The sequence below is a fragment of the Hyperoodon ampullatus genome (genome assembly GCF_949752795.1).
Source record: "Hyperoodon ampullatus genome assembly, chromosome: 1".
Taxonomy (NCBI): Eukaryota; Metazoa; Chordata; class Mammalia; order Artiodactyla; family Ziphiidae; genus Hyperoodon; species Hyperoodon ampullatus.
The window spans coordinates 182,843,533-182,914,607 of record NC_136914.1 but is presented as its reverse complement, the minus strand read 5'-3'; the positions used below and the strand labels follow the sequence as shown (position 1 = coordinate 182,914,607).

At 50.0% G+C, this 71,075-nt stretch overlaps 3 protein-coding genes across 3 annotated transcripts; all 3 read right to left on the bottom strand.

Moving 5' to 3' along the window:
• Positions 1–1,349: 1,349 nt before the first annotated feature.
• Positions 1,350–10,607, bottom strand: LOC307049753 (UPF0728 protein C10orf53 homolog; the record flags this gene model as incomplete). The annotated part of the gene is given in 5 exon segments (XM_079699353.1): positions 1,350–1,382; positions 1,387–1,412; positions 2,065–2,184; positions 10,511–10,574; positions 10,578–10,607. Coding segments are annotated over 5 exon segments (273 nt in total).
• Positions 10,608–17,717: 7,110 nt separating this feature from the next.
• Positions 17,718–64,292, bottom strand: CHAT (choline O-acetyltransferase; the record flags this gene model as incomplete). The annotated part of the gene is made up of 14 exons (XM_079706900.1): positions 17,718–17,987; positions 19,721–19,858; positions 24,754–24,816; positions 24,971–25,112; positions 28,072–28,194; positions 30,797–30,925; positions 31,811–31,911; positions 35,774–35,943; positions 52,782–52,959; positions 54,861–55,041; positions 58,784–58,837; positions 60,343–60,461; positions 61,124–61,315; positions 64,227–64,292. The coding sequence occupies 14 exons, from the start codon at positions 64,290–64,292 to the stop codon at positions 17,718–17,720; spliced, it is 1,926 nt and encodes a 641-aa protein (XP_079563026.1).
• A 4,374-nt stretch (positions 64,293–68,666) lies between these two features.
• Positions 68,667–70,253, bottom strand: SLC18A3 (solute carrier family 18 member A3; the record flags this gene model as incomplete). Its single annotated transcript, XM_079699259.1, has 1 exon — positions 68,667–70,253. One exon carries the CDS (start codon positions 70,251–70,253, stop codon positions 68,667–68,669), a length of 1,587 nt encoding a protein of 528 aa, XP_079555385.1.
• Positions 70,254–71,075: the final 822 nt, after the last annotated feature.

Sequence of the window (71,075 nt, the reverse complement as noted above, 5' to 3'; positions counted from 1 at the left end):
TACTAAAGACGTGTGAAAACCGACACCAGACACCGGGAAGAAGACTTGTTTTTAGCCTCAGGTTCTCAGCAAAGATGAATAAATATATCCAGCATCCTAAGTGATTCGTAATCTCTGAATGAAATCTGATAAAGTGGAACTTGGGCTGAAAATGAAAATTCTATCCCCTATTTCATCACGTCCGAGAAAGAACTTGGCCAAGTGGTTTCATGGAGTACCAGATGCCTTTGCAGTTCTGGGGCGCAGGGGGGTTTGAGGTTCCCTAGAGCAATGGGAAGGATGGCTCCCCAGGTGCAGTGAGGCTGCAGGGAGCAGGGTGGCCCCGCATCCCTGCGGGCTATGCACCCAGAGCCAGCCGCTGCCTGTCACAGGCCCTGAAAGCCCTTCTCTTTCAACACGGCACCCGGAGTCTTCTGTGAAGGAATCCAGCTTTCTTCTGTGATGCCTTCTTACCATGACGTCACGGTTAACATCATTAGATCAATATCTGCATTTCTCCCCTCTCCTTTACTCTACAGCTAAGAATGCATGCTACAATTTGGTGCAAAGATCCTGAAAATAAAATGAACGTCATTTTGACGTGGCTGAGGTTGACACTGACCACAGCTAAAACCCTTCTTTAACTCCGCTGGCTGTGTTTTCCTCCAAGTGAGACAGGGAGCCACTTTCCCCTTCTGTCCCGGCCTCTTTCGTGACCTCTTCAGACCAGCCTGTTGGATTGGCTAATGCAAAAGAAGGTAGATCATTTTCTTGTGATCTGGAATATAAATAAAGATTTATTTGAAAGAAAATAAATGAAGATATGTCATTAGGTAATTATATATTACAATGTTATATATTATTCTATTGGGAGCAAGAAGTAAACCTGTAGGAATAGGCAGGTTTCCAAATATTGACATTAACTTCTGGTTCAGATGTTCAAAGCCCACTATTCTCCCTCCCACCATCCCCCTCCTGCCTCATCCTTAATTCTACCTCTTCCTAGCTCTTCACTGCTATAGAGTGGAATCTCTGATGCTTCTGGCAACTTTGCGTTATTAGCAAGGGATGGCGCTTTGTTATTAGATTGCATTTTATTTCCTTCAGCTTAATGTGTACCTGATATTGGAGAGCTCTCCCTATGGGTTGAGATTGAGAGATGCTGCAAATGGTGTCGTTTTATTACTTTGCGGGCCCCGTTTCCTTGCAGCCAGGTGAGAAACCTGGCTGTGCAGGCTGAAGGACAAGGGGTGTTGCCTTGCCTGAGCCCAGCATCCATGGCCTGGAATGGCCGCTTTTGCTTGTAACTGCAGAATGGCAAGGGGCACCTGCTCTTCTGCTGACTTCCGATGCCTGTTCCAATGAAGAGATCAGTAGGCATTTAGTACAGCTCTCCTGGCCTCTGCACAGTGGGTCTAGTTTACCATCGCCTCCTAGGGAAATAGATATAATTTTCTTTTAGCCAGCTTTATATACAATGTCGTGTCATATAAGACAAACATACGGTTTCCACTAGGAGAGCATTTCCAAAGGTCCCAGCCTTTATAGAGTATTAGTGGATTGGGAAAGCTTTTACTTTGAGCAGAGTGAGGCATGCATGATGCCAGCCTGCTGAGCCAGAAGCTCTCTGAGGCAAAGAAATCCATAGAACATAGCTGATGATGCCATACACTGCCGACATATTAACTCTGATTGTCTTAGCTAGCCTAGATAGAATAATCAAACAGAGCAAAAACCATTTTCAAAGTAAATAATAATAAAACACACATTATTAAAATGAAAAACAACAAAACAACCTATTCTCCCTAAATTTGCACAGTCCCATTTGACGTCTAGAGCTAAAACTTCATTTTCTTTCCATCCCTCTTCTGTTTCCAGCGTTCTGGGAAGAAGCCCAGAGCATCAAGCACTTTACTGTGTATGGTTTAGGATGCGCTCATTCATGTGCCACAGAGCATGAGGCTTTGAGTAAGAATTTAAAACTCAGAAAGAAACCCAATTTGAATATGGGCAGGACACATCGACCACTTCAACTAGAAATAGAAGTGCCCCAGAGAAGGCAAAATGCTGGTGGGAAGGGCTTACCAAACTCCAAGTCTTTGATGTTGCAGTGGAAGACAACTTCTCCATTCACCACGAGTTCCACCACATTCCAGTCTTCTATCTTCTCTAGGATGGCCTGGTGTCCATCTTTAGCCAACACAGCTGGAAAAGATGGGGAAGGATGTGGGTGCCATGGGAACAGATGAACCTGATATGCAGGTGTCTTCATGGATGGCAGCGACTGGTCTGCTCTCCAGTCGTTCATGGCTGTAACTCAACATCCCTGGTGGGTGTCCACCTGGTACTGGCCCCGATGTGCCCTCCCCTTTGCTGGGAAGCACAGCCAGAGACCTGAAAAATTTTCGTTTTGGTTGTGATTTGCCCCAGAGCCATATGATCAGTGAAAATATGAGCTTTCTCTAGGAAGAGTTTTTGAGCCTTTCTTATAGAGGTGATGCTCAGTGTTGGAGGGGATATACAGAATTAGGTAAAGTCTTACCCTGATGATGGAACTATAAATTGGTCACCTTTCTGGAGGGCAGTTTGGAAGTACATACCAAAAGCCTCAAATGCCTCACAAAAATTAGAATTAAAAAATAATTCTAATCTCTGGCCCAGGAAACTGCACTTATAAGAAAGCTCCCTAAGGAAAAAATCAGAAATACAGACTTTTGCAACAAGGCAGACTTTTGCAACAAGATATTCCTTTCTGTTCTATTATAATAGCAAAACACTGTGAATAACTTACATGCCCAATAATAAGAAGATGGTCAAGTAAATGGTGGCAAATGCATATGATGAGATTTTATTTGGACATTTCAAAAATGTTTATAAATTTTTAATAGCAAGAAAAATATTTGTAATATAAGCAAAAAATCAGGGTACAGGTATAATATATATTAAAATATGTATTCAGGGACTTCCCTGGTGGTCCAGTGGTTAAGAATCCACCTGCCAATTCAGGGGACACAGGTTTGATTCCTGGTCTGGGAAGATCTCACATGCCGCGGCAGAGCAACTAAGCCCGTGTGCCACAACTACCAAAGCCAGTGCGCTCTAGAGCCCACGCGCCACAACTACTGAGCTTGTGCTCCTAGAGCCCGTGCTCCACCACAAGAGAAGCCACCGCAATGAGAAGCACGTGCACCTCAATGAAGAGTAGCCCCTGCTCAATGCAGCTAGAGAAAGCCTGCACACAGCAGTGAAGATCCAGCACAGCCTAAATCAATAAACAAAAATATGTATTCTGTACAATTAATGTGTATATATTAGGAAAAAAGAAAATATCCAGTGATTATCTCTCTGTGGTGAGATTATGAGAAACTTAAAAAAAATTCTTTTAGCATATTCTAGATTTTCTATAAAAATCAGGAAAAAAAATTTTTTAAAGCTAATGGACTAAATTTTTATTCTCCCCTTTGGAATCTGCATTTTGGTTATTACTTACATTCAACAGCTCCTTTCCTAAAGATCAGCTATGGGAAAATTGTTAGATTTATTCTCTATTGTGGAAATGCAAGGGTATATGGGTTTAGGAGAAATGATGTACATGGAACAGCCTGGAGCTCTGTTTTCTCCAACACATTTCTCCCCACGTTTCCTGATATGTTCACCCTATAACCTCAGTGTTAGAGTTGGTTCACTAAATCACCACCTTTGGCAGTCTTCATTCGTTGGTGAGAATTGTAGTTAGAATGGAAAGAGAAATCAGATGGTGGCATGTTTTTTAAAGTCTTAGCATTTCAATCAGTCCTATGTGGAGAAAAGCAAATAGCTATGTCAGTTAATTGCATTTAATTACAGAGACAATTGCTGTTTCAAAATGTTGCCATGTCCACTTCTTCATCTTTCAATCAGTTCAAGAACATCCAGCCCCAACTGTGAACATCTTAATTGCGTGATTTTAATTTCACTTCTGGAAAGGAACTTCAAAAAGCAGCTCAGCGAGGATCTCCATTAACAAGATAGTGCTCCTTGGGCACCCAGTGGTGGCCCTAATTGTCCTTGTGACTGACTGCTAACACCTCTCTCTACAGAGCACAGGCATCTTTTTCTTTGGCATATTTATGTTATTGTATCCTATTTAAGTGTCTTGTTCTTAAACATCTTTAGAGGAAGGCACTCAGTTTGGACCAGTGACTTGTTTAAATGGAGCAGTCCACCCAGTTTGGAATGGTCAGTGAATCGTCCAGGGAGGCATGAAGGCAAGCCTGTGGTCAGAGATTTCTGGGGATCAGATACTCCCCCAGCAGCGCCCCCTCTGGAGAGGGGAGTTATAGCCAGAGAGGGAAAAGCTGCAAGCTGGTAGGTTGGAGGCAATTTGGCCTCCATGACCTTGGCTTTGCATTGTCTGAAGACGCTCCTGGGACATGTACTTCAATTTGATTGGGAGAAATCAGGAACAAAACAGCTTCTCCATGCCCACCTTACACCCCACCTCTGGGGGCAAGGTGCTACCTCTATTCTGATAGCACACAATACCAGCTCTCTAAATCCTGGGGGTTCTGGAGAGAAGGGGTGCAGGTTCCACCTGGGGCCGGTCCCTGTGACCACAGTGTAAGTGGGGGGGCTCTGTAGAAGGAGACCCGGGAAGGTGTGTACCCCACAGCCTGCTATGGCCCTTTCCCTGCAGAGCACATCTCACCAAGCCTCATGTAACATCTACGTTTGGGGTTTGTTTTATGAGAACAGCAGCACTCTTTTGTGGCAAGGTTTACCTAAGGAATAGGGTTTAATCCACCGAATAACCCACCCTATGGAGGTGGTGGCAGTGCCAAAAATGGGAATATGCCTCAACCTCTGAGCAAATGAAGTCCCACAGGAAGAAATCCTCCTCAACAGAGCATGTCAGTCCTCACTGTGCCTTACAAAGCCCCGTGTCTCCTTCACTGACCACAGTCCGTCCTTCCCCTCCCCCCCCCAGCCCCGGGCCTGGTGTTAATACAGCTTGTTGAATAAACAAGCTCCTAGTGGCACTGGGCACCTCCAACGACTCTTTTGGACCCTGAGTGACGTAAATCTGAGTCTTATTAAAGCGATAAGCCACCTCTGAGTCTACTTCATCTACTCATCCTCAGGATGCCTGTCCCCTTCTCACCACTCCAGGATGTGTTGAGCCCAGCTGTAGGGCGGCCAGGGCAGGCTTAAGGGATCAAACTCGGAGAAGCACCAGAATTCCTGCAGCTCATCCAAATGCCACCTCTCTACATGGAGGACCCATTTTTTTCCTATGAGCTGCTATGGGTTGTCTATTCAAAGAAAGGTCAGATAAATATACTCCATGCAACAAAGTCTTTGCAAAGGCAGTGGCTAAACTCCAGCATAAATCAACCAGAATCTGTAAGGCCACCCGCAGAAAGCCTGACTCTTTGAAGTGGCATCTCATTCTTCAAGGGGGATCTGGGTGAACTGGAGGGATATGGAAAAGCCTCCCTCTTCTCAGTACTGGTGGAATTGTGTGCCACCTGCAAATGATTTACATGTTCCTGGTTAGGAAGTCAAGGCAAACAGACAGGCATCTCCCCCTCCTCTGCTCAGCACAGATGCAAAGCCAATGACTATTAACGTGTGTAGCTAATGCATAGCTAGGGACAGGAGGATGGTACACAGAGCAACTTAGCTAAATAAGGATGGATTCTATGCTTATGAGTCTTTTCCTTTTTAGCAGGTCATTTGGCAGACTTAAGTACAGCAGGCAAGGCACAACCATGGCGAGGGAAATCAACACTTCTTGTTAAGCCTTAGTTAGTTTAATTTCATCAGTATTGAGGCCATAGTCAGGATATTTTTGCTAAGCTATTATAATTCATGGGTAATAAAGAAAGAAGTAAGCTTTTCAGATTGCTTAAGGCATGGTAAGTTCAGGAGAGATCAGGCATATTTCCAAAGCCAGCAGGGTTTCGGGAAATGATAAAGGGCTATGATTTTTAAAGAAATGCACAGAACTCAGAGGCAGATTTTACAAATGAGAGCCTGCAAATGCACCACTCTGTGCTTGGTGTGATGTTAGTTGGGTCTAAAATGATGGGGGGAGTGTTGAACAGAGAAAGGGGAGCAGATGCTCCCTGCTTTGCTTCTGTTAACACCCCGGCATTTGTCACCAGCCCTCAGTAAATGTTGGCTGCCAGTATTATATGAACTACCATTCAGGGATATACAAAGCTAACTTTAAAAATCAACCACCTGCTGATACCTTGCAATACTCAAGTCTCCTTCAACCATAAAAATTCTCCCCTTGATCCTCTTAAAATACGCCTTCCCCTCCCCTACTGTGGGAAGAGCTGCCTGAGCTCTTTATTTCCTCATCTCTACCACTCCTTTACCTCCTGCAGTTGGAGCCTCTGCCCACCTTCTCCTGAACTTGCATCCTCAGAGGTGAAGACCCATTAGCACATTCAATGGCTCACCCAGTTCTCCCCCACCCTTCCAGCAGATTCATGCTCTGACCTATCTCCTTTCTTGCTTCTTAAAACACTTGTGTTGGTAAAAACATATTTTAAACTCTAAAACTTTATCAGATTATAAATGTAATGCAGACTGATGAGTTCTTAAAAACCTTAAAAATTACAGAAAAGTAAAGGACACAGATTTTAAAATCACCTATAATTCTTCCCCTCCCCCTCCTTTTGTCTTTTTCAGTGGAAGTGAGCTCATAGTGTACATAAAATTCAGGAATATGCTTTATTCCTTTAACACAATGGTTGTGGCAATCCAGCCCCATCGGTACACACAGATCTGCCGTGTTGCATTTCATGTGACAGGTGTACTGCAGTGTATCCAGTCATTCCTTTTTCCGGTTGTTTCCAATTTTTCAAGATGACCAAGGAATGCAGAAAATCTTCATGGGCATGTTTCCATGTACATGTACAAGTTTTTTTATATTTATGAAACTGAGAAATGGAGTAGCTGGATTCTACAGCATACAGTTAAATTTTAAGACACTGCCAGGTTGCCCCCCAAAGTTACTGTGCCAACTTCCCCTCCCATCATAGGTCTTTGGGAACACTCTCTATGTCATTCATCAGCCACGGATTTATCTTTTTCTAGAGATAACTCCTGCTAACAGTTTGGTGCCTATTAGCTATTTTCTTCTTGAAATCCTCATCTCACTTGCCTTCTGTACCTCCAGGTTCTCTCTTACCGTTGCAGCCCTCAGAGGGACCACTGCCCATGTCCTGTGGTCTGCCGGGTTCTGACTTTCCTTGCTCCTTCCACAGTCTCATCTTCTGTGGTTCCAGCGTTTGCTCCATGCAGGTTCATTTTAACTAGTATTTATCAGTCCTTCAGATATGCCAGGCACAGTTCCAGACTCTGGGACACAGCAGAGAACAGAACAGACAAGAATCCCTGAGCCCCTGAAGCATTCATCCCAGTAGGAGAGAAGGATAACAAGAGAAATAGGTGAAAAATATGTTATGTTGGGTACTAATGAGTGCTAGGAAGAAATAAAAGAGGAGGGAAGGGAGATAAGGAAGAGGGAGGCTGAAGGAAGTGTCGACATTGTCAGTGGAGATGCTCAAGGAAGACCTGTCTGTGAAGGTGACTTTTGAGAAAGACCTGAGGGCTGAGAGAGTAAAGAGAAAAGACCAGGGACTTCCCTGGTGGCACAGTGGTTAAGAATCCACCTGCCAATGCAGGGGACATGGGTTCGAGCCCTGGTCTGAGAGGGTAAGTAGCAACAGGGGGAAATGAGGTCAGGGAAGTCATCAGGAGCCTGGCAGGCCACTGTAGGAGCAACCAGAATGTTCTCGGAGGCAAGGGCCATGCTCTGACTCAGGTTTAATGGCATCACCTGGCTTTGAGAACATACTACAGGGGACAAGGTGGTCACAGGGGGCTCAGTGAGGAGGCCAGGGTGGTGATCCAGGCAAGAGATGACTGACGGTGGCTTGGACAAAGAGGCCGAGGGTGGTGGCAGGGAGGTTAAGGCATGGTTGAATTCTGTCGGGATACTTTGAAGATAGAGCCAATGGAATGTGCTCCTAGACTAGATGGGGAATGTGAGGGAAAGAGAGGAGAGAAAGATGCCTGCGAGGTTTTTGGCTTGGGTAAGTGAAAGAATGGCGCTGCTATGAACTGAGATGGAAAAAATGCAGGAGGGACTGGTGAGTATTAGGAGTTTGGTTTAGATATTTTGGATATATTGGTCCGAGATGCCTATTAAGCATCCCAATGACAATGAGAGGTCTTGACTGCAAATATATGATTTGCAAATCTTTTCTCCAATTCTATAGATTGTCTTTTCACTTTCTTAGTAGTGTCCTTCGATGCACAAAAGTTTTTAACTGTAATGAATTTCAGTTGTTCTGTTTTTTGTTTTGTTGCCTATGTTTTTGGTGTTCAGGACATACTTGCCAAGTCTAAGTTCATTCAGAATTGCCCCTGTTTCCTTCTAAGAGCTTTTTAGTTTCTAAATTTAGACCTCTGATCAATTTCGAGCTAATTTTTATATACGGTATAAGGGTCTAACTTCATTCAAAAGATATTCACGTAGATATCCACTTTCCCCAGTACAAATTGTTAAAGAGAATGTTCTTTACGCATTGAATAGTCCTGACTCTCACGACAAAAGTCAATTGACTATAAAGGTGATGGTTTACTTCTAGACTCTCGATTCTATTCCATTGGTCTATATACTTATCTTTATGACAGTACCACACTATTTTGATTACTGTAACTTTGAGTAAGTTATGAAATCAGCAAGTGTGATACCTCCAACTTTGTTCTTTCTTGAGATTGTTTGGGCTAGTCTCAGTCCCTTGAAATTACCTATGAATTTTAGGATGAGTTTTTCCATTTCTGCAAAAACACCACCATTGAAATTTTGATAGGAATTGCATTGAATCTGTATACTGCTTTGGGAAGTATTGTCATCTTAACAATATTAAGTCTTTCAATCCATGCACATGGTATATTTTTCCATTTATTTAGGTCTTCTTTGAGTTCTTTTAGCAATTTTTGTAGTTTTCAGTGTATAAGGTTTGCACCTCCTTGGTTAGATCTGTTCATATGTGTTTTGTTCTTTTAGATGCTATTGTAAATGGAATTGTTAATTTCCTTTTGAGATGGTTCACTGTTAGTTACAGAATTACAATTGATTTTTGTGTGTTGATATTTTTAAATTAATTAATTACTTTTTGGCTGCATTGGGTCCTCGTTGCTGCACGTGGGCTTTAGTTGCGGCGAGCGGGGGCTACTCTTTGTTGTGGAGCACGGGCTCTAGGCACGCAGCCTCAGTAGTTGTCATGCACGGGCTTAGTTGCTCCGCGGCATGTGGAATCTTCCCGGACCAGGGCTCAAACCTGTGTCGCCTGCATTGGCAGGCGGATTCTCAACCACTGCACCACCAGGGAAGTCCTGTGTGTTGATTTTGTATAGTTAAACTGTGCTGATTTTTTTATTAGTTCAAACAGTGTTTTTGTGAACTCTAGGGTTTTCTAGCCAGACACTGACTGGATCTGGAGCACAGCCCCCTGAACCTCGCCTCCCATCTCCATCCTCTTAGGGAGTACTGTTACTTTTACTTTAATCCATCACCCCTTTAAGGCTGTCCTGGTCCAAGCTACTATCATCTCTCCCCTGGACCACCACAACAGTCCCTTGTCTCCCTGCTTCCATTCTTGGCCCCCTCTAATCTGTTCTACTCACAGCAGCCACAGTTTCATTCCCCTGCCTAAAACTACACAGCCCTGCAGGATCTGGCCCCTGTCCACCTCTCTAGCCTCATCTTCCCATTAGTTCAACAAATACATAGGTCATTTGTTCATGCTTCCAGCATTTGCAGATATTAGTCCCCCTACCCGGAATGCTCTTTCTTCCTTTACCTGGTTAGCTTCTCCTCATTCTTTAAAGCTCAACTCAGATGTAATTCAGGCAAGTAAACCCTTCCAGATCTCTGTCCTCTCCCCTCCAATTATGGCCAGTGGCAGGTCCCACTATGATTACGCTCCTGTGTCAGAGCCTTGGCACAGCTGTCAGTTAGCAGTCAACAATGCCGCAGTCACTTCAAGGACACGTATCATGTTCATCAGTGTGTCCCCAGTACCTGGAAGAGTGTCCAACACATATTACTTGCTCAGTGAAGGTTTGTTGCGTGAATGGATGATCAAGGGACAGACTCTCTGCCATTTTTCAGCCACGTACCTTGGAAAAGTCACTTAATATTCCTGCTTCTCAGTTTCCCAATGTGTAAAGCAGGGTATGTAATATTTTCTATCCAGGTAATTTGCATTTACTACCCAGAACCCAGTGGGCTCACAGTGTATGTTTCTTCCTGCTCTAATATTGAGGCAACAGAAGCCAGAGGAAGATGCTAAAACATCCTGCAGCTGTGGGGCTTAGGGCCGACTTTCCAGAGGAAGTAGCAATCGGTCTAGGTCTGAGGAATGAAGGAAGTCTAGGCAGAGAGCACAGCCTGCACAGATGCTCAGAGGCTGGGGTGCACCTGGGCGCACTCAGCTGGGTGGCCCTTTGGCGCTCAGCTGCCTACCTAGCAGGCCCTCCAAGCGGTAGGTGCGGTGCTCCACTGACAGGCCAACTGAGCTGTACGGCCCCTAGGGCATGATGACCGACGCGTTCCCGGGCATGGCCAGGCCTCCTGCCGGGGTTACGGGGCAATACACACTGCTAGGCAACTGCTTTTCAGGCCCTTGGAAATGGGCGTAGTCGTGCGTGGGTGGGCGGGGCCACGGAGGGTGGGCATGGAGCTCGAAGATCCCCTGCACCCCAAGTCCTCTGCCAAGTGCCTGGCGTAGGGACTGGGGGTGAGGAGTCTCCCTTCTTGAATGCCTGCACGAACTACTGTGTGCCCGCTGCTGAGGTGCAAAAAGGCCACTTGCTCTCGTAAGTGGCGCAGCCCGGTAAACACAGAATTTCAACTTGGTATGGCAAGTGTTAATGATAAATAACAACAATAGCCAGCGTTTACAGCTAGTTACAGAAAGTATGTGTCAGGCGACAAGCTAAGCACCTTCCATGTTCTCTCGTTTAATCATTTTACCGTTTCTATGAAATAGGTTGTAATTTGTATTTACAAAACTGAGTGTCAGAGGTGCCAAGTAACCTTCCCAGGCAAGTCAGGCGTGTAGCATGGATTGGAAACCTTTGTAAGGTATGCATAGATGTCTTTTTATTTATCTTGCCTGGGGTTTGTTGGGACTCTTAAAACTTTGAATTTAAATCCTTCACCTGTTTTCGGAAAATTTTGAGCCATTATCTCTTCACATATTGCTTCTGTCCCATTTTCTCACTTTTCAGGGACTCCAGTTAAATGTATGTTAGACTTTCTCAATGTATTCTCACTGTATTCCTGCTGTATTCTTCGCACAGTCTCTTCTCTCCTGTGTTTTTCTCTCTTTCTTTCTTCCATGCTTCTTTTGGGATTGTATGTATGTGTGTATTCATGGATTGATTGATTGACTCATTCATTCATTCATTTTTACCTGTAATCCATTTTACTAATTTTTCTGCAGTTGTGTCTTAAATACTATCAAGGCCATTAATCTGGTTATTTCAGTTATTTATTTTTCAATTCAAGAATTTTAGTTTGGTCCCTTTTCAAATTTGCTGTGCCACTTTTTATAGAGTTCAGTTTCTTGCCAAGTTTTTCAGTTTGGTTTTATCTTCTTGATCATAGTAAAAAATACTTGTTTTATAGTCTGTGTTTGGGAATTCCACTCTCTGGAGACCCCGTGTGTCTGTTTCTGTTGTTATTTCTGCTAGTTTCTGTCATTTTGTCTTGTCTCCTAGAGTGCTTGGTTTACTTTAATTGTGTACTGGACATTTTACTAGAAAAATTATTTGTAGAAATAATTTGAGGCCAAGAAAGATGTTATTTTCTCTATAGATGACTTTATTTTTCACTTCTTGCCAGGTCCTGGTGGCACCAGCAACCCAGGATCATCTTAATACAATTTCAGGGCTTGAGATTTTCTGAGCCATCCAGATGGCCTGAAACTGGGCTGCAGTCCATGTGGAGGTTGGTTTATTTATATTTTTTCCTCATTTCTGTGGTGCAGGCTTTTTGGATCCTAGCCCAATGAGGATTGTAGATTACCAGGGTTCCCCCCCTTGGTGGTGTTAGGCTCCAATTTTTGTAAGCCTAACTCTGTAAACTCCAAATTGCATCTCATCTTCTAGGTTGCCTATTCAATATCACTAGATATTTCCAGAGAAAAAGTATCTCCAGTGCTATGCTCTTCCTGATCTTAATCCAGTTAGCTCTTTTCTGATTTTCAAGAAGATTTAAAAAAACATATGTGACAGATTTTTAAAGATGTCTTATGTAGGAAGCGTAGTCTGAATTAAACTACTCTACTGTTATCAGAAACAGAAGTTCACCCATTGAGAATTTCGCCACAGTTGCACTGAATCTAGAAATCGATTTGGGGAAAACTGAACCTTTCTGACGCCTTCCTATTTATTATATTGAAATACCTCTCCTTTATTTAGATCTTCTTCAATGTCTTTAAGTATAGTTTATTATTATCTGTGCATGGCTCTGCATGTCTTTTGTTAAATTTATTGCAAGTTTCTATTGTAAGTCGTGTATTTTGCATTGTGATTTTATTGCTGTATAAAATGAAGTTGACTTTATATATTGATTTTATATAAGCTACCTTGACCGTTTCTTATGATTTCTATTAATTGTAGATTCTTTTGGGTTTCCTATGTAGACAATCACATTGTCTACAAACAATGATAATTTTATTTACTTGAGTAAGCCTTTCTTTTTTCCTTCTTATTGGACAGGCTAGAACATCTAGTGAAATGATGAATAGAAGTGATAATACTGCCTATTGTCTCCTTACCCTGATTTTATTTTAGTTTTATTTTTTAAATATTTATTTATTTATTTTTGGCTGCGTCGGGTCTTAGCTGCGGCACACGGGCTTCTCTCTAGTTGTGGCACGCGGGTTCTAGCGTGCATGGGCTTAGTTGCCCCACGCATGTGGGATCTCAGTTCCCTGACCAGGGATTGAACCCGGGTCCCCTGCATTGGAAGGCGGATTCTTAACCACTGGACTGCCAGGGAAGTCCCCTTACCCTGATTTTAAAGGATAGAAAACATTTCCAATATTTCCCTATTTAGGATGATGTATATTGTATGTTTTTGTAGATCTTTGTCAAGCTAAGTTCTTTTCTAATTCCATTTTACTATGAGTTTTTTAAAATTATGAATGACTTGAATTTTTTGAATGTATTTTAGTGATTTTAATGATTAGAATGATCCTATTATTTTTATTTTTTAGGCTGTTAATGAGTAAATGACATTTAGATATCTTCTAATATTAAAATACTTTGCATTCTTAGATAAACCTGAATTGATCATGGGTGTATTATTTCTTTTATATTCTGTTAGAATTTGTTTGCTAGTATTTCATTTAGTCTGTGTCTGGTCCGACATAGCTTTAGCTCCCACTCACTGCTCTGTTTTGAACAGCCTTTTTTTCTGGAATGTGGGGATTTATTTTCTTTCTTTTGAACTTGACTACATGTTTAAAATTTCCTTCCTCTTTGTGTGTATGTTTTTATAGGTAGAAGGGGCCCTTCTGTATCAGCTCAGCCTGCCATTTTGCAGCTCCTTAAATATAAGAAATAGAGACCAAGGACAGAATCCTGGGGTCCAATGATATAAAAGGAACAGAAATAGGAAGTGAAATCCCACAAGGAGATGAAAGAAGCAGTAAGAAAAGAACAAGGAGAGAGCTGGTCCTTAGGAAACGAGGGAGAACAGGGCTTTGAGAAAGGTGAGGCCAGTTTTTCCCCCAGATGCCATACTGTTCATCCTGCAGACTCAAGAGGCCTCTTTGGAAAGAAAACTCAGAGAAACATAAAAGCAGGGAGACTGCCTGAATTTATAAAGGGAAACCAAGGTACTGGTTCTCTCTCTACCCCCAAGAAGAACTGCTTAGGGGTAATTTGGAAACTCGTGGTTGCTCTTGTGAACCTAGGAAGGACTCCTCCTTACATTTTTACCTGAATGTACCAATGGCTACCTCTCAGGACCTTCAGAGACAACAAGGAGGGGGTGGCATTATTTTGCATGTTGGGGGTTGGCTTGCCTGTTGGTACTCTTCTCTATCACCTATATCTTGTTATTTTGGGGCCACGTGTGATATATGTGATCAATAAGAGCAAACCCACATTACTTTCCTCCTGTTCCTTCCTATCCCCTCCATTGCTCCTGGAATGTTCTTAGCCATTGTCTTTTTGGATAATGCTTTTCTGCATCCCAGTCACACAAATTCATACATTTTAAGGTTCGATTTGGGCTTCTATTTGAAGGACTCTCAGTTCTGGTTCTGTGGATCCTTGGGGCTGTGGAGGGGATGTTGCAGCTGGGAATATACCTGTGCAGGATGCAGGGCCGTGCAGGGTGCAGGAACCTGTGTGCACATGTACCTGTGAGCCTGCAGTAAGGATGTTAAGTTTTTACATCACTTCTAAGTTTTCGAACAGTGACCATCTTCTGTCATCTTGCTACAACCCTGGAAATGGGTAGTGCTGATATCAACATCCCCATTTTACAGGTGAGGGAACTGAGGGCTAGAGAGGTGAAAGTGACATCCCCAAAGTCACTCTGTCTCTAACAGCAAACTAGAGATAGAGCTGGGGCTCCAGTTTAGGCATCCCACCTCTGAGCCTGATGCTTTTCCCTCCACTTCATTCTGCTTATGCATGTTCGTGCAGGCTTAAGTGGAAACACCCATCTCTACACCCAGGTTTCTGCCAACCTGATCACAAACATCCCGTGAAGCCTCTCTGACCCTCACCCCCACCCTGTGGTGGCATGCCACACACTAGGACAGACTAAGTTCCTTCCTCCCTTTTCTCTCCCAACCCCTGTCTTTTAAACATCTGCCACTGCTGCTGTCAGACCTCAGAGGCGAATGAATTGTTGACCCAGCTCACAGAATTTACTACAGAATTTTCATAGCATTTCTGGGTAGAAACAATAGCCAACACTATCTTTCTTGGCATTACTTTTTATTGAATACAGACTTACAGTCTTTAAATAATTTGAATATAGTGCTTTCAATATACAGTTCTTTAGTCATACATATATTTCTTTAGACACAAAACTGTAACCGAAAATCGAAAGGCTATAAATACACATGTACATATCGCCATAAATCTAGAACTATTTTATAAAAATAGAACTCAAATATCAACTTTATATATTTTGGAAACTTAGCAATATTGTAAGGTGGCCACATACATTTTTATTATGCATCACTGTCCCCCAAATGTCTGTCTCCAAGTTTCATTTTCCATCCCTTTGGGGACACTTGGAACAGTCTCCTTTACCAGAGTCCCCACAGAGATGCCCATGGCCATGGCTCAGCATTGCCTTTACATAAAGGCTCAGTGCACCCACCTGTTCTTGGAGGGGGAAGACCAGCTTCCAGCCCCTTCCTCAGAGGGAGGAGGTGTTCCCTCCAGCCAAACGTCTGCCATCCACACATGGCTGATATCTGAATATACAGAGTCAGGTTCCTTTCCCTATGCTCAGAGGATGGCAGATATGAGTTTGGTTGTGTCAAATCAGTGTAGAAAGGTTGAAACAAACATCACCTGAACAATGCCTGCTGGGGTAACATCATCCTGACAGCGGGCACCAGTGCCCACCTGCTTGTGGAAAGCCCTTTACACACGTGATATACAATCCTGACAACCTCACAAGGCTGGGACACTCTTTTCCCCATTTGATGATGGAGGCAATTGAGTCTCTGGGCTTTTAAGTTTCTTGGCCAAGGTCAGTGGGGCTGCCTGATCCCCAAACCAGAGTTCTCTGCCTGCCCAGAAATCCATGGAGAGGAACCAGAAGAGAACTCAAATCTTCACTGTGGTCATTTGATGAGAACAGATAAGTGGCTTTGGGTCAACCTACGGCAGGTGGACAGCAGTTCCCCAAACATTCGCAGAACTCTTGGGCTGCACCTTTCTAGGGGGAGCAGGAAGGTGGACATGTGAGGGAAGGAGCATGGACCTATAGACCAATAATTTTGAAGGGCAGTGTCAGAATCTCCCAGATCATCCAATAGAAATCCTCAATCTAAAACCAGGGGTTTAAGGAATTCACTACATTGGGCTGTTTGTGTTACAAAGAGCCCCATAAAGGTGAAAATGCCCATCCCATCTCAGCCCTGCCGGCTTCCGTACAGGTCAAAGTGCAGAGAGTTGGCACAGTGGTCTGAAGAAGGGACACGTGCAGGGTCCCTGGGCCAGTGTGGAGGGCTCAGAGTGATACAGAGCAGGATGGGCAGGGGCAGGGAGGCTTTTCCAGAAAACCCCTCAGGGAGCATGGCAGAACTCAGTGTGATGGGAGCCCAGTTCTGCACCTCCTCTGGACAGAGGCAGGCTGCCTCAGCTATTTGCAGTTTTGATTTTTCTGGTTGCTTTCCCATAAAACTATGCCCCAGCAGAAAGTGCCTCTCACATCTCCTCCATGAGCACAGCCCCCCCAGACAATCTCACCTTGGCTCTGTGGACTGTCTGCCCCTCTGTCAGGGCTGGCTCTCCATGTGGCCATTCCCTTCTCCCAACCCCACTCTCTGCCAGCTGTGCCCTCAGCCCCCAGGCCAGTGGAGAGCCCTGCTCTGGGCTCCTCCACACGAGTTTTAGGCAGAATCCCTAGATAACATCCTCCACATAAAGGAGCCCAGCTGTCCAAGGGTGCCCTGCTTAGGCCGCTGAGATCATATTCTGAAATTAACGTCACAGTGGTTTTCTTAAAAGCCTCTCTTAAGAATGAACAGAACAAAACAAATAAACAACAGCAGCAGAAAACCCCCGAAGCATCCCTCTCTCCTCTAAAAGACAGATCACTTATCAGGGCATGTTTCTTGTGAAGGCGGGTGGGAACGCAACCAGAAAAAATGCAAGTGGCAGGATCCCTGGGGAAGTGGTCCCCGCCACATCCCCGGGGAAAGCAGGGAGCAGCAGCTACTCCAGGGCAATGGTAGACCATTTCTTTTCCCTTTTAGCCTAGCCGGACCAGATTTTCTGAACTCAATGGAAAGCTGCTTCCGGGAGGCAAAAGGAGAAATGTGTCTGCAGGCCCAGATCATTATATTTTAAATTAACTTGTGCTCTGTGTATGTGTGTGTGTGTGTGTGTATGTGTGTATGTCGGGGGGTGGGTTAGTGCTTACAGGACTGTGTGTCTCGGGGCAGGTCACTCTGACTGCCGTGATCAGACTGCTTTGAATCTGAAAACAAAGTCCCCTACTCCTCCCAAAAAGACACAAGGTAATGACCTGGAGTTAGCCTCTTCCTTTGTGGTTCATTTGGGTACATTGCACATAATAAGGTGACTCTTTCATTGGGCAAAAACATCACCTGGACACGCTAGGTCCTGCTGGGAAGCAAACCAATATTAAGCTTCCATGGCCATAGAGGGAAGTCAGTGGTGCCTTCCCCATCTCGCCCAGGCCACCTCCGGGCCAGGCTGGTTTTATATCCCAGTGTGCAGGCCTGAGGGCACCTTGATCAATAATGACGATTCCCATTCATCATGAGGGACGCTTTCCTCCTAACATCCAGCTTTGTGTGATGCCTCAGTGTGGTCTGTGTGTTGGGTCCAGAGTTACAGGGGAGCTACAGAAAGCTGGGGTAAGTGTTGGGACAGGGGTTCGGCAGGGTCTGGCAGCTGCAGAATGCTGGGTTTGAGGAGGTGAAACCTAGTGGCAGCAGTCAAGGTTGGTGCCCCTGGCTGGGCCTCGTTACTTTTTCCTTTGTCATCAGTGGCTTGCCCGTGGCACACGGTGGCCGACTGCAGAAGCCTCTCATTTCAATGAGGCTTTCTTCCACAGCTTTTGCAAACTTGGTTGAAGAGGTCTCTTTGCAGCCATGGAAGCTGGAGATGCAGAAAAGGATGCTCTCTGGCTGGGGGTTGTAGCAGGCGCCATAGCCATTAGGTACCACAGGACCATAGCAGCAAAACATCTCCATGGTGGTGGGCACCTGGGGAAGAGGACAGGTCAGAAGCTGCTTGTTCTGAAAGTCTGCTATAAAGCATGGCGTTCCAGCAACCCAGGGGCCTCGATGGGATATTTGCTTCTCTTTGACTATTTTCCACCTGGGTGTTTGACTGAATTAACCACATCAACTGATTGCTTCATCATGGATGGCCACAGCCAGAGTCCTCAAAACAAACCCATCTAACTGCATGAAATCAGAAGAAGAAGGGCCATAAGGCCCTCCCTGGTGTGAAATCTGCTCTACTTGTGAAGTCAGAAGCTCCCAGAGTGACCTGGTGCTGGGTCTCAGCCGAGTCTCTCCTTCACCTGGGGGCTGTTTGAATCACCGAGGCAATCAGAGCAATTTACTAAATGGTACCCTGGTGGCACCCAACAGTTAGATGGCTTCCCAGAGGGAGTAATTTATGAACTGGAGGAAATCTGGCTCGTCTTCTCTGTCGATTTTTCCCACATCCTTAATTACTGTCAGTATTGCCTGGCTGGTCTGATTTTCTCCCCACAGCCTGGCCACGCACAATTACCCAGCACTGGGCGTTTCAAAGATTGCCATCAACTGGAGTTTTAGTTATGTACCTGATATGTTTTGAATTCAGAGGGCAGAGATTTTGTAATTTGGATCACAAACCAAGAAAGTGTTTCTGAAGGCATTCAAGCCATAAATGTTCATTCCAGTTGGAAAAAAGAGTCACCACACCCTAAATTAATTTTATTAGCTGGCTTTAGAGGGAAAATAGAGCATATTCTTGAGCAGGTGCAGGGTGGGGTTTGCTTTAAACCCACAGGCTCTGTGTGCTCAGGCCTTCAGAAATGACACTGGCCATTTTAATGGGGCAGAACAAACCATTAGTCTTGCTAATAGAGTCACCTCATTGTCAGATAAATTTGCCGTGTAACAGCCGAAGGCCATAAAGCCATTCCGAAGCACTTTTTGCCCATGGATGGTTTCCTGAAGAATTTATGTTGCTGTGTTCTGCCCTCGTTTATTCGTGTCTGCAAGCTCACTGCCATAATGCCAAAATGAAATTACTGAGTGGGCTTTTATCCTCAAACACAACTTTATCAGCCCTTTTTATTGCCCACGTCCAGCTTTTCGCAGATGAGGTGGAGTTTTAGTAAATTGACATTCGCGGGGGGCGGGGGTGGGGGGAATAGGTAATTTCTCCCCTAAATGGCTGCCTTTCTCTAATGGATTGCATTCTGTTTTTGTGTCAGTGGTTCTCCAACAGAACAAGCCTGTAGCACTGGTTAGGAGATGCTGGGCCAGCAGTGGCCCCTTAGAATAATGGCTGTGACTTGTTTGGAGGACTCTGTCCATGCCAGGCACTGTGCTGGGCTTTCCACTGATATTGTCGCATCTGGTTGAGCCAGGATTTTGCTGTGGGCCTGTCGGGCTTCAGAGCCTGTGGTCACCATGGTGGAACACCACGTCTCAGGCAACATTGGAAGGAGTAAGCATAATGGTTAGGGCACCAGAATGGGTATTCTCCCATCCTGCCCACCTCTGCTAAGGTGGCATTCATGATTATGCCCATTTAGAAGGTGGGGAGACCTGCACTCTGAGCATTCAGGTCCTTCTGCTGAAGGCCACACAGCTCACTGGAAGCAGAGCCAGGACTTGCCTGACTCTAAGCAGTGGGCTGTAGACACCGAGCTCTTTAGAGAGCCCACTGCTTCCACTAAGTGGCTTCTTGGGTGACGGCCGTGCTAGGGCTGTACCTGGCTGGTGGAGAGGACAAACCGGTTGCTCATCAGGTATGTTTCATCCGTGAACATCTCGGGCAGTTCCTTGCACACTTCCCGAGCCAGCTCCTGCAGCCCCAGCAGGTGGTTGTCAATGGCCATCCCTGTTATGGCCTGGGTAGTTGGGGACAAAGGACAGGACATGAGACATGGACTCTCCCTCCTCCCCTCCTCTCTAGTCCGCAATGCTAAAGGGGACTCTAACTGCTCTCGCCTACCCAGTTCTTGCTGCAGACCACGTGTGTGGGTGACCGCCCAGGACCGACCACTGTACTACATGGCCTCTGCTCCTTGGGCCCTTGTGCATTTCTACGTACACAGGATGAGCCAGAGCAGGTTGGGTTCTAACACGAGGATGCCTGAGTTAAAAGTCAGTGAGTCTGAGCCCTCCCAACAGCATGGTCCCTGCTGGTGTTCACTGTGTATAACTACTCCGTGCTTTAAGTGGAGAGAGTGGGGTTGGCTGGGCCATCCCCAGTGCCTTCTCAGGTAGGGCAGGAATCTGGGTAGGAGCACGGGTGCTGGGCCCCATCCAAGCATGGGGAGGGGTGCTCCGGGCTGTCACTGGACAGACTCTCACCACAACCAACACTTCATACTCCAGCAGGAGCCCAAGGAATGAGGGGTAGAGAGCACTGAGGTCTGTTCCTGAGTCTTGGCTGCTGTTTCGTAGGCTCAGAATCAATTCAACTAAACTGGATTCGTAACCTAAGAATAATTTTGAGACAGGAACTAGACAGCTTAGCAGAGGCTCAGCTCACATTTTCAAGGGCTTTTGGATGAAGAAAGGGTTTTCCTTTTTGTCACAGGTATTTGAACTCTTAACAAAGGATAAAAGAGGGACTTTCCTGGCGGTCCAGTGATTACGACTTTGCCTTCCAATGCAGGGGGTGCGGGTTCAGTCCCTGGTCGGGGAGCTAAAATCCCACATGCCTTGCGGCCAAAAAACCAAAACATAAAACAGAAGCAATATTGTAACTAATTCAATAAAGACTAAAAATGGTCCATATCAAAAAAATCTTTTTAAAAAAGGGCAGGTAAGAGAATAGCAGTGGAAGCAGTGGTAAGAGAATTTCTATGTAGGAGGAGCCCAGGGGTGGTGGTGGTGTGGCTGCAAGTGTGGCAGTGAGGCCAGGGCACTCACTCTTCATATTCCCCACTGGAGGCTGCATGTGTAGCACGCACATGGGTTTTGCTTGGATTACATGCTTATTTGGGGCAATTTGGGGGGCTGATGGAGACATGGGGGCCACATCTGGCCTCTCGTATTAACCTCTGGATCAACATCAGGGTAATTGTGAGTAACTCTTGGGGGTTTCACGGTTACATAAGATGGCCACTTAGCTGTTAACCCCCCACCTAGGAGGAAACCTCCCATCACAATGAACTTTGTTCAGGTTTACAAGTCACGTTTTGGAATTTGACAGCTGTTTTCTTTCAGTTGACAATGAATGCATAAAGATGACTCAGAGGCCCCAGTCTCTCCAAATGCCCCTAATTATGGGCTGAAAAGACATGTTATACAACCACCGCTCACTTTAGACGTGCCCCCTTAGGACAGAGGGGAAGAACTGTGAGACAGACCAGCTATGAAGTAGATGCACTTTTAATTTCTCTGGTTGCCTCTGTTTAATGACTGATTTGTGTAGATCTATCAAAGCAGCTACTCTGTGCAGCAGCCAATCTACCCCTGTTTTCACCATCTCTGAAGTCACTGTAGCAACTGGGGTTGATTTAACAGGTTGTTTGGATCAGAGCCATGAGTAGTAATGAGTAAAATGACTCAGCATTCAGTCTTTCGTTCATTCAAGGGATCTTAATTGAGTACCTACTATGTGCCTGAGCAGCTGCTAGAGAACAAAGCAGTCACAGACTCAGCCTCATGGAGGCTTAGGTGTGATGGGAGACAGATGTTAACCAACCATACAAATAAGCTTGTGATCATAAACTGAGTAAATGCTAGGAAGGAAAAGCATAAGGTGCTGTGAGAGTATGTGATAGCGAGTCTGGATCACATTTGCTTCTTTCCCTGGAATTTCCTTTCTCCACTACCACTACCAAATATACTTGCCAGATATCTGGAGGTTTCCTGGCTTCCTTCCTCTGTCCCTTACCCTGCACGGCCAACCAGGTACCAGATTTACCTACAAAGCATCTTTATAGCTCTCCTCTTCCCATCCCTTGTCTCTTTTACGTAGTCATTTTCACCAACTTAAAATAGTTAAAACAACAGAAGCCTATGGCAATGTTTTGGAGGATATTTTTCTAAATTTTTCATAAAAATTTAAATTATTATCAAAGTTGTATATTTATAGTTAAAAAAAAAAACCCCAAGTAAGCCAAAGGCTTATGTCACTTTGCCAGCACTGAGTCTCACTTCACAGAAGCAATCACTTGGAACCCTTTTAGCGACTGACTTTCTTAGTTCTAAACAACATGCTTAGACTGCCGTTACTGCATTTTTCAGTTTTCTTATTATAGAAGATGAAACTTTGGCTCTTTTATATCCCCACTCCCCAAATACACTTTCACTCTCCTATGCTCCCAAATAGAGTTACATTTGAACTCCTTGTTGCTTGATCAATATTCAGTGTTTACATGGTTATAATTATACAGGTACTCACAGCTGAGTCCTGTAGTGTATTAGGATTAGATTTCCTTTCTTATTCAGTTTTTTGTTTCCCCTAGAAATGACAATTTGTAAATAATTAAACTGTGATTTTCCCACTTGCTTACCTTTCTATGTATCTGTAACTAATTGATTCCTAAACCCTTAGCTGGAAGTGTAAAACTTCCCTTAATACATTAAAATGTATCAGGTAATTTATCAATTTAATTTCTCCTTTCACTTCTTGCTTCTCTGTGGACCCACTGTTCTCTGGGTCTGCTGAACAGCTGTCAACTTGGGATCTCCCTTTACTCTCATCCTCTTTCTCTACCTCTTTCTTGTGTTGAATCTTCTGATGTTTGAGCTTATGACTTTCCTTTTTGTGCTTTATTCTCTTACATTAGTGGTCTATATCCTCCAATAGTTTTACAAGAAAGAGAGCTTAATAAGTAAAAATTTTAAGACCTTATCTGTATAAAATGTCTTTATTCTAGATTCAAATTTGATAGTTTAGCTGGGTATAGAATATGCATTAAAAATCATTTTCCCTTAGAATTTGAAGGCATTGTTTCAGTATCTTCCACCTCCCAGTGATGTTAAGCCCAATTATGTTTTTATTCCTGATCTTTGTATTTGAATTTTTTTCCTCTCAGTCTTTTTTTTTTCATACCAAGGAAATTGGACAACACTAAGGTCAAAAGAGGAACTGAGGGGCTAACTGGTTCTCATATAGATCATCAGTGAATCCTCTTCTTTTCAGCCCCACATGCACTCCTACTTTTGGTGGAGCCTCCAACACCTGAGCCATTCTGAGGTTCTGCAGTGCACTTCACTGGGCTCCTGGGTCTCCCTCACTGTTTGCTTGGGTTTCAGCTTTCTCTGGTCTGCTAAGTCAGATGCCATCTGTTCTGCTTTCCAGCTCTGAAACTTTGTTCTCATCTCCTTTCTCATTCTCTTTGCTCTAGTGTATTTATGGCTTAAAAAAAAAAACCCTTTGCTGATGCTTTTGAGGGTTTTAGAGGGAGTGACAGTGAACCCTTGTGTTCAGTTCACCATGTTTGATCAGAAGTTTGTTTCTTCCTCTTCAACACCCCCTGCCCCTGCTCTACATCAGTCCTTTTACCAGCTCTCCCTAAACATTACATAGGTCCCTAATTCTGTCTCTTGGCATACCACCCCACGCTCCAACCAGTCCTTCTACCTGGTCGCCAGGGTAAGCTTTGTGACAGGGAAACCCAGCATCATAAGCTTTCCTGCTTTTCTGTCCTTTGCAAGCTGCACATATGGAACTATTTGCTTTTCCTCCAATATGTCTTATTCTCTCAAGACTCTTTGCCATTGCATGTACTGTTCCCTTCTGGGGCCATCCTTCCCTTCTATACCCACCTGACAAGCACTTCTTCATGCAAGTCTCATATTAAGCACCACTTCCTCTGAAAAGTCTTCCTGGCTTTCCCAAGCAGAAGAAGGAGCTTGCTCCTCCATGTTCTCTGCTACTTCCTGAAGCATGTAAGGCCTCTTCTCCCAACTACATGGTACACTCCCCAAGCATAGGGCTTCATTTTTTATTTCCTAGTACCCAGGGCCTTGCCTAGCATAAAGCGGGAAAACAAAGGCTACCCACTGAACACATGACAGCAAGCTTGATTTTCCCCAAACAGAACAAACACTTAACTATTCCAAAGAATCAGGGACCTAGCAACTGAATTACAGAAAAGCCTACATTGGCTAGTTCTAAAACCCAGATGTGTGTTGTGCTTGCTTTCAAGTATATAGAGTGAAATCAGTCAACTCCTTTTCATAGATTATATGATCCTTCAAAGACTGTATCAGAATGATTTGCCATTAATACATTGACCACCAGCCCAAGTAGTAGCTTATTCTCTGTTTGTATGCAAATGATGGCTTTGCAGTGCTAGAAAATACATTATTTCCCTAAACTAGGGAAACATTTCCCTTACAATTTCGATTTCACCGTTAACTTTCAGCAAATATTATTTTTTAATTCACAGGCAGTATAAATAAATACATGGAGAATAAAAAGACAAAACCAGTCCTGAGTGGGAATAAATACCGCCTCACCTGAGATTGTGCCAAGTGTGCAAACCACCACACATCTGACTCTCTTGTATAAATTGTAAAGTGCTATACATGTTGGTGCTATTATTATTGTTGTTGTTGTTGTTTCAAAGACCATTCGTTGTATTCTTGTAAAATCCGTGTATAAACCAGGAGTGGTGTGTTACCCAGGTTCTAAAAATAAGGAAGAGGAGGCTCTGAGAGGTGAGGTGCCCTCACCAAGTCGCTGCACAGGTCGTGGCCCGGCTGTCACCCAGAGCCCATGCCGAGGCCCCAGCTCTGGGCACAGCCCACAGTCCTGAGCTGAGACGAGGTCACTCACCATGACTGTGTACTCGGTCTGGGCTCGGATGGCATCCTTCAGGAGCAGTAGCTTCTCTGAATCCTGTAAATGGACCAGAGACACAGCGCATGGGGCTTTAAGAGGGTGCTCAGTGGCAGACAAGCTAAAGGAGCTGGTTGTCTCAGGGCCGAGAGGACAGGCGGTCCACAGCTGCCTCACTGGTCCCCCTGAGACTCCTCGGGCCAGCAGGACTTACCGGCACGGTGGCCGTGTGGTCAGTGATGGTTTTCACAAAACGCAGCGCCTCCAGAGTGGCTGATCGAATGTTGTCCACCCGTCCCTCGCGGAACCGACGGATGGACGCGCTCTCGTAGGTGGGCACGAGTCTCCTGTGGAGCCTGCACAGGATGAAGGAGGAATGGCAGACAGTGCTGCCTTCTCAGGGAGTCATAAATGCTGAAATAGCCTCGGCTGCCCTTACTTTTACAATCCTGCCTTCGCTCTGCACAGTATTTCATTTTAACGCTAATAGAATTCTGGAGGAGATTCCCCAAAGATGAATGTCGGGGAGCCTCGGATACGAAGAGCTGAGCACACTTTCCTGCGTGGGTGATATTGTGTGGATATAAAATAAGGAAGATGTGACTGGTAGTTTTTTTAAAGTCCCAGTCTGGTGGGAAACCTAGAGTTTTCTGTGAGATCCAATTAGTGTTTGATTAATAGCACAGCATGGACTAATTCATCATTCGCACTCTTGAGGGAATCCTGTTTTATTTAAAAACAATTCAAGCATGACCTATGGATCGAGGCAGGGAGGGGGCCTTAGTGGCCGTGGGTGTCAGCTGCTGCAGAGGCTCACCGTCCAGGGGCAGCAGGGCTTCCAAACAGACCCATGGGCACAAGGACTGTGCCTCTCGTCCCTCACGTCTGTGACCAGAAGAGCAGTGGCCGTTGTCCCCACCAGCCAGAGCAAGTCTCTTCCCTTTGCACACCAGGCTGGCACACGCCCTTCTCATCAGTGAGGAAAGTTGTTGGTGTTGGGGTCAGGGAGGGGAAAGACACAGAACTCAGAGAGGGGCAGTGACACCCCGAAGTCACACAGCAAGCTGGGGCCCTGTATCTTGGCCTTCTCGGGGCATGTCTCTCCCACCCTGGGTGAGCTCCAGGAGGAGGGAAGGCCGAGTCTGATTTGGCACAGTGCTTGGCACTGTATGGCTTGCCAAGCAAATGGCACTTTCTGTACACTTATGTCTCATTTCCCCAAGACTCTGGCAGGGAGCTCATTTCCTGTATCTCTCTAGCCCCTGGGGGCAAATGCCATGCCGAGCACAAAAGTAGACGCCATCACTGGCTGGTCGCTGATCACCCCCAATTTAGGTAGCTTCCAGGTTTCTGCTGAATCTAGGAGCAGATTAAAAAATATCCTTTTTGTTACAGCTGAAACTCTGAAGAATGCATTCCATGGGCAGCAGGTCGTATTTTGCCTATTCAATGAGCCTGGGAGCCTCTGGCCACATCTATTCCTGGCCATGTCCAGTGACAGCAAAGATCCCTGGAGGGTGGAGTTGGGAGGCTCTATGCAGTGTCCACCAGCCCCTCTGGGCTCTGGATCTGAAGCTCTGAAGTGCTTGCCAGGGGGGTACCAGTGCAGCAGTGTCCCCAGTTATGACACCAGCAGGACACTGACCTTGTGGCCCATTTTAGCCACATACCATCTGAGTATCAGAATGGCATTGATTGCAGTTCCAGAGGCCAGGTCCTGCTGGCGAGGTCTCCATGTCCTGGTGACGAGCACAGTCCTCGTGTGGGGTTATGTCAGCCTGACAGATGACAGAGTGGCTGCACTCCCTTCCCCATGAGTCACAGCCCCCTGCGTGGGACATTGGGCTCTGGGATGCCGCCTGCTCATTAGTGACTACACTCCTTGCCCCGGCTTTCTCCAAGGTCGCTTTTTGCCTCCCCTGGTTGCAAACCGAAAGCAGGTTCTGGTGGGGGCATAGTGCTATTTACTGCCTATGCCAGTTTATGAGCTATAGCTTCTGGAACGCTGAAACCAACAGGGGCCAGCCCTGTCTTGAGGAAGATCTACTTTGCATTTTACTTTTTGCCTCCTATAAGAGACCAGTTAGGTTCCCAACCCTGCCTTCAACCCTTACCTCCCTACGCTGCATCCCTTCCCCAACACACAGCTACCACTATAGAGATTTTTCTAAACCATACACCTCACTGTGCCACCCTGGGCTAAAACTCCTGCAGTGTCTTCTCATGTCTGTGACAGTCCCTGATGCCTACTCTGTCCCAGGCGTGCAAGATACCCAGAACATCATGCCTGGGGGAGACAGTCTAGAAAACAAAGTCAGCATATCAATGAATAAGGGAGACCACATGAATAATGACTGCCATGAAGGAAAAAGAGCACAATGTGCTGTGACAGAGAACTGGATGGCAAGGAGCCCCGAGGTGGCCTCTGAGGGCTGGCACCTGGGCTGAGACCTGAGCAGTGGGAAGGAGCTGGTATGTGAAGAGCAGTGGTGACAGGTGGGTGGGCAGAGCCAGAGCCACAGCAAAGATCTGCAGGTGGAAGAGAGCTTGGGGGCAAGGCCCCAGGGAAGGCTGGTTCACAGGGAGCTCTTCAGGGAGCTGGACTTTGTTCTAAGTGTGAAGGGAAACACGGTAGGTGATAAAGACTGATTTGCATATTTCAAAGTTCATGCTTCATGAAGACAGGATTAGAGGGGACAAGAGTGGAAGCAGAGACCCCCCGGGGCATGCTACAGTTGACTAAGCACTAGATGACGGGGGCTTGGGAGGGGCCGATGGCAGTGGAGGTGAAGGAAAGAGGATGGAGGGTAGACATTTGGAGGAGGATTGACATGAGGATGAGGGGAATGAGAGACAGAGACAAATCAAGCCCCAAATCTTTGACTTGACCCCCTTGCCAGGGCGGGCAGGGTGGGGATGCTAGTTCCGTTTCCTTATCAAGGCCAGGAAAAGTGGAGAGGAACAGGTCACAATTATACAGGGACCCAGGTGGGCTGGGTGAGATCAGCAGGAGAAGCAGCCTCCCTACCTGACGTCCTCATCACCTGCCTGGCCCTTGTGAGTTCTGCGTTCCTCCCCTGTGAGCTCTGTGCCCCTGGGCCATCGCTTGCCCGCTCCTTGACTGCAATATCCTTCTTTTCATTTCTGAGGTTGGACTCACGCTTTGAAACCCAGTTAGGTGACACCTCCTTCCATGCAGCCTGCCCTGATCATACCCCCATCCTCTAGGCCCACAGAAAGTCATCTCTCCCTCCAAGATGCTTCTAGACTCTAGAGTAGCTTGTCAGTCAGCCCACCTTGGCAGGCTGTACTTACCTATAGAAGGCCAGCTGGAGGGCCACCTGAATAAAGGCATCGGGGCTGCATTTCTGCTGCTTAATGAATGTTTTCCCATAGTCATCAAATTTATAAACGGTGAAGTCGAGATTCTTTACTATTCTGTGGAAGAAAAAGAAAAGATGCATGCAAAATAGAATGCACTCACCACAGGGTCTAACGAAGTTTCTCGATCCTGTTCTACGTCCCAGCACGCTAGATATCCAGTGCACTGTCAGAGACAGGCCTTGACGTTTGGAAGTGGCAGAAGGCGTGCCAAGCAGGGTGACTCTGAGCTAAAGGTGAGGCTTGGCTGGGTAGTGGCCCTGCTCTGGGGGTAGGGGAGGTGGGCCTGGCTGCAGGGAAGGACACGGAAGTACAAGGGACATTTGCATGGGCAGGGAGAACACTGCCCACAAACAAAGTCCTAAAACTTCATTGCCTACAGAAGAAGGCCTGAAACAAGCCATGCGTTCGATCTGTTTGGGAAGGTGTGTCCAGCATCCCTATGGACTCTTTTGGCATCCCGACCATCCTGCCAGACCTGCAAATCCCCTATGTCCAGGGAAAAGCCCGTTTCTCTGATGGCTGCAAGCAGCATCTCCTCACTGAGACTCGTCCCTGTTGTGCTATGGAAGAAAGGCCTGGAGTCTGGCCACTGGTCACGGTCACCACAGCAAGGGCTGCTCATCTGGGCTTTGCTGGTGACTGAAAACCCATTTCACCCAGAAAGGGCTGCTGAGCCTCCCCTGACATGCATAGGTCTTTGCTGCTCACGAATCACTGTCAGAGAAGCAGGAAGAGTCCCTGAGTCCACACTGAGACCTTTCGGCGCTGGTCTCCCCCCACGCCCACCCTCACATATTGACCAGTCTCCTCCTTCATAATGAGTCTGGGGTCCGGGCTGCCTGCTGCCTGAAGCAATGTCCAGCAAGGTCCTCGCCACCCGTCCACCAGCCACGCGTGTGTGCGTGCGCGCAGAGCCCTAGGTGGGCAGCCCTGAGCCCCCTCCCACACTCCCTCAGGATTTGCTGTTCCCTGCCTGCCTTGCCTTGAATTATTCCTCCAGCCATGTAAGCTCAGCTCTCAGTGGGCCATGCCAGGCTCTGGGGACCCATCAGGACTCGGACAGGGCCCAGTGCTCACGGGAACTCACTGCTCAGTCGGGCCTGTTGACCCACCGTCCCCCAACAGGCTGAGCTTACAGTCACCACAGACACCTGGGAACCTCTTGTCCAAGCCCTGGCCATCAGATCCTACCTGCCTTCCGTGGCAGCTCAAGACCCCCCTCAGCTCCTGCTGCTTCCCCACCCACAGGCCTCTCTTGGCTTTTCTGGTCCTCCAGAAAGGGAAGCTGGGGGTCTCGGGACCACGTGACGCCTGCTTGAATCCCTGAAAGCAAACGGGCTCCTTCCTCAGCCCAGGGCTCACCAGCCCACCAGCTCACTCTCCTAGCAGCCTGTGTGTCCCAAGAACAGCCCCGTAGGGTTGAGATGTGAGTACTGCTTTACAGATGAACACCTGAGGCCTCTCCTCCTCCCCGTGGAAAGCCATTCAACCTCCCCAGCAGCTCGCTGTGGGCTCATCCTCCCCATCCCTCGGCCTCTGAGCCCAGCCATGTTCTGTCCTGCTCACCTGTGCTATTCCCACAGTCTCCTCACTGGCTCCCCGAAACCCCATGCACCAAATCCTCCAGCGGCTCCTCACTGCTACAGGACAGCTTCCAGTCCGCATAGCATAAAGACATGAAGCTCTTCACAATGTGACCCCGACTTCCCTTTATTGTCCCAACTCTGGCCATTCTCTCACTTGCTGGCCTCCAAACCAGCCTGATCTCTTATGAACCTATCTCTCCCCCAGCTGCTGGTACCACGAACTCCTAGTCATCCTTCACGGCCCAACTCTGTAAAGCCCTCCCTCAACATCCTGGCAGAACCCAGCTCCCATGTCCTCTGTGTGTTCAGGTTCGAACGCCTCTCTCTGGTTTTGGTGCTTATTGCATCTGATATTTTTGTGTTGGGGATCCACTTCCTCCACTAGAGTATGGAGGGAAGGCCCTGTGGCACATTGATCTCTGTGTCCCCAGAGCCCTACCAGAGGCCTGGCACACACCAGAGCTCTACACGTGTTTGATGAATGAATGAATGAATCAATCAATCAATCAATGTACTCATGCTCACTTATTGAATGAGGGAATGAACAGCCAAAGTCCAGATCTAGTTGCCAGCCCGTGGCTCCCAGCACACCTTGCCACTGTCAGCGAGGGCTCACATCCATCCCTGGCCCTCCTGCCTAGGTCCCATTAGGGCCAGCATGGCCCTTGAGGAGAAAAGGCCCCTTGTCAAGTTGCAGTGTAAATTCAAGGAAATTGAAATAGCTTGGATTCAAATGACCTATTCAAACCCGTTGTTTATGACTCCCCCGAAAGCAGAGGATGATTTCCTTGCCTTGACTCTGCTCAGTCAGGTGAAACCTGCGGAAAAAAATAGCTCCACGTTTGCATTTTATGGAAATGACGGATACTTCAGCAAGGTTATTTCCCCAAGAGTTATAACTCCCCTTCTGTTTGACTACATTTCCATGAGGGGGTGGGCGGAGGCAGGTGAGAGGAGGCAGAGTGGCTGGGGTCTTTGGAAGCTTCCAGGGTGCCTTGGCAGCTGGTGGGGCAGGGGGATTGTAGGGTGACCCCCAAGCATCACCCCCAAAGACCTGGAATTCTCCTTACTGTTGAAGTTTTTCTGCCGAGGAGGCTAAGAGGCCTTGAATTTCCGGAGAACATTTCCACCTCAGTCTCCTGGGTGCTGGGAGCTCGCTGACTGAGTCGGCTCGGACCATTTTCTTGCCGGTCTTCACCCTGCAGGACAAAGGGGTGACCTCCTGTGGCCCGCAAGCTGGGGGGCTGCGGGCAGCTTGTTTCTTTGTGCTGCAGTCATCTTAGCTGTTGGAGTTTGATTTACCCCCAAACCATGAAGCAGATGAACAGACTGAAGCTCAGTGAGCCCACCTAGATTAGTGAGTGGCAGGGCTAGGATTCCATCCGGTTCCACCTGACTCCAAAGCCCAGTATATCTTTTCATGTTTTCCATCTGACCACGCTACACTGCTAACTCTTAAAAAACACTCGGGGACAAATGGAACAAGCAAAGTGTGTTGTTCTGTTTACGAGGGCCGGTTTGGGTTTTCAGTGATCCTGAAGAGTTCCTAAATCATGGAAGAACTTATAGATGCAGGGAGAAGGTCCTAGATGGAGAGAATGAGCAAAATTGTGAATGGAGGAAGGAACCTGGTGTGATTAAGGGACACAGAAGTACTCAGTCTGTCCAGGATGGGAGTTGGAGAGAGAGACCCAGCCCAAGGGAAAGGAAAGAGGCGCAGCTCAGAGACCTCCCCTCTGTGCTGGGTCAACAGCAGGCCCAGCCCTGACTCTGGACAAGCAAGGCTTGGACTGGACTTCCCTGGACCGAAGCAGATGTTCCTTTAAAGCTGAGAATTCTTGGCCAAGCCTTGCCCTAACTGCCCCTAACCTGTTGTTCAGTCTGCCCCTTCTGTCCATGACTGATAAAACATATGATGCCTTGTTCAGGCTGGTTTTCAAATTCATCTTTTGCTAAGACACTTTCCAGACTAGCGCAGCCCCCCAGCGGCCGCCCACATTTTTCTTGGCCTAGCTTGGCGGCTGCTTGGCAGTCTGGCTTTGCCTCCTCTGGCTGCTCGGGAGGGGCCCTGCTCCCAGACTCACATGTGCTGGAGCAGATGCTCCATGCACTGCACCAGGACGATGCCGTCGAAAGGGGAGTGTTCGCACACCACGCCACAGGTGCCGTCTCGTCCCACCACAAACTGCAATAGGAAAGAGAAGTGAGTGGACCTCTGGGACAGTCAATATTTCAAACCAGCCCCTTGGCCCCAGGTCAGGAACCCCGCATTCTCCCTCTGCCCCCACCTCTCAGGGGAAAACTCTTCTCTAGGGACACCAAAGCACATCATTTCCTGAAAAGAACGCTGCATGCAATTGCCATGGTCTGAGAGTATGGGAGCCTCAAGACAGCTCTAAACTGTGTGACCTCCTTCCCAGAAATGCCCCAGGCAGTGAAGGTGGAGCCCAAACTCCCTGGCTCAAGTAGCCCAGCGATTCCTAAGAGCTCACACCGAGGCCGTACACACTCTCCTCAGGTCCTGGGCAAGCTCCTTAGGCTCCTGTTAGCCCTGTTTCCCCTTCACGGTGCACATCAGGGCTACCATCCTGGTCTTCTTTGTGTGATTATGTGTCTGATGGACCCTGTGTGTTTGGCCACCACTGATATTATTCCCAGGATCACCCCACAGTAGGTGCTTAATAATTTTGTTAAATGAGTAATGAAAGATAATGATCCATTTTGGATGGTGTGCAGATTCCTAGGGAGAAATAAAATATCCCTTGATGGGAGTGAAAGAAAGGTGAACGAAGGATGCCCCATTAACTGCTGCCTGGGCTTCAAGTCAGGGACCCTGATCCCAGTTCTGTGGTTGCCGCCTGCCAGCTGGGAGAGCTTTGACAAGACACTTCAACTCTCTGGCTTCAGTTTGCTCTCATTTAAAATGTATCCAATAAGGCCCAGTTCACCAGATCGATGTGAGGATTAGAGAGAAGGCATATGAAAGGCCCACGGGAACTGTGAAGATTACTTATGATTTTTATGACTATACAAAGGCTGGATTTAGTTGACTTGGAAAAGGGACATACTCAGTATGTACAAAAGGACTAGGAGAAAATAATGAGAAGAATGAGATCTGATTCTTAAAGCACAACCCGAATAAAGTGGGGCTGCCTTGAGGTCCACCTCAGCACAGCATCACACTCAAGAGGTACTAGCCTGTCATCCATAGGCAAACAAACCAACAAGCAAACAAATAAACAAGCTACTGAAATCTTTATGAGACCTTCCAGGGAACTGTGGCACAGCACACCTCTGAGCTGTCTCCCTGTCTCCTCCAATCTCAGAGCTGCCCGAATCTTTTCTCCCATTCTTCAAGCAAACACACTTCCCACAGAGTTTCTCTCAAGATTCCTCCCTTGTAGGCTCTTTTCTCTCTCCCTTTGTGTCCCCTGCCTTTGTGTCCTGAGACTTGCTCTTGAACTTTTCAGTTCATGTTCATGGAGCCTGTTTGGCTTTTCCAGCTCCCCTGATAATCTGTCCTGCCTGCAAAAAGAGCCCAGACGTGGGCATGGTCATCCACATGAGGCAGGAGGGAAGGGCTGTGCCCACTCACACATGAGTGTTTTTCTGTCCCTGTTGCTAAAAGAAAGGGAGGAAAATGGTACCCTTTAAAAACCACCACCAAGGCTTACTATATTTCAGATCCTGTACATCCATTATATCATTTCAATCCCACAGCTGCTCCATGAAAGATTACAAGCCATTAGCACCACTGGTGGAGGCTAAATAGCCAGCGCAGCAGGGAGAGAACTCAGCAGAAATAGCAGAATCAATATGCAAACCAATAAAAAGGATAACCTGCAGAATGTAGGGTACAGAGAGGGAGAAAAACGAGAGGCGGCCTAGAAATGCTTGCCAGTGTGAGTGATGCTAAATCAAAACATAAAGATGGTTGCATGCTACTTAATATGGTCATTGTGAAAGTGTGGGGGCTTTACAAATAAGATTAGATACAGGATCGGCATGCTGGGGTAAAAGAATGGGGGACGGGAATGAATGGCCCAATCTTCATCCTCATCTGTGTGAGTATTTTTCTCCAGGTCAAAGTGAATGTCTTGTTTCTGGGCTGATGTCATATGAATGAAAAATATATGAACAGGGACTTCCCTGGTGGCGCAGTGGTTAAGAATCTGCCTGCCGATGTAGGGGACACAGGTTCGAGCCCTGGTCCGGGAAGATCCCACATGCCGCGGAGCCACTAAGCCCATGCGCCACAACTACAGAGCCTGCACTCTAGAGCCCGCGAGCCACAACTACTGAAGCCCGTGCGCCTAGAGCTCGTGCTCCGCAACAAGTGAAGCTACCGCAATGAGAAGCCCACGCACCGCAACGAAGAGTAGCCCCTGCTCGCCGCAACTAGAGAAAGCCCGCGTGCAGCAAAGAAGACCCAACGCAGCCAAAAATAAAAATAAATTTTAGAAGTATATATATGAATGGTTTTGTTTCATTTCATGACTTTTCTTCTGTGGAGATGCTGGGCTACCCTACTCCTCAGGGATGAAGGGAGGTGTATCGAAATGGCCAGGCCAGGGTGACGGAAATTCAGAAAAGCTGACATCTTCAGGCATCAGACATGATTCTTTTTTTTTTTAATTGGAGTATAGTTGCTTTACAATATTGTGTTAGTTCCTGCTGTACAGAGAAGTGAATCAGCTACATGTATACCCATAGCCCCTCTTTTTTGGATTTCCTTCCCGTTTAGGTCACCACAGAGCACTGAGTAGAGTTTCCTGTGCTGTACAGTAGGTTCTCATTAGTTATCTGTTTTATACATAGTAGTGTATATATGTCAATCCCAATCTCCCAGTTCATCCCACCCTCCATTTCCCTCCCTTGGTGTCTATATGTTTGTTCTCTACGTCTGGGTCTCTATTTCTGCTTTGCAGATACGTTCATCTGTACCATTTTTCTAGATTCCACATATATGCATTAATACACGATATTTGTTTTTTTCTTTCTGACTTACTTCACTTTGTACAACAGTCCCTAGGTCTATCCACGTCTCTACAAATGACCCAACTTTGTTTCTTTTTAATGGCTGAGTAATATTTCATTGTATATATCAGCGGTCCCCAACCTTTTTGGGACTGGTTTCTTGGAAGACAATTTTTCCATGGAGTGGGGGGAGAGGGGTGGTTCAGGTGGTAATGGGAGCGATGGGGAGCCGCAGATGAAGCTTTGCTCGCTCCCCCGCCGTTCGCCTCCTGCTGTGCAGCCCAATTCTTAACAGGCCGCAGCCCGACACCGGTCCATGGCCCGACACCCTAGATGATATATGTATCACATCTTCTTTATCCATTCATCTGTTGATGAGCATTTAGGTTGCTTCCATGACCTGGCTATTGTAAACAGTGCTGCAATGAACATTGGGGTGCACGTGTCTTTTTGAATTATGGTTTTCTCAGGGTATATGCCCAGCAGTGGGATTGCTAGATCATAAGGCAGCTCTATTTTTAGGTTTTTAAGCAACCTCCATACTGTTCTCCATAGTGGCTGTATCAATTTGCATTCCCACCAACAGGGCAAGAGGGTTCCCTTTTCTCCACACCCTCTCCAGCATTTATTGTTTGTAGATTTTTTGATGATGGCCATTCTGACTGGTGTGAGGTGATACCTTGTTGTAGTATTGATTTGCATTTCTCTAATAATTGGTGTTGAGCATCTTTTCATGTGCCTTCTTGTTGAATGTGTTGAGGATGTGTTTGATAGGAGCCCCTGGTATGCCCCCACCTTACAGTGTGTGATGGGAGATGGGGAATGAGCCCCAGGTCTGACCCAGAGGCCCCCTAGGCTGGGCTGCAGGAAGGTTAGGGGGTTGGAGCTGGGTTTGGCCACTTGCTCCTGAGAAGAGTTCTGGCCAGTCCAGGGCCTGACACCAATGGCACATGTCCTCCACTCCCTCGGCCCCAGATGCAGCCTCCTGGGCAGCAGAAGCCAGCAAGAGAGACTGCTGGATGTAAGCACGAGGCGGCTCCGGCCACTGGCCCTGCCAGGGGGAGGCTTACCTGCAGGGACTTGTCGTACCAGCGGTTGGCCCCATTCTTGCTGCAGCCTCCGCCGTGGAGGAGCTGGAGTGCCCTGTTGGTGTCGCTGAGCTCCATGCCTCCCGGGGCATCCAGGCACACCAGGCAGATGCAGCGCTCGATCATATCCAGAGAGTCCCTGTTGGTGGAGTCTGCAGGGCAGGTAAGCACGGCCTTACTTAGCACTTGCTCTGCCCCGGGCCTGGGGTCCCCTCTGCAGAGCCCCACATGCCACAGGCGGACACACGTATGGACACCCAGATCTTGAGCCAGTCCTGAGTCCCCCATCACCCCAGGGGGTGGGCCGGGAAGTCAGCCTGACTGTCCTGAGCTTCTGTGCTAACCCCAGGGGCCAGCTCACCCTCAGGGTCCCTGCAAGAGTCCTGCCCTTCAGCTGTAGCCAGTTCTGACCCCGGATGTGAGGTCACTGGTCCCGCCTGCCAGGATGAAAAGGGGTGGTGTGGGACCTTCCCCATAAATGTTGGAACCTCGGGCCAGCCTGTGCCAGAGAAGGAGCTCCAATTCCCCCATCCAGCGGTACCCTCCACTCAGACCTGCGGGCCACATCTGGCACATAGGCAAGTTCATTTGTCCTGAAGTATAATTTTCAAACATTAGTTGCCAAAATATTTTAATTAGTCAATTTCACATGAAAATCGGAAGTAAGGGAGTGAGGGTGTTGCTCTCCCAGGCCCCTCCCACCACCATCACCCCAGCTGTTGTTTCCACGCAGAGGGTAAGTGGAAGGGCCAGGTTGCCCCTTAACCTATATCCAGATGAGATCATTGGGGCAGTTTCAGGCACGTAGAACTCATCTAAAAGCCACTGAGTTGTGCAGGAGACACATCACCAAGGGAGCCTGACTCCTCCATGGGGGACACTGGGTATGGAGTTCCTCCCGGAATAGAGCTGGGCCGGCCAGATGGGCTGCCCCAGGCAGCTTCCTCCAATAAGGACAGGAAGATTCACAAAGCCTGCCCAGTGGGACCTGACTGTATGCTGCTGTGTATCCCTTCTCCCAATCAGGAGTCTTTACTGTGGTGACAGTATTCTTTCTCCACCATCCCACACAGGGTGTGCGGGCATCAGGACACGATGGCGAGGGATGCACATCACCCAGACCTCCTGACCTGTGGGCTGGATGAGGTGCAGGGTTACACCCCTCCCCCAGCCCCAGTGTGTTCTATGCGTGAGAAGATGGAGTGCCTGTTATTTGGAAGCAAAGGGGCATTACGTGGCGTATCCCAATATCCATACCCCCTTTAGTCATCGAACACCTGGTTTTTAGCATGGCACAGGGAAGGGCAGCACTACAGCTACATTTCCTGGCTTCTCTTACAGCTGGGGGAAATCTTGTGTTCAATTCTGCCAGCAAAATCTAGAAACACTATATGACAGCTTCCAAGAAACCTCCTTAAATACAACTAGCACATGCTCTTTGCCCTTCTTTCCATCTTCCTCCATCCTGCTGCCTGGAACACAGGTGTGATGGCTAGAGCTCTAGCCTCCGTTTTGGGCCAGGAGGCTGTGGGCCACACCCTTGGGGTGAGATGGAAGAAGCCTAGCCACCTATCAGCTCTGGAGGGCTCAGTTCTGGTATACGTGAGAGGGAGAGGAAGAGAGAGAGAAATCTCTATTTTTTTTTAAGCCACTATTATTTTGGGTTTTCAGTCACATGTGGCCAAATCTAATACTAACTTATACAGTCTGGTTATGCTGGCTTCACATCTTCACACTGCAGGAATTAGCTGGAGCTGAGAAGTTGTGCCCTTGGTTTGCCCCAGTCCTCTCTATTTAACCCTCTTGTCCCTGAAGGTATTTAAGTACAAGATCCATGTCCAGAATGCTATTCTCTGTGTCAGAGAGAAACACTCTGGGGGCTGAAGATCCCTCCAAGAAGGCAGTCGAGCCCCCTCCCAGCTCCCTCCTGTCTCAGCATTAACACAGACCCTTGGGCGGCCCTGGTCCTGGGTGCTGGCTCTGCTCTTTCCTGCAGTCAGCTCTGTGCCCCTCGATTCTGAGCCTGGACACGCAGCCCTTTGCTTCTGCAGCCACAGCTCCTCTCCCCTCCTGCCCCTCCCACTGGAACCCCAGGGACTGCTCAATCAGAACTTCTCTTTTCAGAGCCCTCACCCCCACCCCAGCCCCCAGCTCTGGAGCCTTCTTTCCTTCCAGAGCCTGAAGCCAAGAAGTATACCCATCGTGTGTCATAGTCACCTGGAATCTGCCTTCCTGAAGTCCAAGGAATGTGTGGGAGCAGGTACAGCTTCCACACCCTCAGGCTCAGGTCTCCCTGCGCTGTTCACCAGCCAGGTCCTGCCCATGGGTTGAGCTAGGCGCAGCAGCACCTTCCCCAGTCAGTGGGAGGCTGAGTACACAGCTGACGCTGCCAGTGAGGACCACAGCCGGACTCTGCCATCCTTTCCTCTGTCCAGTTAGGGGCCTGGAACGGCCATCAAGAAAGTCCTGTCTGCTCCTCCCTCCTCTTGGCCTCACCCCAGGCTCTCTGGGCTGCTTCCCTTCCTGGCATAGGCAGCCTCGAGTGAGGCAATCCCTGAGACCCTCCCCTGGGTCTCCTCAACACCTACTGGGCGCACAGATGCTAAGGCCACCTGTGCAGTCCCCGCCATGCCAGGGTGATTTCTCCAGGTTCATGAGAGGGATCCACAGACGTCCTCGAGTGAAAGGAGTCTGCAGTCCCCACTATCCCCTTCCTCCTTCCTCTTGCAAATCCTGGGGGAAGGAGATGTCTCTCAGAGGAGACCTTCTAGTCTGGGAATGAGGCTAACCAGCAAGCCAGCCCATCCTCGGCTTTTCCTTCCCCGCTTCCTGTCTAGAATATGGATTTGGGGAGCGCTGGGAGTTCAGGATCCCTCTTGACACCTATGGGTCCAGGATGACTCATCACCTTCCACGTGGCCTCTTGGACTTTCTTGCCTCATCTGATCCACTTCAAGGTTTTGGGCCATGCCCTAGGGACTGAAAGGCAAATGAAACACCATTGTGCTGGGGGTGGAGAACTCCCCTCCGCGCTTCCTTAAGTGTGATACAGTCACCACATCACCCTCTTCGACCTGAAACAACTTTTACGGCCCACAAGGAAGGATCCAAACTTCTCAGCGTGGCTCCTGGGCTCCACTGCTCACGTCTGCTGCCCCTCCGGGTCGCCTCACCATCACGCAGGCTGCCCCTGGATGGGGGCCCTTCTCCTTCTCTGCCTATCAAAGCTCTACTGGTCAAATCCTCCCAAGATCCCTAACCCTCTAATGGTACCGGCCCTGCACCCGGCGTGGGTGGCAGCAGCCCAGAGAGCTCCTGCCCTCCAGGACGCCTCACACCGGGAACAAGCCGGCTTGGCTGTGTGCTCAGGGCAGATGAGGACCCTCTGCTCGCTCCATGTAGCCACCACCTCCTACCGCATTGTGCATGACCCTACAGTGCGTGACCCTGTCACGCCCCAAACCCCTGTCACCGACAGTCCAGCTCCAGGAGCCCTGATCTGGCCCCCTCTTCCCATGCCTTTGAGCTCAGAGAGAGCAGGGCCTGGGTCCCCAGCCCAGGTGGGCACAGGAAAGTGTCCATGGCTGGCAATGGACTTCAGTGTGCATGGATAGGTGAGGCTGAGATCTGTGGGCACAGCTCAGAGAGGGAGCTCAGAGGAGCCCAGCCAGCCCCTTGAAAGTCAGGAAGCCACTACCTTTGGGGCATGGAGCTTCATGGGATGGAAGGGACGGGGGAGAGATGGAGACAGGAAAGGAATTCCTCACTCTCTGCAAAGCTTCCCACCCTGCCCCTCTCTGCTCCTCTAGGAGTCCCTGCCAATGGCCATGGTGCCTGGTCCTGCACTGTGTGCTATTCTGGGGGTCCTTTGGGATCAGGGTGGCTGGGGACTTCAAAGCACGGGAGGCCTTGGCTAGGCCTGGGTCTGATTCAAATAGGCAGAGAGGAAGGGAGATAACTGTGCTGGAAAAGGCTCTGAGGCTAGACAGTAGACACCCAGGCTTGTGGGTGGAGCTTGTCAGTGATGCCTAGTCGCTTGGGGAGGGCCTGGGCCTGGGGACCATGGGCAACCCCGATGTTACACACGTTGGCCCATGTCTCAGTGAGCTCTGAGAGCCCAGGCTTGGTATTTGCCTATGAAACAGCCCCAAGGCCAGTGTGGAGTGGGCAGGCTGCAGCTCCCCAGGAAGCCCACGGCAGGTCTGTCCATCTCGGAGGCTGCGGGGCAGGTCTGATGCTGCCTCTATGCAGAAGAGTGGGAGTTTGGCACACTCCTTCCCAGCCGGGTGACTTGAGGCTGGCAGCAAAAAAGGACAGCTCCCTGGGCATCAGTGCCCCAGCCACCTCCAGGCAGGAGAGAGGGACCCCTGAGGAGGGGCTGAACTATCACCACTGCGTGCAGGTTGAGCAGGGCCCCGGAGCGCAGCACCAACAGGAACTGGGTCCTAGCTCATTAGACAGAGTGAAATGGGAGCAGGACAGTAGAGCTGGGATGCCAGGTCGCCTTGCAAATGAACTCCCTGCATACAAGCAGCTGATCGGTCAAATGCTGACAAGTTTATCGTGTAAGGCAGAAAATGAACTACACCCAGACTCATCCACCATGACTCTGGCCCAAACGTAATGGAAACACGGGGCAGTGGGCTGGAGGCACACGGCAGGAGCCATTTGTCTTGTGACATCCTCATCGAGCACATGGAGGCTCGTTTAATGTGGTAAATCAATCTTCCTCAAGGAGCCCCTGCTTAATAGGTAGAAGTCGGAGTTGAGTAATAGGAGGAGCTGCCACCCATGCCTGGGGAGTTGACAGCTTCGGCGATGCAGAAATTCCAGAGGCCGTGAGGCCTTGGAGGGCCCTGGAGCTTCTGTTAGAGGTTGAAAGCATCCAGACTGTGACTAAGGTGAGCAAAGATAAAATGAACACAGCACCTCTGCCTTTAGAGGGCTGCAGACCCCTCAGATGTTGCTCCCCAACACACCCACCTGTGCACATGCATACACACAGACAGACACACAGCCCTCTGGGATCTATTCCCTGGGAATAGATAGTCTGGGAGATGGAGGCACTGGGCTCCTTCTCAGACACTTAGAGCTTCTAAATATTTGTCTGTCACATCTGAGCATCTCTCCTCCCCAGATAAAGGAGTCATAGCTCCTTTTGGGAGGGAAGTCTGCCATCACACCTCTCAAATCCTTCTCTAATCTATGGCTTATGGGGTGATCTTTATACTCCCAGCCCCTAGAGGCTATGAGGAGGCCAACAAAAGTATGTCCAAGCTATATTCTATCTCCAAGAAACTCACATCAAATATAATGATATAGGTTGGGTGAAAGGAAATGGAAAAGGACATATCCAGCAAATATTAATGAAAAGAAAGCAGGAGTGGCTATATTAATATCAGATTAAGTAAACTTCGGAGCAAAGAAAATTACAAGAGATGTCGAGGGATATTACATTAAAAAAAAAAGGTCAATCTACCAAGAAGACATAGCAATCCTAAATGTGTATCTACCAAACATACCTCAAAATATGTGAAGCAAAAACTAACAGAACTGAAGGAAAAATTGACAAATCCACAAGTGTATTGGAGACTCCACACCCCTCTCTTGATACTTGACAGAACAGCTACAGAAAGTCAGCAAGGATATAAAAGAACTTAACAACACCATCAATCAACAGGATCTATTGATAGAACACTTCACCCAATAACAGCAGAATGCACATTCTCTTCAAGTGCCCATGGAATATATATGCCACAGTAGACCATATCCTAGGCCATAAAACACCCTCAACTAATTGAAAAGAACTGAAATCATACAAAATGTGTTCTCTGACCACTGGAATCAAGATTTTTAAAAACAGCAGAAAAATAAATGTTCCAAACATTTGGAAACTAAACAACACTCTTCCAAATAATCCATGGGTCAAAGAGGAAATCTTAAAGGAAATTTTTTAAAAACCATAGAAATAAATGAAAATAAAAATACACCATATCAAAATTTGTGAGACACAGCTAAAGCTTTGTTGAGAGGGAAATGTATAGCACAAATGCTGACATCAGAAAAGAGGAAAAGTCTCAAATGAATAATATAAGCTCTCAACTCAAAAACTTAGGGAAAAAAAGCAAAACAAGGAGGAGGAAAGAAATAACAAAGAGCAGAAATCAGTGATATTGAAAACAGGGAAAATAAAGAAAGAAAATCAATGAAAAGAAAGCTGTTTCTTTTCAAAAATCAATCAAATCTCTAGCAAGACTAATGAAGAAAAACAAAAGAGATAAAAGACACAATATCAGGGATTAAACAGGCACATCACTGTGGATCTTGCAGATATCAAAAAGATAACTTTTCAGAAATACTATGAACAGCTCTACAGACATAAATTTGACAACTTAGATGAAATGGACCAATCCCTTAAAAAGTATAAACTACCACAATGCATCAAATATGAAACAGATAATTTGGAGACCCTGTAATTATTAAGGAAATTGAATTTGTAAGATTAAACTTTCCCCTCCCCACGAAAATCTCCAAGCCCAGATGGTTCTAGAGAAGTCTACCAAACAGTTAGGGAAGAATTAACTTCAATCTACACAATTTCTTCCAGATAATATAAGCGGCAGGAACACTTCCCAATGTTACCCTGACACCAAAACCAAATAAAACAGTACACCTCCACCACGACCCCCAAACACACGAAAAAAACAACCAATTACAAGACAAATAACCCTCATGAATATAGATACAAAGATAGTTAACAATATATCAGCAAATAGAATTAAGCAACATATAAAAAGAATTATACACTGTGACTAAGTGGGTCTTATTCCAGGGATGCAAACCTGGTTCAATATTTGAAAATCAATTGATGTAATCCACTGTATTAACAGACTACAGAAAAATCACACGATTATATCAATTGATGAAGTGTAAGTGACAAAATTCAACATCTTGTCATGATAAAATCTCAGAAAACTAGGAATAGAAGGGAATTTCCTCAACTTCATAAACAGCATCTACAAAAAAAGCCTATAGCTAACATCATACTTAAGGGTGAAAAGACTGCATGCTTTGCCCCTAAGATGAGGAACAAGAAAGAATACCCATTCTTAACCACTGCTATTCAACATAGTACTGGAAGTTCTGGACAGCACAAAAAGGCAAGAAAAGGGAATAACAAAGAAACATAGAAGAAAGAAAAAACAACTGCCTATTTTCATACTACATGATCTGTCTATGTAGAAAATTATAAGGAATCTACAAAAAAAACCCCATGTAGAACTAATAAGTGAGTTAGAAGTTCACAACGTACAAGATAAACATACAAAAATCAATTGTATCTCTGCGTACCAGTGACAAGGCAGGAACACCAAAATTAAAAATACAATGTGATTTAAATCATGCAAAACAAATGAAGTACTCCAGTGTAAATCCAACAAAACCATACAGGACTTGTATACTGAAACTGCAAAACACTAATGCAAAAAATCAAAGATCTAAGTAAATGGAGAGACATACCATGTTCACGCATTGGAACACTCAACAGGGTGAAGATGCCAATACTCCCAAATTGATATACAAGCTTAACACAGCTCCCATCAAAATCTCAGAAGACTTTTTGTAGATATAGACAAGATTATTCTAAAATCTATGTGAAAAGGCAAAGGAACTAGAATAGCTAAAACAATTTTAAAAAACAATAAAGTTGGAGGAGTCAGTGTATCCAATTTAAAGACTTATCACATAGTTACATAGCCAAGAATGTGTGGTATTGGCAGAGAGCTGAACACATAGATCAATGGAAGCGAACAGAAAACCCCAAAATAGTCTAACACAAATATGTCCATTTGATTTTGACCAAGGTGCAAAAGTAATTCAGTGGAGGAAGAATGGCCTTTTCAACAAATATTATTGGAGTAATTGGACACTCATAGGCACCCCTCCTCAAAAAAGCTTGGATAAAAATCTCGTATATTAACGCATATGTGTGGAATCTAGAAAAATGGTATAGATGAACTGGTTTGCAAGGCAGAAATAGAGACACAGGTGTAGCGAACAAACGTGTGGACACCAAGGGGGGAAAGCAGGGCGGGGGGGGATAAACTGGGAGATTGGGATTGACATATATACACTAATATGTATAAAATAGATAACTAATAAGAACCTGCTGTACAGCACAGGGAACTCTACTTCGCTGTATAGGAGAAACCAACACAGCATTGTAAAACAACTATACCCAAATAAAAAAATATTTTTTAATCTCATATCTTATAAAAAATTTAATACAAAATGGATTGTCAACTTAAATGTACAATATTATAAAACTTTTAGAAAAAAATAGGAGAAATTCATCTTTGGGATCTCAGGCTAGGCAAAGAATTCTTAGAGTTGATGCCAAATGTATGATCCATAAAAGAAAAAATTGATAAATTGGATTTCATCAAAACTAAAAACATTTCCTTAGTGAAACACCCTGTTAAGAAGATGAAAAGATAAGCTACATATTGGGAGAAAATATGAAGCCACATATCCAATAAAAGGCTAGTAAAGAATATAGAAACAGGGCTTCCCTGGTGGCGCAGTGGTTGAGAGTCTGCCTGCCAATGCAGGGGACACGGGTTCGTGCCCGGGTCCGGGAAGATCCCACATGCTGCGGAGCGGCTGGGCCCGTGAGCCATGGCCGCTGAGCCTGTGCGTCCGAAGCCTGTGCTCCTCAACGGGAGAGGCCCCAACAGTGAGAGGCCCATGTACCGCAAAAAAAAAAGAAAAGAAAAAGAATATAGAAACAATTCTTAGAACTCACAGTAAAAAGAAAACCCCAAAACCCAAAACCCGAACCCCAAACAATCCAATTAGAAAATAAGCAGAAGACATGAAATGATATTTCCCAAAAGATGAGCTATAGAGGGAAATTAGCCATGAAAAGATATTCAACATCATTAGTCATAAGAGAAATGTAAATTACAACTATAGTAAGATCACTACACACCTATCAGAAGGGTAAAAAAAAAAAATAGTGACAATCCCAAATGCTGGTAAGGATGCAGAGAAACTGGATCACTTATACGTTGCTGATGGGAATGTAAAATGGTACAGTCACTCTGAAAAACATTTTAGCAGTTTCTTGAAAAATTAAGCATGCAAATATCATATGACCTAGCAATTTCATTCCTGAACATTTTTTTCTGAAATGAAAACTTATGATCACACAAAAACCTATACATATATGTTCATAGTAGCTTTATTTGTAATAGCCAAAAAGTAGAAACAACTCAGATATCCTTCAATGGTTATATCACTCATTGTGATATATCCATACTGTGGAATGCAGTATGAACTATTCACACATGCAATAACTTGGATGAATCTCCAGAGAATTATACTGAGTGAAAAAGCCAATCTCAGAAGGTTACATACTGCATGACTCCATTTATATGACATTCTTGAAACAACATCATAGAAATGAAGGATAGATTAGTGGTTGCTAGGGGTTAAGGAGGGATGGGGCTGGAAGGGAGGGGGTGTGGCTATTAAGGGAACAGAGGGATCCTTGTGGGGATGGAAATGTTCTGTATCTTGACTGTATCAATGTCAATGTCCTGGTTGTGATATTGTAAGATTTGCAAGATGTTACCATTCGGGGGGAAAATGGTACAGGCGAGTTTATTTCTTACAAGTGCATGTGCAATTATCTCCAAATAAGTTTAATTTAATTTTTTTTTAAAAGTCAGGAGCCAAGAATTTCTTTCCTCTGGGTTCTAGCCACCTTTCTCACAAAGGCAGATTTAAAGAGCTGTCATACTTCTAGAATATAGGGGAGAGGTGGTGAGTGGAGAAGGTCAGGAGATACAAAAAATCCCCAAAACCTCTTAGCTGCCTTGTAACCAAATATCATAGTGCTGCTCATGAAATGGACAGTGAGGGCCAGAGAGATGGCACCCAGCGAGAAATGAAAGAGGACAGGTGTCTGGAGTGCATGCACACAGAGCATGTGGTATGTGGGGAGCCCGGGGGAGGCAAAAGAGCACCCCAGAGTCAATAAGGGTTAGGGCTCCACACAAGGACTATAAGCCATTGAGTCTGAGGCCATGGGCCACTGTCACTGACTTCAAGGGCAGTGCCCATCAACAGGTGTCCATTTTCAGTTCATCGGATTTTTCCAGAGAGGTTGTGGGCTTGGGCAAAACATCCCCAGAGTGTTTCCCCCAATCTAATAAGAGTTATCCCTTAGCGATCACCCTCAGTGTGCCAGGCACCAGGCCACCAGCTTCGCATCCCCTTGGTCCTATCCACAGGTGGGGCTGCTATTTCCACATCCTGGCCTAGGAAGCCAGGCTCCAGGGGACAGCAGTGAGGCACAGGTCAAGCTCAGGCCTCTTGTCTTGGACCACATGCCTCTCCCTGCCTGGATGCTCTCATCCATAAAAGCCTTCATGCTTCCACTGTAGGAGGGAGGGGTTGGCCCCAAGAAACAGCATTCAGCCTCAAGAGACCAGGAGGTATTTCTGGGCCAGTTAAATCAGACATGCTGTTATTGCTAATGTGCAATTGTTTTCCAAATCAGCAGACTTGCCTATCTCTGGATGACAATATTTAAAGAGCAAAATGCCCCATCCCGAGTGGTTCTTGTAAACCATGACCGAGGAGGCTTTCTGCAGACACAGCTACCTTCTGTCAGTTCCCTCCTTGAAAGCAGTGGCTCAGCTCTAATTGGCTGCTGGGGATAAATATTTACAGGACTGTGTAAATGGCAGCATATGCCTCCGAAGTCTGCTTGCAGGTTCTCCACGGCAGCACCCATGCAAGCCAGCGGGCTGCGGTGGGTGAGTGGGGTGGAGGTGTCTCCAGCTGGCTATCCTTTTCCTACAAATTGACAAGCGCTGTAGTCTTCCAGACTCAGGGCTGGATGTCTAATTAAATTTCCAGACCAGGATAACGGTGTTGGCTCCTCCTGGGTTCGGGAAGGCCATAGCTTCGCGTTGGGCGGGGAGGGAGGAACTGAGAGGATGTGCACGGCCCTCCTGAGGCCTGAATCCCACCCCTGCCCACCGGGCCCCGCAGATCTCAGGCTGGGGAGACAGATGTTCCCTATTCAGTCCTGGCTCCACTGCCCACCACCTGTAAGGGTGGGGACTCCCTCAAACTGTGGGAGACACAGCCTCCTCTGCTCTGTGGGGATGAAATTCTCGCCTCATAGGCTATTATGAAGACAGATGGCAACAAGGGACAGAAAGCGCCCAGGACAGGGCCCAGCACCAAGGGGAACCGCCATGCACAGTAGCCGCTGATATCTGAATAAGTGGGTCCCAACCTGGGCTACACCTGAGGATGCTTTAAGAATACAAATCCCTTGGCCTCACTCCAGTCCCACTGGAAAATCACCAGCACCCAGGAATCTGGGTTTTTTGGGGTCTTTTTTTAGGAGCTCTCTAGATGATCCTGATATTGTCAGCTAGCCCCAGTCCCACCGACCTCAACCCACCTGGGTTTACCTCTAGTCCCACTTGACACAGGAAACCCTCCTGGGCTATGACGTGCAGAGGGGTGAGCCCTCCCAACGCCCGCAGGACTCCTGATGGAGACCCTCCTTTGGTTTTATCCTGTCCACTCTTGCCCTAACGATTCTGCTTATTCTGGTCTCCCCAGCAAGTTGGCAGGCCTCAGGGGCAGTAACGGTTCCAGCAGGTCTTGTAGCCCTTGGCCTCCCCGGAGGGCACTCCATGTGGGCTGTGCCCCACTGGCAGTTACTGGACCTCCATGAGCTCCACCCTCTTGATGTCATGGCAGAGGGTCAGGGGTTGGGCAGCCTGGGGGTTCACAGAGGTAGCCATCCTGGTTGGGGGATCAAGGGACCATCTCTGGAAAGAGAGCGGGTTGATGAAATCAACTGCCCCTCTGGGTCTCAGCTGACCCTGTGAGAATTCAGGGGTGGATTTTGTCTGAGTTCAGGCTCCTTGGTCCAGGCCTCCATCAGGACAAGCGGAGCTCAGCATGTCTAAAGCCTCCTGCTGGACAGTGCCAGCCTGGGCCCAGTGCTCATGGAGTGAGTCTCTGCCTGGGTCCCAGGAGGGGAGGTGGAGCCCTTGGGACTTCAGCTGAGATACCCTGGAAAGCTCAACCCATTTCACAGAATTAACTGTGGTTTTACTGTGAGCCAGAAAGACCCTCAAGCCTCACAACGACAGCCAGCAGCTGCTCCTGGAACCAGGAGAGAGGCTTCCCCAAGGTTAGGGCTTTGGGAGCATCGTATGCAACAATGACCACCATCCTTGGGTCTTTCCCTGGCACTCTCATCCCCTGCTGTTCCAGTGTCCCCTGTGGGGACACAGCCCTCCCTCTCCCCCTCTCCTCCTTCCTGGACTCTTCACGGTGACTGACTGGCTATTCCCTTGTGTTGTTAACCTCTTCTGAAAGTGTTCTATTCACCTTCTGCCTCAACTGGAGGGTGGCCCCCCTGAGGGTCCACTTCCCTGAACCCCCTCCTAAGAGACTGTTGTGTCTCCTCACGCTCACCAGGGGGCCAGATTGGTAGGGGGCTTCCCCTTCTCTGTTCCTGCTCCTAAATGACTCCTCCTCCTCCCTTTCCCTTTGGAGCTGCGGCTGTTAGGCTTTCATCCCTCCCATCACACCCTCCTCCTTGCTGCTGGGCTCCACTGACTTCTTCACAGTGCCCGGCCATGATGACCTGGGCTCCTGGCTCATCTTCTTCCTCCCCATCAGCACTCTGGCCATCCTTCCGGTAGCTTGGACATTCCCGTGTGTGTGACCTGGCTGGCATACTCCTCTCTCAGCCCCTTGACTTCTCACTTTTGACAGTCTAACCTCAGTACCCACTCCCACCATCACATCTGGGGGTGTACCTCTATGAGGAGCCAACCCCCTCTGAAGCTTAGTTCAAGCATGCCGCACCCTGACCACACTCTTGACTCCTGCTTCACACTCTCTTACCTCCCACTGCAACACGTCTCACCTCACTGACACTCTCAAAACCCTTGGGCCCCACTGCTTATTTCAACTCTCCACCACCCACCCCTGTCTTTCACTTCCCTTCTGTGATGGGCTGAACTATGTCCCCCCAAAATTCCCAAGTTGAAGTCCTAACCCCCTGTACCTCAGAATTGGACCGTATTTGGAGATGGGGATCTTTACAGAGGTAATTAAATTAAAATGAGGTCACTGGGGTGGGGCCCTAATCCAACATGACTGGTGTCCTTATAAGAAGAGGAGATGAGAACACAGACATCCACACACACAGAGGGAAGACAATGTGAAGACACAGGGAGAAGACGGCCATCCATGAGCCAAGGAGAGAGGCCTCAGAAGAAACCAACTCTGTTGACATCTTGATCTTGGACTTCTAGCCTCCAGAAGTGGGGGAGGATAAATGGCTGTTGTCTAAGCCCCGCAGTGTGTCGTACGTTGTTATGGCAGCCTGAGCAGACTAACGAATCTCCTTACTCAGTTCAGATTCCAGCATTATAGTCATTCTCCTGCCACACCTGCCCCCCACTCCCTCCGTTATGCTCACCAACCTTGGCTGAACCCAGCGACCCACCTTCTCCTTGCTTGAACCTCAGGACCTGAACACTATGGGGAGGGGAAATGCAAAACAATGCTAATTAATTTCTTCTAAAATGTACGACCCCAAGCCCTCAAATATGAGCTCGACACAGTCCATGAATCTTAGCAAGTTTCCTGAGTAGGCTGCCTTTCCCACTTTGCAAGAGGCTATTTCATGTATTCTCTTCTGCCTCCAGTGCCCCACCTTCACCTCTCTTGGTGCATAGCCTGGCTCTGTGGATCTGAAGCCAGAAGCCTCTAGTCAGGAACCTCCTCTTATTCCTGCTACCACAGCCACATCCCCGAGGACCTCGGGCCCAGATCCTGTTTTCCCTGTACCAGTCAAAGGCCTCTGATTCTCTGGGTTCCATTTCCTTTTGCCTTTGCAAGAATTCCACCCCTCTGTTTGTCTCCTCTCTCCTCATTAACAATTTCACTTCCTGGATTACTTCCCTGCACTTGCCTCTCCTACTAAAAACACTGCTCTTGAGCCCCATCCTCTTCCCACCACTCCCATTTTTCTGAACCACCCACCCTTCAAGATTCTACTCAGTGACCGTCTCATCAACAATTCCCTCCTGCTGTTGGATGGCTTCCATCAGCATACAACCATTTACCCTTCTTAGCACTCTAGTCTGGCTTTGGTGAAGACCACGGATGACTTAGGGTTGCTAAGCCCAGGCTTTCCTCTCTGTCCTGTTCTTCCGTGAGCTCTCAGCAGCATCCCACGTGGTCAGCGGCTCTCTCCTTCCCTCTTGGATTTTTGTGACTCATCTCCTGGTTTCCTCTTGACTTCACAGGCTGCTCTTTTGCAATCCCCTTTGCATCTTTCTCTACCTGACCCCCAAGGCCCCATTCTTCCGTTTCCAGATGATCTCATCCAAGTCCGTGACTTTAAATATCACTTCTGTGCTGATGGCTCTCAAATTTATATCTCTGTACCGACCTCTCCCTTGAACACCAGACACATAGATCTAACTTGACTCAAGGCGTCTCAGCCCTAACATACTTGGAAAGGACTTCTCCATTCTGTTGCCACTTCCCTCACCTGGTTCTCATCTCAGTGAATGGTACCACCATCTACTCAGTTGCTCACATCAAAAACCTAGGACTCTTGCTCATTCCTCTTTTCCTTATTGTCACTTCTAGTTTGAAACGTACCTAGACACCACCCATGTCTTTCCATCTTCACTCTCCACTCTAGCCCAAGCTGCCTTAATCTTTCATTTTTACACCAAAATTGTATCCTAAGTGGTTTCCCTGTTTTCCTTCCATGGGAAGGGGCGCTCCAGAGAGGAGAGTTCTGTGAAAGATTGGCTTCCCGCTGTGCAGATGACACACTCAGTACTAACTGGATTAATTAGATTTCCAAAGGGAAGGCGTGTATGCGTCCCCTCCTTTCTGCAGTGCTTCCTTTAGAAACAGCACTTCCATTCAGAAAGCCAGATCAAGTGCCATTAACAAATTAATTCTGATTAGCGTACCCAAGCACTCAAACCCCAAGGCAGTCCCGGTCAGTTCTGCAGAGAGATGGCTTGGGCCTGGCCTGCTAATAAAGTGGGAACCGTACTGGAAGCAGAGGCGATTCTTTTGATGCCTGTCTCTTTCCCTGGAGGGGAGAAGAGTGGGATTTGATTACACCATGGTCTGCTGAGGGAATCAACTCACTTTCAAATCATAAGTTATTAATTCCCCCACTTGGCAGTGAGGTCGGTGAGAACAGGGTCAACTCTTACACCTCTCTGTGACCCATGCAGCCTCCGATTTAAGACCAAGCACTTGAAGATACCCAAGAATCGAATGAAAGAAAAATTCATTGGTAAGTGGAAAATAAGTCTGGAGCCCAGTATCCTTAGTAGTCCTTCATTCTTTTATTTAACAAATATAATTGGGGACCAACTGTGTTTGGGACAGCAGATTCAGAAGTTAAACCAGGTAAGGCCCCTGTTCTCCTGGACCTTATAGACTTGAGGGGGTGGGGCAGGACAGATCATCAGCAACAAATCAATCAGAATCAAACAAGTGAAAAGCTGACTTCAGAGGGAGAGAAATGCAATCAAGATGAGAAAACAGGACAAGGGAACAGAGTGTGCTGGGGAGAGCTGGGGGATTCTCAAGGAGGGTCTAGGGTGGGGCACCTGAGCTGAGTTTGGGATGGTGCAAGGGGCCAGCCAGCCTTGGGGGAAGAACTTTCTAGGGAGAGGGAAGTGCCTGTGGCCATACATCCAAGCCCCACCACCTTCTCCTTCTCTCAGTACATTTAGCATGGCCACCTTTGCCGGCCAGACTGCTCTCCTCATGGTACTGGGCAGGTCAGACATGGCCCTGCTGGGCAGTCGACTTTGCCTGCAGTTGGTCTGCTTGCCTGGACACTGTCCCTCCCTCCTGCCCCTCTCACTCATGTCACAGGGCTTTGCTCAATTCTCACCTCTTCCTACAAAGCCTTTCAAAAGCCTCCCAATTAAAATGGCTCCCTCCCCTCTCTGAAGTCCTGGAGCATTTATTTGGCCCCTGCTGGCTCCACTGCCTTACATGGGTAGACACTGCATTACTATGTACTTAAATCTGCTCCCTCATCTGCCATCCCTTCCCCGATTCCTATTGAAGGGGCTGCTCAGGGCCAGGGGTTCATCCTCTCTGTCCCTTACACTCCCTAGGCCTATCCCAGGTCCTCAGCTTACAGACACTCAGGGAGTCTGAATGGTCACCTGGTTGCATCAAAACCTGAGGGGCAGACAGAGGCTCACAGAAGTGTCACCCCTCATCTGGGAATCTCTAACGTAGGCAAGCAAGGAAGGCTCTCCATCCAGTTTCTGAGAATAGGGTTCACTTTGGGTTTGAAAAGTAGTTTCCAGAAGGATGGTTTGAAAATGTTAAGGCTCTTCCTGGATTTCTTATGGGAACGCTCAGAAACTTTCATAAGAGCAGCAGCCTGAAGGATAAGGTCAGCTTGAAGATGAAGAGTTCTGGGACCATGAAATCACAGGAAGGAGGTAGCCAACCACCCTCCCAGAGGTGGCTCCATCCCAAATTCCCACCTGACAGCTCTCCCAGTGACTCAGACTCTTGAAATGAGTATCATCCCTGCCCACCAGTAAAACACAACTGCTTCATTGCAGCTGGCCTTCATCCAGCTCATAACCTTCCCTCCCTCAATATTCCTGGACATCCTCAGATTCCAGGGCTAGTCAGCCTCACCCAGAAAGCTAGCACATTGTCAGATGAATTACAAGGGTACAAGAGGTGCCTTCAGTTTCAAGGCACCCCAGCTGACAGTAGGACATGCCATCGGTCCTGGGTTGGAGGGAGGCCTGAGCTCCCCGCGCTATGGCAAATGGGGATGAGGCATGGCACCCGACCCTGGAGGGAGGGGAGCCGATGGGTGTGAGGATGAGATGAGCGTGGAGACGCACTGGGCACTGCTGCTAACCTTTCACGAGGACCGTCCTGGCCTCAGCCCACTCGCTCCTCCCGTCTGACGTCAGCAGGCCGATTGGAGGTGAGCGTTCATCCTCGTTGGAAGCCATTCTGACTATCTTTCTCAACTGAGTGAACAGATCCCCCTCACTGAGACGGCGGAAATTAATCACAACATCCAAGACAAAGAACTGTGGGGGAAACAGGTCAAAGACGTCACTCAGGGCGGCCAGCCCAAGGCGTCAGGCCCTCCCTGAGCCTCCACGCGAGAGCAGGGCAGGGATGCTCGGGCCCATGGTTCCCAAGGTACGTGATGGTTCTGAAGAGTCCTAATGTGGGGACCAGCCCAACACTGCCGACTGTGCTGGACTCCAAACTGCCCCAAATCAAAGAAGGTCGGATTAAACTTACTAAAGAAAGCTTGTTTCTGTAGGTCCTAGATTACATAAAACCATTATGTTTGTGGGGAATTGCGTAGAAATGGATACAACTTCTGTTGGAGGGCTGTGTCAATCAAAACTGAAAATGTGCATGCCCTGTGATTCAGCAGTTGCTCTTATAAATACATACTCTAGCCTGAGGCTTAGAGAAACGTTTACTCTTGTGCCCGGAAAGACATATAAAGGAATGTGCATATCAGCCTGTTTGCAATAGCAAAGCGGTACAGAGAGCCCAAATGTTCGCCAGTAGGGGAATGGTTAAGTAAATTGTGGTGTACTCGTCCAGTGCATGTCTATCCAGCAGTTAAAGGGAATGAACTAGCTCTAGGTACAGCTACAGGGATAGGTCTCAAACACACTGGTGAGTGGAGAAAAAAAGCAAGTCAGCAAATAATGTGCAGAGGAAGATTAAAATGGAAAAACAACACACAAAATGCTCTATGTGTACGTGTACACATATATATACATGTGCACCTGCGTGTGCTCTGTGTGTAAGGCTTGTGAGCTGTCGTTCAGCAGTTTTGAAGCTAGAGCCTCGGGCATTGTAAAGGGTTTTATTCCTAGCCCCAGGTCAAGAACGCTTGTCAGCTGGTTGACGTGAGTGTCTGGTCCCACACACTGAACAGCATACAGGTGGCCCGGCTCAGGGTGGGAGCCTGAGAGCGTTTCTGGAAGGGATGGACGCTAGGGTGCATGGGTGCTGGGAAATTCTGGGTTTGACTTTTGAACAAAGATGGAGAAAGGTCCTCGTTTTGTGGCCAGCCAGGTGTCAGGTGGGCTTTGAACCTGGGAACGGCCATCCTCCGATGGCAGACTTAGGGCTCCTGGCTTAGACTGAAAACGTCAGGTGAGCCCAAGAAGAAAACACTGTAGAACAAATACCAGGGGAGTCCCCAGGGTGGGTGTCAAACTTGGGTTTTGACAGAAAACAAAACAGCTTTTAGTCAGATGGAATATTTATGTGGAGCCTCAATATATAGAATATACTGTCTGTTGTCAGAAGTCCTCACGCTCGGCCTGTCCCCTGGGCCCCCATGGACTCTTTTTTGTTCCATGGAACACAGTCTGAGGACCTTGTGGGCTTGTGACACTGGCAGACCTAGGAGGACTTCTCACCCTTGGACAAACCACTTAACCTAAGTCTCATTTCCTCATCTGTCAAATGCAGATTCCAAGGCCCCCTCTGCAGGGCCATCGTAGGATCAGATGGGATGAACGGAAGTGCCAAGCCCACCGTCTGGACATGGAAGTCCTGACAGTCAGTCTGTAAACTGTTCGTCTGTCTGTATGTGGTCTCCAGGAAGGCCACGGCCTGGGTGACTGCATGTGGAAGGGCTAAGGACATGCTGGGTCTCATTAATGACTCTCAGTCCATCCAGGCGGTTCTTTGAACCTGACCTGGCTGGTCAGGACTGAAATGGGAACCCACTGAAGGCATTCTCAATTGATGACTCTCCTGGTTCTTAAAATCCAACCAGTGGAGAGAAATGGGACTGACCGGGAATCAAGACACCCCACTTTGGGGCCACCCTGCCCCAGCTCACCGTGTGACTCCGGGAGGGGGTTGAACACCCTTGGAGAAGCAGGAATGGATGAGCACACGTGCGCCCCTCCCCAAGCCTGAGAGGCTGCAGCAGCAAGGGGCCGCCTACCTGGTTGCAGCAGGCCACAATGACGTGCTCAGGCTCCGGCATGACACTGCTCTTCTGGGCCACCAGCGTGTCCTGGGTGTGGCCAGGGAGCCGGTAGGAGGAGAAGAGCCCGTAGTATTGCTTCATACAGAGCTGCTGCCCTGACAGCTGGCCCTTGGCACAGTCAGTGGGGATGGAGTGGCTGGAGGGGAGGGAGGCAGGGAATCAGAGTTGATTTTACTCCAAACTGATTGGGCAAAGTGGAGCAGAAACACCAGAACTGCATGACGATGGCTGTCAAAGAGCTCGATTTGCCACTTTCTAAAGTAGTGGAGTGCCCCGTGGAGCCCCTCGGGGTGTTCTCTGGTCTCCGTTAGTCTCCCTCACCTTGGCCTCATGCACTACATGTGCACAGGTGCGGATCTGGCCGTTTCAGCCCTCTGGGCCTTTGCTTCTGCTGCTCTGCTTGGCATGATTTCACCCTCACTCCTGCTCTCAACTAATGTATTTAGAAAACTCCCTCTACTCTTTTTTTTTTTTTTTTTTTTTTTGCGGTACGCGGGCCTCTCACTGTTGTGGCCTCTCCCGTTGCGGAGCACAGGCTCCGGACGCGCAGGCTCAGCGGCCGTGGCTCACGGGCCCAGCCGCTCCACGGCATGTGGGATCTTCCCGGACCGGGGCACGAACCCGTGTCCCCTGCATCGGCAGGCAGACTCTCAACCACTGCGCCACCAGGGAAGCCCCCCTCTACATTTTTTAGAGCCTACTCCTTCATCACCTCTTCTAGAAACCTCTGAGTTCCAGGTGGAAAGTTCTCTTTCTCCTGTGGTCTCGGCATGTCTCGTGTCCTTTCTTCCCTCCTTTTTTCTCCTCCTCCCTCTCTCTCACTTTCTCTCTTTCCCTGTCTTTCCTCCTTCTGTCTCCTCCTCCTCTCCCCACCTTCCACCTTCCCCTCCTTTTCCTCTTCCTCTTCCTCCTTTTTCTTCTCTTTCTGTCTCTTTCTCCCCTCCCTCCTTCCCTTCCTTCCTTCTTTCCTTTCTTCCTTCCCTCCTTCCTCCTTCCTTCCTTCCAGCCTTTCAGTCAACAAATGTGACTGAGCACTCTCCGGGGCCAGGCACCAGGATCTGGGCATATAGCTGCAAACAAGACCTGAGTTTCCTGTTCTAATGGGGCGCAGGTCTGGGGTACGTAGTGGGGCAAAGACAGCAAGCAGGTAGTGAGACAGGGTGATGAGACAGTGACTGGTGGGGCAGAAGGAGCGACCAGGGACAGCCTCACTGTGGACCAGACCTGTGAGCTGAGCCCTGAGGGTAAGAAGCAGGCAGGAGGTGTGCTGGGTGGGGTGTCCCACGGCCCTGCTGCTCCAACTGTGGGTGTCAGACTGAACTGTAATGACCAGCTCACGACAGGGTGAGTGTGGGACTCCAGAAGGAACTTTCAGAAACTTGTTAACAGGTTGACAGAGGACGTTTGTGTGTGTTGAATCTAACGATAAAACAAATGGTATCGTATTTTGTACCTTTGGGTCATTTTTCTGCTAATTCATTTCTGCGGTGTTTTACAAACACTTTGCTAAATTAAAAGAATATATTGGTCCTTTACCATAGATCATTTGAGGAATACTCGTCCAAGGTGAAAGGAAGCCAGTGCATTGAAACTGAGTAAAGAGATGGCCAGACAGGTGGGGAGACTTGTGAGTCTCCTTGGCAGTGGAAAGGTGGTACCGTTTCATTCTTGGGGCAGTGAAAGCCCCAGAAGGCGAGAGCTTTCAGGGCCAGGATTTGATCTGTTTTGCTTTTGTAATGGCCCTGGTTCTGTGTGGAGAATGGGTGGAAGTGGGTCAAAGGAAGAACCAGGAAGGAGGCTGTGGGCTGCTGGGAAGGTGATGGGCCTGGGGAGGGTGGTGGGAGGAGGGGAAGGGAGGCATGGGAATGGGTTCTGGAGGGAGAGTGATGCACCTGCACTTGGACTAGATGAGCAGGCGAGGGAGAAAGACACCTCAGGTGATTTCTAGGGTCCTGGATTCACCACCGGGGGTGTGTGGTGCGTTTACTGAGATGGCAGGACAAGGCGAGGGTCCAGCTGGGGTGTGGGGAGGGACCGCAAGGGCCCACTGGGGATGACTCAGCTTGCAATGACTGGGAGGCGCCCTGGTGGGGAGGTCAGGGGGTCAGATAATGGAGTATGGGGCTCATGGGGACCGACACAGCTGTATTTTGTGCTGTTGATGTGTCTGTCTTGCCAAATGGTCTGAGAACCTTTTGAAGACAGGGATGGGGCCTTATTTCCCTTCACCTTCCCAACATCAATTTGCAAAGTGAGCAAATGAATAAATGAGTAAATGAAGCGTCTCAAACAGGCGCTCGGGCAATGGCATAAATTTCCAGCCTTATGACATTTACGGTAATCAGATGTGGGAAGCTTCACGTGGATATGTATGGGTATGCATGTCTGTGTAAGTGTGCCCACATGCACGCATACAAGCGCACGCACACACACGTGGGAGTCTGGGGTCTAGACTGTCAGCGATGGAAGGGTACCAGGTCGTGGGTGGTGCCCTTCCTCCTCTGCTGTCCAGCTGGACAAGGTAAGGGATGAAGCTCTCTGAAATCAAAGAGTCGGAGCATCAGCAGCACTGAGTTCTGGGGGATGGCAGAGCTCTCCCAGCGAGGAAGAGAGACACCAAAAAAACACCACAAGTAACAGTAGCCGGAAGGTCTGGTGACCCAGCGAGGGAATGGTACGGTGAGGAGTGAGCAGACAGAAGTCTAGGAGTGTTTGGTTCAGAAATGAATGGAAAGCCTGCTGTGTGCCTAACTTAGGGCTGAAAGCTTTGAAGGCGTCATCTCATAGGACAGTTGCAGAAGCCCCAAGAGGTTGCTACTATCATTATTTCCATTTGACAGACAGGGGTATATAGCTAGGAGGGATTACTCACCCAAGATCGACACGTCCTGTGCTGCGGGTGTCAGAATTCAGACTCAGGTCTGCTGACCCCAGGGCCCAAGCCCTGAGCTACTCTGCACTTTGGGTCTGGGGGCCTGCCCCCTCCTCTCCAGAGGAAACAGCCCTACCCTGGAGGGGCTGCAGGTCTAAGCCTCCCCCACAAGTCTGGGTAAGACTGGGTTGGATCAAGTTAAAAAGAAAGTGAAGTTTGCCCCTGTGCCTTCCTCACTCTGACACCTGCTGGCTGTGTGACCACGGACAAGGCCCTTAACCTCTCTGAGCCTCAGCTTCCTCGTCTGTGCAATGGACACTGCTTTGGGCCCTTCTTTCTTTCTGGCATCTGACGCCCTTACAGTTCCTGCCTCTGGGGACTCTGAGACCCTCTCACGGGGTCCCCCACGCCCTCTCACTCTCTCTGCTGCTCCTGGGCACCTGGGGCTTGGCTGGAAAAGGGACTTTCCTCTTAAAATCAGTGATGATCCACTGTGCTTATGCAGCCCTCTCCATCTGTCAGGACACCTTTGGGTCCACTGAGTCGGCTCACCCATTTCTCAAGCTTGATGGGGTTGAGGAGACAGGCTCAGAGTGGGGAGCCCATTTCTTTCAAGTAGTGAGTAACGAGGCTGAACTCAGCATCACCGCGCTCCAACAACTTCCCCACCTTTTGATGTGCTCTCTGTATTCCTGACACACTGAATCATGGCATGTGTATATATAAGACGATGGAGGGAGGGGGGCATTTTAAAGAAATCAAGGATCGTGCTTACCCCAGGCAAAGTAACCATTAATGGCTAGGCCAGCTGGGGTAAAGGTCATTCTGATGCTCAGGAAGCTCAGGGGGGTTGTTTGCTCTGTGATGGGGCCCAGAACACAGAGCTGGAAAAAGGCAAGTTCTCTGCCCTCTGGGAGCTCCTTGGCTAGTGTGGTAGGGAGACAGATGGGTCAACAGACTGTGCCAGAACAGGGTACCTCCCTTCTCAGGCTGGGCTCGGTCCTACCTGTCCAGCAGGGCCTTGTAGCTGAGCACACCGGAGATGAGGTTGGCTGCAAACCTGCAGAGAGAGATGAGGCCTCAGTTTTTCCTCTCCAGGGCCCAGCTCCCTCCCTCCCTCCCTCCCTTCTTCCTTCATTTCTTCTTACTTCTTCTCTCTCCACCTCCCTCTGCCCCTCCCTCCCATCTCCTCTCTGTCTCTCCCAAACTCATGGACCACCCACCAGATGTCTGGCCTTGATGGTACACTAATCAGGTGGGGTCCCTGCTGCCCCGCCCCTACCCCCATGCTGTTCGTCCTTCACAAACCTTGGATTAAAAATGGTCCTGAGGACAGAACTGGGGAGGGGAGGAGAGGAAACTGGAAGGTGACTGAAGAGGAGGAGGAGGAGGGAGAGGAAGCCAGGAGAGGCCACAGAGCAGGCAAGAGGGGGTTGGACCGTCAGGGATGGGGTTCTTCCAGGTGAAGGCCTGTGCTGGGGCTGGACTGGGCCAAAACCTGGGGGTTCTGGGAAATCCAATCTCCTGGGGAAAGTCAGTCATTTGGTCCCCTTAATGCTAATGAAAAGGAAAGTGGGCGCTGGCATGGGGAAAAAAGGCACCAGACAACCTTACCACGCGACCCTGTCATCTTAACGGCCCATGGATGATGAGCCTGGCTTAATTGCATCAGGAGGAAAACGCCCCCTTCGATGCAATTTTGAGAACTGTTTCCAGAAGTTGTTCATCCATCCACACGCTTCCTTCTGCCGAGGGAAGGCCTGGCTGCAGGGGAAGGGGGGAGACTGCCCCCGGCCAGCAGGTTGGCCAAGCTGGTCTTGGTGAAGAAGGAGGGGGGCAGGGGTCTTCCAGCATAGTTGAGCCCTGCGCAGAGGCCGAGGTGGGCCCTGCCTCTTGTTTTTTTTTTTCCTCCCTCTGAACCATCCCCATGCTGTGCCACATGTGGGTCTTGAGGCCAGAGACCTGGGTTTGGCTCTGAGAGACTCCGGCAGGGAGACCCTCCCTCCCGACCTGACCCTTGCGTAAATGGCCCCTCCGTTGTCATCAGTGGGCCCAGAGGCTGTTCCAGGGGCTCAGTGAGCTCTGAAATTGCAGCAGATGGCAGAGACTCTGGCGGTGGCTGGCAGGAAGAAACCATTTCCACTCCCTCAGAGCCTCTGTCCAGAGCTGGGGGCTGCAGGGCAGCAGAGGCCCTCTGAGATAGCCTGGGGCCATGGGTCCCAGTAAGAAGCCCCAGCCTCAAGTGCTGGCAGGATCAGAGGCTACAGGCTTCCTCCCAGGGCCTCAACCAGGCCCAGACTGCCATGGGGACTCCTGGGGGCCCGTGACCTCCCCACCCCACCCCAAATAGATACATTCTGAGGAAGACCCTGTGTTTGTTACCCACGTGCCACTTGCCTAACCTCCTTCTGACACCATGGCCTGGATGCCACTGTCTCAGGGCCATTCGGCCACAGAAAGCTCAGCCGAGGCACGAGTTTCAACCTCTCCTTCCTGGTGCTGGTGCCAGGCCCCTTCCTCCAGGCAGACTCCCAAGCTGTGAGCCCAGGGGCACGGGGGCCTCACCTTAGCTGGTCACTGGTATCTTGGAAGTACTGCCGGGCAAAGACCACAGCTGGGCTGGAGTTGACAGGCAGGGCCAGTCGGTTATTGAGATACATGTCATTCAGCCAGTACTCAGACACCTGCCAGGGAGGGTGGGGAAGGGTGCCATTACCCTCAATGGCCACACACATCTCGCCTGTGGAGCGCACCAGTCCCATCCTGGTAGCCCCAAGGGAAAATGGGGACCCTTCACTAGATCATGTACTTTTTTCATTCATTCATTCATTCCACAAACATACGCTGAGCCCCACTTATGGACTAGGGCCTGTGTGCTCCCCGTCTACCACGCCTGTCCTTCAGCTTTGTCCCATACTATCTCCTTTCTTCCATCCCAGTGTTCATCCTGGTTGTTTACTGCTTCATCCATGTCCCCTGCCCATTCTTATGAGTGCCTCATTCCTGCCCTTCACCCCTCTCTGCTCCCCTGACCTCATGCTATCCTCTGCTGCTCGCATCCCTGTTACTCATCTGCCCCCCATTTCTGTCCCCCATCTGCCCCATCTCTGTCCCTGTCTGTCCCCCATCCTTATCCCCATCTGTCCCCTCTCTGTCCCCATCCCCATCTTGTCTGTCCTTCACCCTTGCTCCTCACTAGCGCTCTGTTGTCTCCCCCATGCCTGTCCCTCCATCTGCCCCATCTTTGTCACCTACCTGCCCCACACCCACATCCCTCTGTCTCCATGACTGCTTTCTGCCCCCTGCCCCATGGGTTCCTTGTTTGCCCCCTCCCAGCAGCTCTTACCCAGTTGGCTGTCTTCTCCTGCCGTTCCAGGAGCTTCTGCTGCAGGGTCTCACCGAGGCCACCAGGAGCCCCAAACCGCTGCACGATGGCCTGGCTCCTCCTGAATTGCTCCTCAGGCACCAGGTGCTGCATGCACCGCAGGTAGGTGGCCAGGGTCTGCTGCAGCGGGGGCACGGGGAGTTTGGGCAGCCCCTGGAAGAGAAGGTACACAGGCTTTGGTTCCTCTTCTCATGTGTGGCCCATGCCTGTCCCCAAATTGATCCCCTGTGTCTATTTCGATCTGCCCCATCTTTGTTCCCTATCCTGGGACTCATCTGTTTCCAGGGCTCAGCTCAGCAGAATTGTGAACTTAGGAAGCTCCTGTTAGCTTTCTCCTACACCCCAGCCTGGCCTCTAGGAGGGGACAAAGTGCAGAGGAAAAGACTTTGATGCTGACACCAGACAGACATGGGTTCATGCCCCGACCCTGATGCTGACCATCTGTGTGATCTTGAGCAAAGCACCCCTACCTCTGTGCCTCAGTTTCCTACCCTGTAAAACAGAATAACCTCTATCTCTCATAAGATCAAAGAGATCACGAATACGAAAGTGCCTATAAACCATAAAGAATGAGTGTAAGATGAAATGGTCCTGTTATTGATATTGACTGCTGGCCACTCTTAATTTAGGACTTGTTCCCAGCTGGGGCTCCACAATCCAATTGATCTCCGGACCCAAAGGGTGTGACTCTAATGGAGAGATTTGGAGAGTTGAAAGGTGGTGTGAGGTATAGTTCACTGCTTGCCCTAATGACCAGAATTCTGCATGATATTTCCTGGGAAGGTGACTCATGCACTGGGCCCCTTATTAAATCCCTGCCAGTTATGAAACACAGGGAGGGGCATTTAGCTCCATGTGGGTATGGGGCACAGGTAGGGGGGAATTCATTGGAAGTTTTCCCACTCTTAATCTCTCCAAGCCTCAGCTTCCTCATTCATAGGACATAAATAACAATTCCTATGTGAGAGGGGCACAGAGAGAATTAAATAAGAGAAACAACTGGCCCCAATTAGTCACGTCATAAAACATTATGATATTACTATCCTTATCCCTCCAGATGGATTCCTAAGAGAAAACCCATAATACCTGGGGGCCCCCAAAGTGTCTCAAGAATCTAAGTAGAGCTCGCCACCCATGTCCTCCTGATCTGGGCTTCTCAGTTTACGAGCTCTGTCACCCTGGGATCTTGTGTGCGTTCAACAGTGTTATGGCTTAGCCTGGGAAGGAAATTTTGTCCCATTTTCAGATGAGGAAACTGAGGACCAGAGGGTGAAGAGGCTAGTCCAAAGTCATCCAGCCATTCTATGGCAGAGGCAGGACCTGAACTCAGTCCCCGCTCCCCACCACCGACAGCCCTTCTGCTCCTTCCTCCTTGGTCGTTCTCTCCCTTGCTCCCTTTTCCATCCATCCTTTTCCTTCTTCCTCACTTAGCTGGTCACAATTGGAAACCAGGACTTTTCATACTACTACTTAAACTTTACAAAGCTGGCAGATGGTGGGCTGCCTTCTTTTCAGGGGTTTCTCCTCTGTGGGGTGGTGGGGTCAGTGAATTTCCACCCCGGCTAGGCTGTGGAGTGAAGGGGGTCCATTGAATGCTTACCTGTGTTCTGCTCCTGCTGCTACAGGGACTGAAGCGGACCCCCACCCCCATCCCTGGGAGCTCTGGGCAGGCGGACCCCAAGTGTGAGTGAGCCGGAGCGCATGTGCTGATGAGGGAAGGGGCTCTGCCTGTCTGAGCCTGTCTCTAGAGTTTACTGCCCTAGGGGGAGTGAGGAGGGTGTCAGTGCCAACTACGGGCTGCTCCTGCCCTGGGTAACCCTTGAGGATGGTCCAGGAAGCATTCTAGGTTGCTCAGCACACTCCCAGAGAGCCAGGTCCAGCCTCCCCACCAAGCTGCTCTAGTTCCCTCTTCCTTCTCTTGGGGTCTTGGGGGTCTGTGTGGTGGGTGAGTGGGGAAGCATCTACAGAAAGCGCAGTCCAGCTGGTGGCTTGGCCAAGAGTGCCAGCAGATCTGGCTAGAGCCCCTGCTAGAAACAGGCTACCCTTCTTTGGAGCTCTGACAGTGACTCAGCCTGGGTCATGGGGAATCAGTGATGGGGAAGAAGGAGTGAAGCAGGAAATCTCTGCTCAGATGTCTCAGCCCCTTGGGGCTCTTCCCAGACTCTCGTGGCTCCTGGCCTTGCCTGGGTACAGAGGCAGGGACTTGTACAAATGAGGGTCTTTGGGCCCTGGGGTCTTAGATCAGTAAACATTTCTGGGCAATTTATGTGAGCCAGGGCTCACATTTCTGGGCTGGACTCAGGGACAATGGAGATACAGAGCCTGCTCTCAAGGCAGCCACAGACCAAAGGGAGGGACGTGCCACGGACCAGAGGCAACAACAGAGGTGTTTGTCAGGTTGTTTGGACAATGTGGTGAGCAACTTCATGAGGAGAAGCCAGAAAGTTCTGATCAGGTTTTCAAATGAAGCCCTGGGGTTAGGGTTGGGGTAAAGAGATGTCAAGAAGACAGGAACCGCCGTGTGCAACAGCCTGAAGATCAGATGTGTCGCTCTATCACTCTGGAAGGTGGGTTGAGTGTGGTGGGGAAGGAGGATGCCTGCCCAGGGAAGGGTGGCATTGTCTCAAACCAGTGGGGAAGATGGCGCTTAAGGCTCCAGGGCTGACAGCAGCTGGGGCTGGGATGTGACAAGGCTTAGAGTAGGGAATTCAGCCTCATCCTAAGGCAGTTCCACTGGGCTCACAGCCATTGGAGGTGGAACTTGGAGAGAGGGAAGGCCCTGAGAGAAAAGAGAGTGCCTGGCTCAGGTCAAGGGCTCTCCCTGGCCTTGGAGGTTAGGAAGTGTGGCTGTCAGCATTCCCTCGGTATTCCCTGACGCCACTCCCAGCCCCTCCAGTCCTCCCCGGGCTCCTCAGCAAACTTGGGGCAGGGCTGCAGCCTGGGCCTCCTGCCCAGGAGAGCACAGGGCTAGGGGCCAGGCAAGAGTTGGGGGTCAGTCCCACTCAGGACTGTTCTGGAAGCAAGAGTTTGTGAGTGGGGAGAGAGGGATCCAAATGTCACTTACAGGCTCCTCCTCACTGCTGGGACTTTTTGCTGCCGTCTTAGGGGGCGTTTTTTCGAGGATGGGCATCTTGGTGACTCCTGTTTGGGGAAGCAGAGGTGTGGACCTGGGGACCAAGAAGCAGAGAGGCATCAATACAAGAGCCACCTAGACCGGACCCTTCACTTCCCATAGCCTGGCGCTCTGCCCCTGCCCTGTGAGGAGGCCAGAGCTGGGCAGTAGTGTTCACAGCCCTCCTTGTGGGCCTGGTCCCAAACTCCTGACCTCCAGACCAGTCCACACACTGACCACAGTGTCCTGTCTGACTCCAAATAGGAGAGGGTGGGGCCTGAAATGAGTCTCCAATTGGCACCTGCTCCACAAAACTGCTGTCATCCAGCCTCAACTGACCGCCCCAGAGCAGCGTGGGAGAGAGCAGGGCTGGGCTTGCTCATTCCAGATCCATGAGGGGTCACTGGCAGAGCACTTGCGTTGTTCCTGCCTGGGACCCGATAGATATGTGCTTTGCAGATTAAAGTCTCTCTTTCCCACTAGACTGTGAGCTTCTCCAGGGCAAGACTACACCTGCCGTGTTCAGTACTTCACCTCTGGGCCCTAGCCCTGTGCCTGGCATGGAGTAAAATCAGTGTTGGGTAGCTAAGTACAAGGAATGCATGCACACATGAATGAATACAAGGTCCTTTAAGGCTCTGGGCTCCGGGAGACACTCTAGGCTTATCGGAGACTGGCCCGTGGCCAAGGCAGGGAGGACCCTGCTGGATGGGCTGTGACTTAGGCAGTCTCTGGTTGGCTGGCTCCCAGTGTAGGTGGCATGAGAATGCTGAGGGAGATGTACAGGGAAGTTAGGCAGCCCAGGCCCCTAGGGGCCCCCTGAATAGGCCTGTAAGGAGATGGATTAATTCTGAAGGTACAGTAGAAGTGAGCCAGGCCAAGAGGGGCAAAAACCAGTTTTTAAGGCTACTGGGGCCCAACCTCTACCCTCAGGGCCCAAGTTCTATCCCTAAGCATAAGCCTGCGTAAGCATAAGCACCCACCCATGGTTTCCACTCATCCATCCCCTATTCTCTCCCAAGAGCCTAAAGCTAAGACTTAGCCCATTCTACCCCCAGGCAGACACAGTGGGAGCGGGGGTTTGGGTGCAAGGCACAGCTGACCCTAAGACACAGCATCCAGAAAGATAGATAATCCCGGTCCAGGGGTGGAGGAGCCTGGGGTTGCCTGGTAGCACTGGGCAGAGAATGTAGAGTCCTTGCGGGCACTGTGACACAGCACTCGGGACTAGGTGGTCCCCAGACCGGTGAGCGCCCTGTAGCATAGGGGCTGCTGCTACCCACTGCAAAGCAGAAGCAACAGCATCCAGATGAGAGTCGACCCCAGTGCCACAGGAGTTTTGAGGGGCCGAGTAGGGCAAGGGCAAGGTGGTAAGGGCCCTACAGACAATGCAGCCAATGCCTCCTCTTGCTCTGGCCCCCAGCCAGCCCATAGCGGGAAGACACTAGTCAAGCCTCAGAGACACCAAGTCCTGGAGAGGCACAGGAGATTGAAGTAGGATGGTTTCATGGGTGCCAAATGGGAGGGCCTTGTTCCTGCCGGCCAGCTGCTCTTCCTCACTGGCCCTGGCGCCTAAAGGGTGTATTTGTGTCGGTATCTTTCTTTGTCAGTTTGGTGCCCTCCACTCCACACTCCCACCAGCCTGGCTTCTGAAGCCTGCCTGAAGGGGGCTCTGCTTTGCCCTGGAAGCCGAAGCCCAGCTCAGCCCGGGCACCACAGGCTGCCCGCGTGCTCCAGGGGCTCCCTGCCACCCGGCTTACACTTGCTACTCGCGCCCACGCCTGCACCCCATCTCCCGCCTCCGCGACAGAGTCGGAGAGGCAGGTGCATGCCAGCACTTCAGGGGGTTGGAGTGAGATCTGCAGACCCTCCAACTGGGCACGGAAAGTGCACACCTTGGCACTTAGCAGATGGGGGTTCAGAAGTGTGGGCACACACGTGAAGCCGCGAAGCCGACAGTCAAGCCTGTCCAAGCCCTTTCCCCCAACTTCGCACCATCCAGCTCCCCGTCCCCTGCCCCCACCCTGGGTGGAGAAACACCAGAGCCACAGAATCCCGCACCCTCCCGGCCGCCCCCCGACGGCCGCTGCCCTTTGGGACTCGGAGGACTCCGCGGGTTCTGGGGCCTCCCGGCCCCGGTGCGGTCCCTGGACGGAGCCTCCCTCCGCTCCCGGCTCCCCGCGCTGTGCTCCGCCAGTCCAGCCCTACTCACCTGCTCTCCTCGTCTCTGCTGCCTCGGCCGCCGCTGCACCGCACCCAGCAGAACTAGGGGCTAGAATGTGAGCCGGAAGGGATTCGGGGGCGCGTCAGCAGTGCGGGGGTGGGGGCCACCGCCTCAGTCGGTGGCAGAGCCTCCGACGTCGCCGGGTCCCCAGGCCTCGCGACTGGCTGCGAGCGAGCCGGCCGCGCCAGTCACCTCCCCCTCTTTCCTCCTGTTCCTCCTCCCTCCCCTTTCTCCCTTTTCCTCCCTCCCCCCAGCCCCACCCCTACCTCTCACCCTCTCCATCCTTTGTCCCCCCCCCACCACTCCGCCGCCTTCCGGGATCCCACCTCCCGGCCCCCATCCCGTGCTCTGACGGCTTCCCGGACGATCTCTAGCAAAGGCAGCGGAATCCAGGCCCGAGATGGGGGGGTGCAGAACGTGGCCCCGCCCGTGCCCATCGCCCTCAGCTCAGCCTTCCCCAGTCCCTGCGCTCCCCTAACCCCTTTATCCTAGCCGTGGCTGCCTCTGCAGAACCCTGGGGAGGGTTGGGTCTGGATAAATCTGTGCCCTCCCCACTGTCTAGGGCAGGCTCAAACCTTATTACAACTCCTTTTACAATATAATTAATAATAATAATAATATAATAATAATAATAAATAAAAACAACCTGTTTGTCGATCACTGCAGGTCCTTTTCTATTCCCACTCATCCCGGCTGGCACTACGGGGAATATGCAGGATACAGACCTAGGGATGCTTAGAGACACACAGCCAGAGGCAGACATTCCTCCCAGACAATGCATTCCCCCTCCACCCCATATAGATCCTTACACACGAACACACACAGACAGACTCACAAAGAGAGACCCTGCTCAGACAGACACACACACAGCCGGACACACAGAGTCAGAACAGACGTGCACACACCAGCAGTACAGACCCCCACAGACGTTGTCTAATACACAGGCATACCCCAACACGGCGACCTCTCCATGCCGGCATCTGAGGACTCTGCAGCCCTCAGGAGGCCGCAGGTTACAGGACCGGGAGTGGTGCACACACGCTGGTCTGGGACTCTGGGGACCCCCACTCAAGGTGGGGAGACTTCTCTGGCAGGCCTGGGCGCTTGCTTGCACTCAGGACCGTGTAGGGTGGGGTTGGTATCAGCTCTCACACTATCATTCTCTCCAGCCCTGACTCAAGCCCGCATAGCTGGGACACAGCGGACACATCGACAACTGTTCCTCCACTCCTCGTAGGATAGAGTCCAGCGGTCTGATGAACACACACACATCACACACACGCATCTCGAGAAATCAAGCCCTTAAAGATTTGGCCGGTTTTTTTTTCAGCTGCTCATAACAGTTCCACCCCTATTCCCTTTCGGAGACTGGACGGGACAGGTTGCCAGGCTCGAAGGGAAGGGAAGCTTGGGCGCCTAAGAGCTCTGTCTTAGACTCAGGGTGTGTCCTCAAGGGGCGGGACCAGCGCACCCGGAGGGAGAGGGTCCTCAGGCTCCCCCGGGCGGCGCCCTGGGGCTCTGCGCTAGGCCTGGGTGAGGGAGGGGCTGTCGCGGGCTGAGACCGGCCTAGGCACCAGGGTGTTTGTGGGTGGGAGCCCTTGTTGAGTTTGCTTCTTTCGTATCTCCTTTTCCAGGCAGCAAAAGAGCAACAGGCTTCCTGCGTGCCCGCTGGACTGAGACCTGGATTTGGGTTAGACCCAGCTCACCCTCCCATTCTGCCCTGGCCCCTTGCCCGGCCGCCCACCCCATCAGTAAAGAGACTCGGTCTCGTACAGATATAGTTTATTGATTCGGCCCGGAGGCACCGCGGCGCAGCGGGCCAAGTTGGCACTGGGAGGAAGGGAAGGAAGGACAAACAGAGGCACGGCTCTACATCGGGGAGCCCCGAGGTGGCGACCCGCGCGCCTCTTCCTCTTTGCCAGGAGCACATCAGTTCACGTGCCTCGGTGCTCCACGCCCCACTGGAGGAAAGGGAGGAGGACACAGAAAGGGTCATAGAGAGGGGACTCGGGCAGGGGAAATCAAGACAGAGGAGGGGCTGGGGTACTCGCTGGAGGAGGCGGGACCTGAGCCTGAGCTGGCCAGTGTGCTCACAGAGCAGCCACCTTGACCCGGGGGTGGGAGTGGGGTGGGGAGTGGGCGGGTGGCCTGGAGGAGAAGCGAGGCTGCTAGCTGCGGGTGTAGTAGTCGTAGTCGTCCTCGCATGCGTCGAAGGGGCCTGGCGGGCTGCGAGGCGCGCCTTCCCGGTCGGACAGAGGGCGCTCCCGCAGGCGCACAGCATCGTATAGACCCTGCGGTGGCTCATCCAGCAGCACATCGCGCTCGGAGCGGGAGCGCTTCAGGCGGCCCACGTTGCGCAGCAGCAGCAGGACGGGCGCATACAGCAGGTTGGCCAGGCCCATAACAAGGCTAAGCTGCTCAAAGCCAAGCGAGTGCACGATGTGGCCCGCCACTATGGGCCCGAGCGCATAGGCCACGCAATAGGATATATCGGCAATGGCGTAGACGCTGCCGTAGACCGAGACGTGGCGCACGTCCACAAGAAAGGCGAGCGTGGGCAGCAGCGCCGTGTCCACCAGCGCAATGCCGAAGCAGAGGCCGCAGAGCGAGGCCACTAGTGGTGAGAAGGAGCGGCAGGCGGGCACCAAGCACGAGCTGGCGCCTATCACCGCCAGCCCGAAGGCGCCGTACAGCCACTGCAGGTGGGGGTAGCGCGCTGCCAGTCGCACTGTGAGGTACACGCCTAGCACGTGCGGCACGAAGGCTGGCAGCCAGGCTATGCCTGCGTCCCACTCGGACGCCGCCATCGTGTGCTCCATCCACGTGGCGATGGTGGGCTCGAGAAAGGCGAGGGGGATGTTGCAGGTGGTGAGCGCGCCTGCCACCACGGCGATGTAGGGGTCCAGCATGAGGCGGTGGATAGGCGTGCCCACTGGCAGGTTGGCCCGCGCCCGCGCCGCGGCGGAGAAGGGCTTGGCCACGACCAGCAGCAGCAGGGCGTCGAGCAGCGAAACCATGGCGAGCACCAGAAAGGGCGCGGTCTTGCCCACGAACTTGTGGAGGAACCCCCCGAAGGGCGGCGCCACTAGGCTTCCGAAGCTGATGAAGGCCAGCGCCAAGCCCAGGGCACGACTGCGCTCCGGCTCCTCAGGATACTTGTCGGCGATCATGGCAATGCCAGACGTGTCCGCGAAGGCCGAGCCGAGACCCTGCAGGCTGCGCGCGGCGAAGAGCGTCGCGTAGTCCTCCGCGAAGGCAAACATCACTGTAGAGGCGAACAGTACGCCCAGGCCCATAAGCAGCGGCAAGTCATAGCTCATGCGGTCGATGAAGGTCCCGCTCAGGGGGTTCACCAGCAGCTGCAGGATGGCCTTGGAGGCAAACAGCACCCCGATCTTCACGTCCTCGTTGTCGGTGGGGTATTGGGGCTGCGCGGTAGACCTGGCCGGCATCGCGGCCGTCGAGGACTCCGAGGTGTTGACAGTGTCGGCACTGGCATTGGCCGGAGTGGGCGGCGGCAGGGCGGTCACACACACTTTGGAAGTCAGGGTGGGCTTCTCGCTGGCCGAGTGCACATAGAAGGGCACGATGGGCACGATGACCATGTACAGCATGTTGTCCAGGAGCAGCGCCACGCACACGATGACCAGCACCAGGCGCCGCTGCCGCCGGGGATCTTGCAGCGCCGCGCCCACCGCCTCCGACAGCTTGCTGGCTGCCGCCGGGGCCTGACCCGCCGGCGCCTCGGGTTCCATCACCCGCACCCCGCCGCTCTTCCGAGGACGCTTCGGCCGGGGCCGGGCGCGCGCGCCCTGCAGTGCAGAGACCAGGGCGCGGAACTTCGGGGGACCCTGCTCGCCGGGAAAGGCAAGGACCCTGTCCGGCGAGGCGCCGCCGCTGTCCGGAACCGAGCTCGGGACCCGCCGCCGCTGGGCTCAGGGGCGGTCAGGAAAGGCGGCCGTGCCAAGGCGCCGGAGCCGGAGAATGAGCGCTCTGAGGCTCGGGCGCGCAGGGAGCCACCCCCGCAGCGCTGAGAGGCCGCCTGAGCAGGCCGAGGGGCATGCTGCTGCCGCCCGCCCGCCGGCTCGCTCGCCCCGCCGCCCTCCCCTCCCCTCCCCTCGCGTCGGCTCTTGCCTCCTCCGCCGCCGCCTACTCTTTTTTTCTTTTACACTCGGGGCTGTGACGCGGCGAGTCTCGGCCCCCGAGTGGTGCCCGGGCCACTTGCGTCGCTCATGCTAATGCGACGTCGGCGGGGCGGGGGCTGGGGGCGGGGCGCTGCCGGGTGGGGGTCCTCTCCCCAGATGCGCCAAGGCTGGAAGCCCCAGAAAGGGGTCTCGGTGCGGAAGGAGTCCTGGCCAAGCCCCTGAGGATGGGTGCGCCGCGCGACAAGCGGGTTCTCCGCCCCCGCAGTTCTAGGACTCGTGGGGTCCGCGCCCGCTCTTCTCCCCGCGGAAAGGGGCACACAGCGGCCGCTTTCCCCCGGCCCCGCGGGAGAGGGGTCGCTAGGGGCTCCAGATCTCCGCCTTAGCCTGGATCTCAGCGCGCAGCGGGTAAGGAGTCCCCGAGGTGAGCCGCGG